A 72089-nucleotide genomic window follows, 5' to 3' on the forward strand; every position below is an offset into this window, starting at 1 on the left:
AGAGAGGCCTGAAAACAAATCCTTCCTTCACGGCCTTGGAAGGAACAAACCAACCTTAATGTCACACTTGCATCTTTCAGCTATAATTACTGCTTCACTCACACAAGATCTACTAGCTCTGTGCTTGGTTCCTTTTCTCAGGTTTCTTTACTCAGAGGCAGCTCCTATCAGCTCCTATTAAGAGGACCCATAAGATAGTGAAATGGACACATATTAGCTTGTAACCCCCATAGCCATCACCCTCCAGCCCTTATTCACTCAATAAGTTAAAAAATGTTTACTCAACATCCTAATGTCAGACACTTATGCCAGAGTAACATAATGATGAATAATGAACATAAAGTTCAGTTAGTGGGTGAGTCAAAAAGAAATAATATCATGACAAACTAAAAAAGACTAGTTCTGTCTCAGAAGGTAAAGGAAGGCTTCAGAGAGAAGCTGAACTGGATTTTCAAAGGACTTTACCAGATGGATAAGTAACAATTGTAGGAAGAAGATGGCATGAACAAGGGAAATATGGAAAATTTCCACATAAATGTAGCTCATTTAGTGCCTATTGACAAGTTATTGGTTACAATAGGGACTGGGTGAGAGATGATATTGTAAACATTGGAGACCAAATTATTGAAGAGCTGTGAATGTCCCTCTTTAAGTATAAAGGAAAGAAGGCTCCACCCACCTCCTATCTCCTTCCTCGTCTCTCTCCAATAAAAGGGAATTTTCATTTCTTGAATCATTTCCAGGTACATTTCCTGAGCCTTCTTTACTCACAGGCAAGGTAAGAATGTGTAAAAGTACCAAAGATGGCTGTGGCTTATCATCTGGAACTATGCGCCCGTGGGGAGGGGGGACTGGGCCCAAACACCTCACCTTTTGTAGTCCTGGCCATCTAATTCACTTTCTCTTCTGCTTCTTGCCCCTGTGTGCTGCTTTTCAGGTCTAGATTCTAAGCCTGCTATCACTGGCATTCGTATTTCTTGTAACCCAGGCACTGATCATCTCTCTTCTTTTCCCCTCACTCATACACTATATACTCCCTTTCTTTGAGTCTCTGGAACCTGGCTAGTGATTGATGGGCTAGGGAAGAGGCCCTACCTCTGTGCTGCACCTTAATTATATGCTCAATTTACTGGAACTTTCTGCATTGTATTACCAGGCACAGTGCTTAGATTATACAATGCCATTGATCTTTTTTTATCTTTTTCTTTTGTGTGTATGTGTGTGTGTGTATGTGTGTGATTTGTTTGTTTTGTGTGTGTGTGTGTGTGTGTGTCTTCTTCAGGAAACTTGGCAGGGCCAAGGCAAAACTCAGGCATCCTTGAGTCAAAAATCTTATGAGTATACTGCCAGCTTTTGTATATTTGAACATCACTCCCTGTATACGAATGGAGTAAGAAATATAAAACAGAGGAATGATGATATCAGATCTGTATGCTTCCCAGAGGTCAACCAGAGTCATCTTGACCCCTCATGTCTAGCTAATAGATTAAACTTCCCTAATTTGTCTGAGAAAGTACAATGAATGCCTTTTCAGGAACTTCTGTGAACTTATCGGAACTTATGCTTCATGACTGCCTTGGGCTTCCTCATCTGCTACATTGGTTCTGTTAACCCCTTCTTGCCATTCTATAGATGCTTTTGTTTTTTGCATCTCACAAAACCAGACATGGTTCTTGGCCCTTTTACTTATTGTCACAATACAAACGCCCCACACAAGACATTTATATGCTTTGAGTGCTTCACTAAAGAGCTCAGGGTTTGTGAAGTTTGAAATAACTCTTAAGAAAAATTAAAGAGGAAACCAATTATGTTGGTCCAGGACTATACAGAAAACCTAACTAGGAGTTCATAGGTGCCCCCAAATTACATGTTTGGCAGCCTTCTTCAACAACAATCAATATGTGGACAGAGCCTGGACAGTTTAACTAGCCCAAGATTGGGGTTCACCCAGGGGAAGGGGGTGTAACTGAAGGGAAATAAAACAAGGGTTTTTGAGGGTGTTGGCAAGAGTGTGGTTTACTCTGCTCCTTAAGGCTTCTGGTAAAAACTGCTGAGGTTTAGAAATGTGGAGATTATATGGTCTCTAGTGCCACCTGTTGCCCAACTAAATGAAGAACTACTGGCTTTTCATCCATCTCTGAGAACTATTACCTGGAGATTAGAAGAAATGACTGATTTTAGTCATAACAACCACCTCCAAAGGCTGAGCTGGGAAAAGGTGGGGATGAGAGAAGGTAGTCTGCAGGAGGGTCAACAATTACAGTAGCATCTGCAGTGGACAGCAGAGAAAGAGCCAGTTTAGAGAAGGCCTCCAAGCATGAATGGGCTAGCTTCCGGCTATCCATACCTTAGACAATGATAACAGGCTGGTTGTGATGGAGAGAACAAGGTGCTTTTCAGATCTAGATCTGGATCTAAGCCTACTGTCTATGATCACTTATAATTCTCACAGGACCTCTGTCATCCACCTATATTTTTTTTAATTTTTATTTTTTCTAAGTAGTTATACATGACAGTGGAATGCATTTTGATACATCATACATAAATAGAGTATAACTTCTCATTCTTATGGTTGTACATGATGTAGAATTACAAAGATCATGTAATCATATACACATATAGCATAATAATGTCCAATTGATTCCACTATCATTCCTACCCCCATACCTCCTCCCCTCCCCTCACCCTATTCTGCCCAATCCAAAGTTCCTCCATTCTTCCCTACCACCACCACCCCACAATTATGAATCAGCATCCACTTATCAGAGAAAACATTCAGCCTTGGTTTGGAGGTGTTAGCTTATTTCGCTTAGCATGATATTCTCCAACTCCATCCGTTTACCTGCAAATGCCATAATATCATTCTTCTTTAAGACTGAGTAATATTCCATTGTGTATATGTACCACATTTTCTTTATCCATTCGTCTGTTGAAGGCATCTAGGTTGGTTCCATAGCTTAGCTATTTTGAATTGAGCTGCTATAAACATTGATGTGGTTGTGTCACTGTAGTATGCTGATTTTAAGAGCTTTGGATATAAACCTAGGACTGGGTCAAATGGTGGTTCCATTCCAAGTTTTCCAAGGAATCTTCATACTGCTTTCCAGGGTGGTTGCACAACCACATTATTGCTTGTATTCTTGATAATTGTCATTCTGACTGGAGATGAAATCTTAGAGTAGTTTTGATTTGCATTTCTCTAATTTCTAGAGATGAATATTTTTTCATTTTTTATTTGTTGATCAATTTTATTTCTTCTTCTGTGAAGTGTCTATTTAGTTCCTTAGCCCATTTACTCATTGGATTATTTGGTTTTTATTGTTGTTAAATTTTCTGAGTTCTTTATATATCTTGGAGATTGATGCTCCATCTGAAATGCATGTGGTAAAGATTTTTTTTAATTTTGTGGGCTCTCTCTTCACATTATTGATTGTTTCCTTTACTGAGAAGAAGCTTTTTAGTTTGAATCCATCCCAGTAATTGATTCTTTTTTTAAAAAATATTTATTTTTTAGTTGTACATAGTACCTTTATTTATTTTTATGTGGTGCTGAGGATCAAACCCAGGTCCTTGCACGTGCTAGGTGAGCGCTCTACTGCTGAGCCACAACCGCAATCCCCAGGAATTGATTCTTGATCTTACTTTTTGAACTTTAAGGAGTCTTGTTAAGGATAAAGATTTGGGCCTACTTTTTCTTCTGTTAGGGCAGGGTCTCTGTTCTAGTGTCATAGTCTTTGATCCACTTTGAGTTTTATGCAGGGTGAGAGAAAGAGTTTTAATTTCATTTTGCTATATGTGCATTTCCAATTTTCCTAGCACCATTTATTGAAGAGGCTATTTTTCTCCAATGTATGTTTTTGGCATTTTGGCTTAGTTTGAGAAAACCATATTTATGTGGATTTGTCTCTGTATATTCTATTCTGTACCATTGGTCTACATGTCTATTTTGGTGCCAATACCAGGCCATTTTTGTTACTATTGCTCTGTAGTATAGTTTAAGCTCTGGTATTGTGATGCCTCCTGCTTTATTATTCTTCCTGAGGATTGCTTTGGCTATTCTGGGCCTCTTATTTTTCCAAAGGAATTTCATGACTATTTTTTCTATTTCTAAGAAGAATGTTATCATGGGTGGGGTTGTAGCTCTGTGGTAGAGCGCTTGCCTTTCATGCATGGGCACTGGGTTCAATCCTCACCACCACATAAATAAATAAAATAAAGGTATTGTGTCCATCTACAACTAAAATTTTAGAAAAAAGAAAGAATGTCATCAGAACTTTCATAGGAATTGCACTAAATCTGTGTAGCTCTTTTGGTAGTATGGCCATTTTGACAATATTAATTATGCCTGTTCAAGAACATGGGAGACCTTTCCATCTTCTAAGTTCTTCAATTTTTCGTTGGTGTTCTGTAGTTTTTATTGTAGAGGTCTTTCACCTCTTTTTTTAGAATAATCCCCAAGTATTTTTTGAGGCTATTGTGAATGGGGTAGTTTTCCCAATTTCTCTCTCAGTTGATTCATCACTGATGTATAGAAATGCATTTGATTTATCAATACTGATTTTCTATCCTGCTACTTTGCTGAATTCATTTATTAGTTCTAGAAGTTTTCTGGTTGAATTTTTTGGATCTTCTAAATATAGAACCATGTCATTGGCAAATAGTGATAGTTTGAGTTCTTTTTTTCCTATTCATAGTCCTTTAATATCTTTCATCTATCTATTTGCTCTGCTAGAGTTTCAAGGACTATGTTGAATAGAAGTGGTAAAAGAGGGCATCCATATCTTGTTCCAGTTTTTAGAGGAAATGCTTTCATTTTTTTCCATTTAGAATAATGTTGGCCTTGGGCTTAGCATAGGTAGCCTTTACAATGACTTTTATAATGTACTACTGAACATACTTTATCCACCTATCTGATGGTGGCAAGGACTCCATTTTAGTTTTCTTTCATGTATTCTTATTATTAGCTAGAGGGAAATATATCCAATAAATGTATATTTAAAACTCTTCTCAAAAGGCTATATTACCCTTGCTTAATGATTTCAAGGACAATCCCTAAGAAAATATAAAACCATAATTTTCTTACAAATTCTGTTTTTAATAGGAAACTTAAAACCAAATGTCTGTGGTTTGGGAAGTAGGATGCCTTCTTCTCTCTCTTCCACAGAGTACACTCACTTTAAATCTAGTTCCCAGACCTTGAAGTTATCCCATCAGATAGGTACAAATGTGCCGTGGAACCCATAAGGCATTTGCACAGGTACCTCTGCTCGGCCTAGTTCTTCAAAGTTCCTGGCATCCAAGACAAGGAGAAAATTGTTTTCATTCTAGAAAAGGAAAGACAATACTGAACATTCCCTTCAAAAATCAGTCTATCTCCTCTGGGTGATAAAGTTCCTAAGAGAGAGACCATATCTTATTCACTTTATTTATCTAGCATCAGCATCTAGTATAATGCCTCACCTATTCACTCACTAAATGTTTGCTGAATTGCTGAACTCGACTGAAAATAAAATTGTGGCTGAGTATTTTTACATTTAAAGCAAATAAAATTCTTTACATTAGTCACCTTCATAGGATCTCTTTGAATCTAACAATCATTTTACCTGGCCCTTTCCAATCCCCTAAGAGACACAGAAATTTTTTCTTCTGAACTAGAAATGCCTCAATTTTTGTGTTACTTTAGAGCTGTTCAAAGAGCAGCATTGCAAAGCAGACTGAGATTGCCCTTATCTAATTACAAGAGTGCCACATGTATGGCATAAGGACTAAACCCTTGGCACATATTACTAATTAATCACAGTATTTTTCCACCAAACCATTTAATGGCTAAGAATCCTATACCCCAGGCAGCCACTAATAAATGATCAAAGCTGGTACTCAAAGTGAACCTATTTGCCATTATATTGCCCCTGACAAGGAAGTCATTTAGTAAATAACAGTATTGAGATACTATGCCAGGGCTTAGGATATTGGACTTTGAGGTCAGGACATTGAAACTGGCAACATAGATAATTGACAACATAACTGGCAACATAAAAATGATATAAATATTAGACAAGAAGCCAGTAGACTTACATACTGGTTTTACCACTAGGAGATCTGCTACAAGTCTCCTTCAACTACTTTAAGCTATAAATTCCACATTTTTAAAGTGGAATCCCAAAAAGTTGCTTTGATAACTAAGATACTATGATTAAAGCACTTTGTAGTGCACACCTGTAATCCCAGTGGCTTGAGAGTTCAAAGCCAGCTTCAGCAAAAGTGAGGCCCTAAGCAACTCAGTGACACCTTGTCTCTAAATAAAATACAAAACAGGGCTGGGAATGAGGCTCAGTGGTCAAATGCCCCTGAGTTCAATCCCCATACCCTCCAAAAAAAAAAAAATACTTTGTAAATAACAAATTCCTATGCAAATGTGAGTTATTATTATGATTCTACAAATAGAACTTTAAAACAATAATAAAGTATAGACCTTGATAAAAGGATTGGTCAAAGGTAAGAAGGGGAAGAAAAGGAAGATGGTGCCATATAGGAATCAAAATAAACTATGGACTGCATCATTCAATATCATCCTCAAACAACTCAATGCTACTTTTTTCTGACTGGTGTTAGGGAAATATATTACCTGCTTGGGAGTGATCACCACAGAAAGAATAACTCCATCATCTTCTTCTTTAGCTCCTGGTACTGGAACAAAAATAGGTTCTGAGGGATAAAAGCCATCTTTTCTCCAAACCTGCAAAAGTCCAAAAAAAGCATTTTATAAAAGGCCATTCATGGTGGGAAGCTTTCTATAGCTTCTGTTACTCCCAGTATGAAGTGGCTGTTGATAGAATTTTGCAACAATAAAAAAAATCAGGTTGAGTTGAATACAGGAGAGGATTGGGAAGCTTTGGCAGCCCCAGATTCCATCACCATCAAACATTATTTGTGTGATTATAATTTCCCATCAACCTGAAATATTTTTCCAACAACCTCAACCTCACATATTCTCCTACAATAACATCACACATAGAATTGGTTTTTCTGGGCTTGGTGTTCATTTAGATTTCCTAAAGGAAACATATTCACTTTTCTTTTTTTAAATATTTTTTTAGTTATCAATGGTCCTTTATTTATTTATTTATATGTTGTGTTGAGAATCGAACCCAGTGCCTCACATATGCTCTTACACTGAGCCACAACCCCAGCCCCAAACCCGCATCCCAGATGATTCCATGGTTCTCAAACTTAGGAAAAGAAAATGGTTTAGCTGTTTAAATATTAAACTATCAAGAATGACCTTAAGCAAAGCAAACTAATTCTAAGGACAAAAAAGGTCTTTGAAAATTTCAGAAAAAAATAATGGTTTTTGTTACCTTCAGTGACTTGTTTACCACATCAACCTTCATCAGAGAATCCCCCACCAAATGCCGAAAGCCACAGCCATAGAAGAAATTATACTTTTTGCCACTGAACTGGCTATAGTTGATCTGAGGAAATTCAATGCCTCCTTCTTCCTCTAGGTCCTCATGATGTAGATTTTCATGAGAGCACCAGATCTAAAAGAGGTCCCAAAAGGATCTGAAGTGGTTGCTTAATTGTCATTTATTTTCTTTAGTGTAGGTCAGTGACGTATCATTTTTATATTATTACTCTTTCCATCATGACTACATAGAACATTATCAGATTTTGTGAATAAGTTGTCAAGTGACATGGGAGACGGAAGTAGCTTTTTATTCCACTAAAGACATTGATGGCTGCACATTGATATGTCTGTGGTAAGTGCAACTCATCTAGAAGGTGAGATGGTCAATGATAATCTCAAATGATTAGACATTGTACAACAATTAGAAAGTTTATATATCTGTTTCAAAACACAAAAAGGATAGTCAACACAGTGTTCATTCCTACTCAGTTTCTATGATTCTTGTGTAAGCAAGGTTTCATGACCTTACCCTGCTCAGCTAAATGTTATAAAACCTATTGGGCACCAAACATTCTGAAGAAGAGCCAAAGACTAAAGTAACACCACTGAAGTCAAAGTTTTAATCTACTATCCATTCACAGCATACCTTCCCATCACTCTGTTTCACAGCACTGGCTGAAGAATAGGACAATGGACTGAGGTTCTCTCCTGCAGGGTCATTCTCACTGATATGTAAGGGCAACACAAACCTTCGAGGGAAAGATAGGGCTACCGAATTATAGACCTGTTGAGGAGAGAGAAATAAACAGATGAAAAATTGTCATACATAATAGGATTACAGAACACCCCAATAATTTGGATGCAGTCAACATTATTGGCATTCTTAAGTAATTATATAAACAATAATTTCCATTCATTCATTCAACAAATATTTGTTGACTATCTACCATAGGTTAATTACTATTTTAGACACTGGGGATATGCAGTGAACAAAGCAAAGTCTTTGGCTTCATGCAACTTATTCTTGTAGCTGAATAATAATAAATATTAAAATTATACAATATATGTTATTTAATTGGCTTCAGATGACCAAATGATTAAAGCCAGAGGTCTGCAGGACTAAATAGCAAGGAGAGGTGGTCTCTACTTCAGATTGGTTGTGAAGTAAAGGATCAGCCTACAGGCCTGGATTGCTCAACCCCTGCATATTGTTGAGAAATGCCTGTTTTCGTGACTAACCCTTGGCTGAGTCCTGGGAGCTGAGTTCTTGGAATGTTGTGTGTGTGTGTGTGTGTGTGTGTGAAGCCTTGGATCACACAGGTATTTTATGCTAACAATGTAACTGAAACAAACACCTGAATTCTCCTGGCAGTCTGGAACTTTAGTAACTAAGATTTGTCCTGCAGGGGCTATATTCCTACTTGACCACTCCCAGATGCAATTAACTTAAAAATTTAGTGATTAGGTTTAATGGCCAAAAATGCACAGATGAAGAAAGAATTTTTAGATACTAAGGCAGTAGAAAAAAATAACCCCCCCAAGAAAATGCTTAGAAAGAAACAAGGATAGAAAATACTAATAGGAATAAAATGACAGAAGGATAGGGTGAAAAGTACTAATGTAAGTGTACTGTGTCCCCCTAAAAAGGAGAAAATGGTAGTGTCTTCATAATATCCCTGAGGCAAACTTCCAGTTCTTTGAAGTGGGACCTCATAGATCTGTATTCCAGGAATAAGAATAAAGCTTCAGCTATAAAGTTGAATTACAGCTGCCAGACATGGGAATACTCATTGCTCACAGTACAAATATTACCATATGCAATATTTGAAGAACTAATGGGTGAAATGTTTCAAAATTATAGAAGGACATCAGACAATATATTCAAGAATCCTTAAAAATCCAAGTGAAAAAATTAAAAGGAAAGCATTTAAGATATTATAGCTTTTTAAAAAACAGAGAGAAAAATTTTAAAGCAGCCAGAGGAGAGAAAAAGATAAATTCAAAGAAACAAAGATTAGATTAACAAATGATTTCTCAACAGGAATCAGAAGACAATAAAATGATATCTTAAAAGGGTTCAAAGAAAATAATTAACAACAGGGCTGGGGTTGTGGCTCAGTGGTACAGCGCTTGCCTAGCACATGTGAGGCCCTGGGTCCAATTCTTAGCACCACATGTAAATGAATAAAATAAAGGTCTATTGACAACTAAAAAATTATTAAAAGAAAATTTTTTTTAAAAAAAAAAGAAAATAACCAACAAATTAGAGCTCTTTATCCATAAAAACATTCTTCCAAGAAGGAACAAAAATACATTTTTTCTGACAAATAAATATCCATCAATAGATGAACAGATAGCAAAATGCAGAATCAAACAGAAAAATATTCAACCTAAAAAAGGAACAAAATTCTGATACATGCTACAACATGAATAAATTTTGAAAATATTATGTATGTAAAATAAGTCATACACAAAAGGATGAAGTATGTATAATATGCAGATTCATGTACGAGCATATCTGAAATAGAACAATTACCAAAGGATGTTCTTTAGTTAGAAGAACATGTTTCCAGATAGAAATGTCTGAAAGACTAGGAAGAATTAAAAGCAATAAAAAAGGTATAAATGAGGTCAAAAGGGGTAGTATGGATAATTATGATTACATAAGGAAATGATAATAAAAATGCCTTTTAGTATTTAAAAAAGAGAGAGAATTAAAATATACGAGTAGAATATAAGCCAGGAGTAAACAAAGGGACTTAAAGTACTGCAGAGTCCTTGCATTGTCTGACAAGAAGTAAAAAGACCAATTTACAATGTATTTTAATAATTGCTTATATATTTAAGTCTCTAAAATAATTGCTCAAAGAACATAAAACTACCAAAGTAATGGGCAAGGTTTGGGGGAGTGGAGAGGCAAACTAAAAAATAAAATGTAGAGAAGGTGAAAAAAGAGGAGAAAAAGAATCATTATACAAATAAGAAACAAATCGCAAGATGACATATTTAAACCCTGATATATTAGTGCTTGATTCAACTAAATGGCTCAATTAAAAGTAAGGAATTACCACAGTGGATTTTTAAAATACATGTTGCTTACAAATACAAATTTTGAAAGATTAAAAGTAAAAGGATAGAAAAGTTATAGCCCGCAAACAGCAAGAAAAAAGTAAATTTTAAGACAAAAAACATTGTTCAGAGGTAAATACTCAACAAACTAGAAAAGTAAAACAATTCTAAATTCATATGCACATAATAACAGAGCACCAAATATGTTAAAGCAAAAATTAGAAGGACTATATGGATAAACAAAAAAATCTATATGATATTTTAAAATATATCTTTTAATAACCAATAGATCAGAAATCAATAAGGACAGAGAACATTTGAATATTATTAGCCAATGTTATCCAACTGATGAACATGAAAATTACATCCAAAATACAGAATATATCTCCTTTTAAGATGCATATTTTTAATATGGCATTTTTTTTAGTTGTAGATGGACACAATATCTGTATTTATTTATTTTTATGTGATGCTGAAAATCAAACCCAGTGCCTCACACCAGTGAGGGAGGTGCTCTATCATTGATCTACAGCTCCAGCCCCTAAGATGGCACATTTTTTTAAATGAACTTACTTTGGCTCTTAAAGCAAATCTCAATACATTGCAAAGTATTAAAATCATACAGTAAAATTAAACTAGAAATCAGTGACAAAAACAACCTAGAAAAATCCCTGTATGTTTGAGAATAAGAAATAAAGAAATACTTCATGTTTGTATAAATAAGTCAAAATATACTCTACGGTCAGGTATTTCTAAAAAGGACAAATAAAAATTTTTAGAAAGAAATAAAGGTATGTATTTCAAAGAAGAAAAGTCAGTGAAAATCATAAAATGCTTTAACTTAAAATTTAAAAAATAATAAAATATATCAAAACTTATGGCGTGCAGCTAAAGCTCTCTTAGAGAAAAATTTATAACATCAAAAGTTTAAGCTAGAAGGAGAAAAGATGAAAAACAACAAACCAAGTTAAAAGAAGGGTAGCACATCAGCATGATGAAAGCAGAAAAGAAAATAATAAGAGAAAAAAATGATAAAATTGAAAACACACGCACACACATTAAAGAATAGCAACAAAATCACAAAGATAATCTTTTGGAAAAGCCTTATTAAATCAATTAGATCCTGACAAGCTAAACAAACAAGACAGACAATGAAAACAACCATATTAGGAATAAAAAAAAAAAAAATGTGAGAAGGGGTAGGGCAGCCCATCAATTGACTACATGAATCTAAAAAATACCAGATGATCATAGTATAGGTAACTTCTACCAATAAAATTGAAGTTTTAGATGACATGGATTAATTTCTACAAAAACACAATTTACCAAATCTGACACAATAAGAAACAGAGAACTGGAATAATCCTATACCATTAAAAATAGAATTCATAATTTAAGGTTTATCTGTGGAGAAATTCACAGGCCTAAAAGGCTTTACTATTAAATTATTACAAAAAAAAATATGAAATAATGCCAATCCTATATAATCTCACCAGAAAGAAGAAAAAGAAAGAAAAATTTCCAACTTGTCTGAGATCAGCAAAACCTTGAAACCCATACCTTATAAGGGCATTATAGAAAAAAATTACAAGTCAATTTTATTCATGAACACATGTAAATTATTTGCAATATTTAAATATTAGCAATGCAAATCTACCAATGCATTAAAAAGAAAATACAAAAAAAAAACTAATACCATGCAACCAACTGGAATTTACTTTAAAATGGAAGTAAAATTCAAAATTCAATCAATGGCTGTTCTAAACATTCCTTAAGAATCAATCATTGTGGGCTGGGGTTGTAGCTCAGTGGTAGAGCACTAGCCTCGCATGTGTGAGGCCCTGGGTTTGATCCTCAGCACCACATAAAAATAAATAAATAAAATAAAGTCATTGTGTCCAACTACACCTAAAAAATAAAAATAAAAAAGAATCATTCTACTTTACCACATTAATGGGATAAAGGATAAAATTTATATTATTATCTCAGCAGTGCAGAAAAACTTTTGATGAAATCCAATATCCATCCATGATAAAATTCTTAATAATATAGGAATAAAAGGATACTTTCCTAATCCAATAAAGTGTGTCTTTATTTTTAAATTTTATTAATAATTTATGTTCATGCACAACCTGCACACAAATGTTTATAACAGCTTTATTCACTGAAAATTATAAGCAAACAAAATGTTCTGTAGAGGAATGAATACTCAACTTTAGTACAAGAGAATATTACTCAATTATAAAAAGAGATGAGCTATCAAGACATAAAAAGACATGGAGGAACCTTAAATGCATATTGCTAAAACAAGTCAGTCTGAAAAGCTTATAGATAATATGATTCCATCTATATGATATTTTGGAATAGACAAAACTATAGATATAGCAAAAAGATTAGTTAAGACAAAGAGTGAACTCCAATGTAAATTATGAACTTGCTAGTAATAATCGGTATTGGTTCATCAGTTTTGTCAAATGTACCATAACAATGCAAGATGTTAGTAGGTGGGGGGACTGGTTGGAGAGGGAATATATGGAAACTCTCTATACTTTCTTCTTAATTTTTTCTTTAAACCTAAAACTTCTCTAAAACATAAATCTATTAACTTATTTTAATATACAGCAAACAGCATGCTTAATGATAAAATGCTGAAAGCTTTTCCTCTCAGATTAGGACTCAGACAAGGACATCACTATCACCACTTACATTCAATAATGTTCTGGAGATCCAGTGACATAAGACAAGGAAAAGAAAAGATCAAATAAACAGTTTAGAATGGAAGAAAAGAAAATGTCATTTTTTTGCATATGATAAAGATAGTGATATGGAAAATCTAAAAGAATCTATGGATTTTTAGAATTTATAAGACCCTTACATTATTGAATTTATAAGACCTTTACATTATTGACTACAAGATGAATAAAAATCAGTTGCTGAGGAGGATTCAAGATGGCAGACTAGAGAGAGGCTGCATTCTGTGTCACTCTGTGACCTGGGATTCAAGTAGTGGGAATACTGTTTCTCTGCAAGTGATTAGTGGACCCCTGAGAGCTCCTCCATTGAGAAATCATGGCTGCAGTGCCAGCACAGGACTCCTGTCCACTCGCCCACGTAGGACCTCCTGGTACCCGAGAAGGACCATCAGGATCAGCGCCTGCGCAAGACTCCTGACTGCTCCCCACATGAAGGATCGCTGGCTACAGTTCCCTTGTGGAAGCCCATCTACCAATGTGGGGCTCTGCCTGTGGCCTCCATCTTGGGACACAGCAACCACAACCATAGCCCCCTACATGCAGTATCCTGCACCTGGGGACACTGCACAGGGTCCAGAGACAGCTGCCAGCCACAACACTACATGCCACAGAGCTGCATCTCTGAACACACGGCACATTGCCACCACCCAGCCCCACCCAACCTGGCACCCATGGGTGAAAGCAGCCTCCTCCATCTTGGGACGCCTTCGTCACCATCTTTAGTTGGGGCAACCCCCATCTTGGAACACTGGCTGGGGCTTAGAAGCAATATCAAGGTACTTAAAATCCCCAACTCCCTCCTCTTCCAGACAGCTAACCTGGCACAGTAATTGCGGCTATGTAGCCAGTCCATATCTCGCAAAACCTGGTCCTGACCAACTGCTCTCTGACAGGTGCGTAGCCCACAAGACTCCAGAGAGAAAGGTTCCTTATTGGTAAGTAGAAATGGAAGGGGTGAGTGAGATACAGTTTAGAAACTAAATTAGGGACTAGGAATTGTGAGGTTTACAGACAATATAAGGAGATAAGACCACAGGCCCACATCACACAAGCCAGCTCCAAAGGAGATCCTTGGGGGGCATTTTTTTTTCCTTTATACTAAAGGAAAAACCAATCAAAGGAGAAACCAAGTCAAGTTAAATACCAAAAATAAACAAAAATTACCAGGAAAATAAATCATGTCTCAATAATAACCCTGAACATTAATGGCCTAAACTCACCAATCAAAAGACATGGACTGGCAGATTGGATTTAAAAATATATATATATGCTGCCTTAAAGAAACTCAACTCATAGGAAAAAGACACGCACAGACTGAAGGTGAAAGGTTAGGAAAAAAACATACCACTCAAGTGGACTATGGAAACAAGCAGGTGTTTCCATACTCATATCAAATAAAGTAGACTTCAAGCCAAAGTTAATCAAAGGGGATAAAGAAGGACATTTTATACTGCTTAAGCGAACTATACATCAACAAGACATAACAATTATAAATATATGTATATATGTCCCAAACAATGGAGCATCTCCATTTATCACACTCTTCTCAAGTTCAAGAGTCAAATAGACAACAACACAATTATCCTGGGTGACTTTAACACACCTCTTTCACCACTGGATAGATCTTCCAAACAAAAGCTAAACAAAGAAAATATAGAACTCAATAACACAATAAATAACTTAGACTTAACTGACACATATAGAATATTTCATCTTTCAACAAGAGAATACACTTTCTTCTCAGCAGCATATGGATCCTTCTCTAAAATAGACCATATACTATGCCACAAAGCAAGTCTCAGCAAATACAAAAAAGAGAGAGAGAGAGATACTACCCTGCATTCTATCAGATCATAATGGAATGAAACTAAAAATCAATGATAAAATAAAAAATAGAAGCTACTCCAATACCTAGAGACTAAATAATATGTAATTAAATGAACAATGGATTGCAAAAAGCATCAAAGAGGAGATTTAAAAATTCTTAGAGGTAAATGAGAACACTGATACAACATATTGAAATCTCTAGGACACTATGAAGGCAGTACTAAGAGGAAGGTTCATTGCATAGAGCTCATTCCTTAAAAGAAGAAAAAGTCAACAAATAAATGACCTAACATTACATCTCAAAGCCGTAGAAAAAGAAGAACAAATCAACATCAAAAGCAGTAGAAGACAGGAAATAAATGAAATCAATGAAATGGAAACAAAAGAAACAATTGAAAAAAATGACAAATCAAAAAGTTGGTTCTTTAAAAAAATAAATAAAATTAATAAACCCTTAGCCATGCTAACAAACAGAAGGAGACAGAAAACTCAAATTACTAACATACATGATGAAAAATGAAATACCACACCAGACACTATAGAAATACAGAAGATAATTAGAAATTATTTTGAAAATTTGTACTCCAATAAAACAGAAAATATTGAAGGCATAGACAAATTTCAGAGTCAAATGATTTGCCCAAACTGAATCAGGATGATATACACAAGTTAAACATATCAATTTCAAGCAATGAAATAGAATAGGGATGCAGCCACATCAATGTTTATAGCAGCACAATTCACAATAGCTAAATGTGGAACCAACCTAGTTGCCCTTCAGTAGATGAATGGATAAAGAAACTGTGGTATATATACACAATGGAATACTACTCAGCATTAAAAAAGAATAAAATCATGGCATTTGCAGGTAAATGGATGGAGTAGGAGAATATAATGCTAAGTAAAGTAAGCCATTCCCAAAAAAAAACAACAAGATATGTAATATCCTTATAATGAAAAGTACATTACTGTGAGAAATTAAAGAGGACCCCAATAAATGGAGGAATATTCCATTCATGGATTAGAAGACTCAACACTGTAAAGATAACAGTCATCCTCAAGTTGACATATACTTGCAATGATCCCAGTCAGGTTTTTTTCCTTTGCAAAAACTGACGAATTGATTTGAAAATTTATGGGTATACAGAGAGCTAAGAAAAACGCAGGCAATTTTAAAAATGAAAACAGCTAAAAAACTTAAACTACAGATATCAGAACCTACATAAAGCTATAAATAGTTAGAAAGTATAGGTAAACTTATTAATAGGTACTGTTTTAAGATATTTTAGAATAAAACTATAAATGAAAAGTAAAACTTAAAGACAAAGCAAATTTATATTATATAATACAAGAGCAATTTTTACCTTGAATTTAGTATCAGGAAAAAGTGAATCTCTAGAGCCAGATGAACTAATACACTGGTGGTCCATTTTAATATCCTTCCAGCAAATGTTCAATATATTCAGTGCTTAAATGTAATATAAAACTACTCACAATGGCTTCACAGCACCTATCTTAGCTGTCTTTACCATGTTTTCTATTTACTAAGCATTAAGTAAGCTACTACAAATTATTTTTTAATATTAAATAAACAAATGACAAACCTGTATCTTCAATGCTTTAAAACTACTCTCCCTCCTTGTTTGCTACAAGAGGGCAAGGGAAACAGATAATTCCAAAGCCAAAGCCAGATTTTGACTGCATCACAGCTATCCTGCCAACTGACAAATCAGTGACGTTTACCTGATCGAGCCCTTCCCCAGATTTCCTGAGATTCTGTAGTTGGTAAATATCTAGGTTTCTTCCATTATCTTGACAGCACATATCAATTATAATACAGCCCTCATCCTCAAAGGCATTGATTTGATGAAAAGTAATAAAAGGTTTGCTGTAGTACATCCCTGGAAGAAGCTGCAGGGGAAAACACAAACTGAGGTTGGTTGGTTGGTTTAACATTTTCTTTTCTTTCCTTTAGGGATCAGATCCACAAAATTCAAATTAAGGACACCCCTACTCCTTATATTGTACACTCAGTAGTTATAAAAGTAGAATCCATAATGTAGAAACAAATGTGCTTTAATTTAATTGCTTGCTTAATTATTTGATATAGAACAGTCAACTGCAACAACTAATTAGAAAGTCCTCATGAAATATGGTCCAATGTTTTAAAGGATAAATAAATTCTTAACTACATAGTTAAATAGAAAATACTACTACTTCATAAACTTATTAACTAATTAACTAACTTTTTTCAAAGAATTAATTATTTTTCAAAGTAATGCACTCATTATTAAAATTTTTTAATGAAATTCAGGTAGAGCAAAATTAGAATAGTACTACTTGGAAAGGTTAAAATGTAACAGCACTGTTATTAATCAGGAGTATAAAAAGATATTCAACTAACATGGCTTGGACTTTGGTGGGGTTATCATAGTGACATGTTGATAAGTCACAGAAGGAACTAATGGAAGTATCATTGCAAAAGTTACAGAGGATCTCTCATGAGTACTACTCTCTTTCGCAACTACTATGATAGGGAAATCCATGATAAGAGAGTTTCCTAGATGCCATTTTAATTGAATCAGATAATTAAAAGAATAAAAACATTTTCTATAATTTTCCAATATGTAAATACACTGTAGTAATTAATAACTAGCCCAACCAACAAAAGAAGGTGATATTCTTGATTAAGGGTGTCTTAAATAATGCTGGTGACGATTTTAAAAAAATCAACCACAAGGAAATTCACATTTGAGTCCAACCATTTTCATGATAAATATTCTCAAAATACTCCACCTGTCCAGTGTGTTTATCCACCACATAAAATCGGGTATTATACTGAGGTTCCCAGCTTATCCCATCTGAAAAGGCCTTTCCTCGAATTTTAGAAGTGACAATTTTCCACAGGTTCATCTTTAGAGGCTGTTCAATGAAGATTATATAGTTCTTTGTCATTCCTAAAAGGTTCCATCAAACAATAAAATATTATTTAGCAAACTGGAATCGTATGAAATGTGACAGTTACAGGACCAGTGCCTGGACATATTATTGCTGACCTAAACAAACGACAGCCAGAAATACTTCTTCACTATTTCCCAGCTTTGCTAGACATATTTCCTGTTCCTACATAAAAAGGGGAACTGCCTAGAATAGCTTGGGTTGAATGTCCTCAGCTTATCTGTCATCTTTTTTATATTTAGACTATTTTGGTTTATGAACAAAGTAAAGTGTCATTTATGACCTGTACATTTATCCTTCGTCCTTTTCTATTTATACTGGGGGTATATATATACCTAGGAGCATGGCCAGAACTATTTAAAATACAGAAAATAAATATTCTGAATAGAAGTTAAAGGAATCTGTGTAGAATATGAATTTGCCCCAAAATATATAGTCTAGACCTTTTCACGTATGATGATTACTTGTGGGCTTTCAAGTTGCCAAAACTGTGAACTGTCACTTAACTTTTTGGTAATTTCTTGCACTGAAGTTAGAAAGCTAGCAGTTAGCTAAGTTCATTTTATTTAGTCAAGCACTTCTTATGCGAACAGTTAGCTAGCATAAGAAGTGCTTGACCAAATAAGATGAACTTAGCTGGTATTAAAATGCAAACCTGGTATTATCACAACACTCTTAACAAACTATTAACACAGCACTTGCCAAAACAGGGCCCAGTGCAATTTGCCTCCTCTCTGGACTCACCAAAGCTGTGGTAGTAAGAAGGTTTCATTTTCTCTTCAGAAGAAATAGAACATATCACCTGGGCTCCATGTATTGTTTCCCCAAGGTCCACCTTCTCTGGAGGAACCCGAATAATATTATAGCAGGAACCTGGAAAACAGACCTGTCTTTACTGTTTACATACGTTCTAGAATAATAAGGAAAAAAAAAAAAAACCTTACCCTTGTCAAGGACTTGGCAATTAGTAGGCAAACTATAAATAGTTATTGATAGATTAATTAACATCATATTTGATAAATCAGTCAATGAATGAATAACTATTTGGATGATATTAAAAATTATCTTGGTATTAGAATTGCCAGTGTGGGTCATGATAAACTTGGGTAACATAGAATTTTGCAATCTTCAGTCTTCTTTTGGAACAAAATAACTAGGTAGTTCTTGATCTGCTTATTCTGTAATTACATAATGAGTACTTCTAAACTCCAGACACTGTCCTAAATGTTGTAAGCATTATAGCCCAGGGATTTGTATATAATAGTGTAAAAATCTCTTCTTTTATAAAGCTTAAATTCTAATAAATCATATAAGTAAAAAGTACAATGCATCAGGTGGTAATAAGTAAAATAGAAAATAAGCCAGGGAGTGGTGATCAGTAGTGACTGTGTAAGGGTAGGGCTACTGTTTGCACTTTTAAATCTGGTAGTCTGGCAAGGCTTCACTGAGTAAGTGGCATATAAATAAAGACCTGAAGGAAATGAAGAAGACAGCCTTGAGGTTTATCTGAGAGAAACTCATTCCAGACAGAGGGAAAAGCAAATACAAAGATTCTCAGCCAGGAGCAAATTTGGAGTGTTCAAATAATAGCAGAGACCAGAGTGGTTCTATCATAAGGAGGAGAGTCTAAGAGATGAGGCCAGAGAGGTGGGAGTGGCTTAAAAAGGACTACTCTGGATGCTTATACACTAAAGTGGGCTAAGAGCAGCAGTAAGGAAACTAATAGGCTTCTGCAATCATTTTAAATTAAGGGGAAGATGGTGACTTGAAATAGACTGGCAGCCATGGAGTGGTATGACATGGTTAAACTTTGGAGACATATTGAAGGCATTGCTGAAATTACTTTTTAATCAATTAAATATGGATGTCAGAGAGATATGTGAAGGATGACTCCTAGGTTATTGTCATGAGCAACTATAAAAATGGAGTTCCCATAAACTGAGATGAGAAAGACTTATTTTAAGAAGAGAAGATTCATGGGGAAAGATCAGGAGTTTGGTTTTGGACAAATTAATTTTGCGATGTCTATTAGACATCTGGTTAAAAAAAAAAATAGATCACTGGGACTGAGGTTATGGCTCAGTGGTAGACTGTTTGCCTTGCACAAGTGAGTCCCTGGGTTTCATCCTTAGCCCCACATATTTAAAAAACAAATAAAATAAAGGTATTGTGTCCATCTACAACTAAAAAAAAAATTTTTTTTAAATCACTGACTAAGCAACCAGATATAAATTACTGAGTAGACCCAGTTGGTGATATAGACATGTTTAAGACCCTATTACACATTTATAAAACATCATGCTTCAGTGATTAAAGAAATGACAGACAAACTCTATGGTTCAAGAGCACTATCTTTAACCGATTAGTATGAAAGACATATTTTAAATAAGTTATTAAAAAACAGATCAATTATGTTTAAAGGATTTTGTTAATTTTAAAAATGCTTTAAAAATATCTGGGAAAGCTAATACAATTGAAAGTTTTCTGTTTCCAAAAGATGGAAATTAATGGCAAGCACTTTATTACAATGAGAATCACTAAATTTCCCCCAAATGTATCCTAGGTAGTTGAACTCCCTGGAGCTACATATACATTGAGTTTCAGTTCAAAAACTTCTCATTAAACTAAATAATCCAGTGAGAAAAAAGAAACAGGTTCAGTGTTAGTTGGGATTAGAAGACAAAGGAAACATTTCCTGTCTCTGTAATTGGATTAAGTGGCAATTACTCAATTCACTGAATTTAAACACATTAGTCAATGAACTGTGGTAACTGCAAGTTTTGAAGGCATTAGTCAAGGCAAACACACCCAGGAAACACCCAGCAGAGGGAATACTCAAGAAGATAAGACCTGTCCAGTACTGTTAGACCAACTGGCAGGCCCACCAGGAGTTTGTGTAAAAACAGCAACTCAATGCAAAGTAATCACAAGGCACAGCCCCTTGTGATTAGAGCTGGATTTCTCAGGGAGATGCAGGAACACAGAGATCACCCAAGGATCATATTTAAAAATGCAAATTTTTGGCCCTCTTTCAGTTCTACTGAATCAGAATCTGAAGATAAACAAAACTCAGTGATCTACAATGCTGGCAAGCATTCCAGATGATTCTTAGACACATTGAAGGCTGAGGATCACAGATCTGATGACTATTTGTTCTAACATATGTAATCCTGAATGAATCAACAGTATTTTTCATATGAATGAGTTACAAAGTGATTTACTTGATCAACAGAGTTGATTAAGAAGTATACTTTTCATCAAAAAAGACAGGTAGACAAAATAACCACTGAGTCAGTATATCCATTTGCTGAAATATTTTACCTAGAAGGATGTTTGCTGTTCCCTATAACATTTCTGAAGAATTCACCTCTTCCTGGAATTACAGAAGAGGAGAGAAAGCTGGATGCTAGGGTTTCCAGGGCATCCTATCTGTACTTCAGCCAGTAAAACACAAAACTGCCATATTCATCTTCATATAGATTCAGATGTGTACATATGAAATACACAGGAACAACCCACAAAGCCAATTACTCACCAAAAGTATACCATTAACTTATACAAAGGTTTCATAGGTTGTAGATGGTAAGTTAATTGATACCTAAATAGAAAGATAATCAGAAATATCTAGTACTTATACTAACACACTCCTTTTCAAACAGAGACATGTGTACTCAGGTATAGAGACATGAGTTTGCATGTTCTAAGAGAATGGATAGATAGGTGAAAAGTTTCATAACAAGTGAAGGAAGAAACAGTAACTAGGTAAAGACTGGGTAATAGTGACTAGGTAAAAAAATAGCAATGCCATCTTCTGATGGATTAGTAATCCATTGTGATGGATTACTAATGAGATAGTCTAATAGCAAACCTTTGAGTGTGAGTTGGGCTTGGAATCAGGTCTGGTAAGACATGGAAGCTTACCTAAGCAAGTGACTTAAATTTCCTCAAGATTCATTGCCCTCATGGAAAAAATGATAACACTTCCTCAGGAAGCCATTATAAGGATTAAATGAGAAAATATAGAGGAGAATGCTTAACACTGTCACATGGCAGTTACTTGATATACATTAATGATCATTATTCACTGTTAGAAATTTCTGGAACAGATTGATATGCAATAGTGAACGCATCTGAATGACCAGGAAAGAGACGTGGTATAAATAATTGTGAATGCAACTCCACTATGATTAACTTTCTTTGTAGTACATTATTCTCATGACAAAAATAAATTCCTTTCTATGTAATAGTCAATGTACCTTCCCTATATGTGCTTGCTGCAGCATTCTAAATTTCTTATATTTACGGTATGGTACTTCTTAAAAATTTAAGTTCAAGATATATTTACTGAAAATCCCTACAACACTTGTAAAACAAAGTCATGACGGAACATAAAAATGTAAGTTATGAAGAAAAGGACAAATAGAAAATCAGCTGCTAAGCAAAGGTGCAAAAGGACCAGAGAACAGATACTTAATCATATATTTAAGCTCAGTAATGCCACTTTGGAAATTTCCTTCTGAATCTTTCAAGTGAAATTTCATGTGTTTACATCTTAACCATAATAAAACAATAGAAGAGGAAGACAGTTAACTCCCAATTATTTCTAAAAATACCTCCATCCCAACTTTACCTTGTGGTCCATAGGAGTTCCCCATATTGTATGCTGTTCCATCTGGATCATAATGAGGATGTGCAGTTGCTCCATTTACAGCAATAAATTTGCTCCAATCCACCTGCAAATTTAAGATCATTAGAGATTTTTAAATATTACATGCACAGATCTCTACTGATATGCATAAGTAGTAAAGACATGTAAATTATTTTTAAATAATATATGAAAACTACAGTATAAGCCCTAATTTCTTACCTCTGAGAAATCAAAATTAGTTTTCCCGCTAAAGAAAAAGAAATTGAATCTAAAAGCAAAACCCACCACCAACAACAATAACCTAAATAGATTTATCCAAGATTAAGGGAAAGATCAAAAGAAGCAAAAGAATTAAAATTAAAATTTTAGTCAATGTGTTAAAACAATATGGATCTAAGGCTGTGGTTGTAGCTCTGTGGCAGAGTGCTCACCTAGAGTGTGAAGCACTGAGTTCAATCCTCAGCACCACATAAAAATAAATAATAAATAAAGGTATTGTATCCATCTATATTTTTAAAAATATTTGAAAAAAATATGAATCTAGACAATCTCCAGTTCAATACTATTCTGCTAGAAAGAACATAAGCCTATCAAAGTAAATCAGTAATATTCTATTTCTCCTCTACCCTAACCTTCAGATATTAGGATTAAATTTTCTACCTTTAAGTAAAACCAACCCCATACTCCATTCTAATCAGGACAAAGGATGAATGTGTTCTGAATCAATGGATAACTGTTTTTGTGATTAAGCCTCCAATTTCTTCTACAGGTACCTACTATTCTAAAAAAGCATTTTGAATGGAAAGAAATGTTCGGATCTATTTTATTCATTTTTTAACCTATACATTACCTTTTCTATTTTTTCCAGAGTTTCAATGTCCACTTTATTCATAAAATTGGTCTCAGTGCTCATGTAGTAATCACCCTTGTACTGCACATAGTTGACATTGGTGTTGTCTGTCATGGCTGAAACCAACCATCAGAATTATTTTAGCATAAGAATTTACTGTAGTAGACACTAAGTATATATTTACAGAGAGAAAATAGCTTCAAAATCCTCTCACACCAAACAAAACATGTTTTTCAAAATTTATATTTGCATGGATTACAATATAATGATTTTAAATAATGGTCACTAAAACCTACAAAATTCTGGGCATGTGAAAGGCTGCTTACCAGGCCGTTCAAACTTTGACAAGAAACGTTCAAAAATATTTTTGCATGGATCAGGAAAAGCCAGTGTGCCAAATTCTGAGATCACAATTCGATTTCCAACACTGTTGGTCTTATATGTATCACTCTGTAGAAACTTGCTCCTGTATGTCACTGTGCCTTTCTCCATCCTGAACTGATGAAGCAAAGCCATTCCATCAAACCAGTGACTGTACCTGCAAATTCGAGAAAAGAACAGGAAAACATGTATCAGTAAGAAAAGCATGCAGTCAAAATTAAAGGTGGAATAACACATCCACATTTCAAACGAAGAGATAAGAAGATTACATGGACTCCCAGTACCACCTGATTATTCAGAAAGTTTAAAATTCAGGGAAGATGGCATTTTGAATATCCTTTTTGTATGCTTTTCTTCTATTAATCTTCCCTACATCAGTTTAATACTGGGGATTGAACCTCGGGAACAACAGCAACTTATGTTCTCCTAAACCTTACCCTTGTTAAAAATCTCACATTCCATAAGGCTAAAGAAAAACCCTACAGTGTGAATCTTAAGATAATTCTGAAATTTACCCTGCAGCCAAGAGACTAGCTTAAGAGGTTATAGAAAACTTGGCACCTTACAAATTAGAACAAGTTCCCAAACTTTTAGAAATAGTTATCTTCATAGCTTATATATATTAAATTTTCCATTTACTTTAAATTTTTTCAAATTTTTCACAATTGTATAAAGTAAAATAAACAGGATGACTGTCCTTCCTGCATAATCATTTTTTTTTTTAGAGACAGAGAGAGAATTTTTTTAATATTTATTTTTTAGTATTCGGCAGACACAACATCTTTGTTTGTATGTGGTGCTGAGGATTGAACTTGGGCCGCACGCATGCCAGGCAATCGTGCTACCACTTGAGCCACGTCTCCAGCCCCCTGCAAAATCATTTTTGTCCTTATAATTATACTAGAAATGTTCTATTAAAATGATAGAATATTTAAAAACTGTGAGAAAAAAATTTGTGGTTTTGCTTTTAAAGGGGCTTATTATGTGGTCCTTTCATATGCTTGACAGAGTGAGTGCTTAATGATAGGTAAACAAAACTAACATCATTGTCTTAAAAGGCAATGGATGGGCTGAGGTTGTGGCTCAGTGGTAGAGCATTTGCCTATCTTGTGTGAGGCACTGGGTTCAATCCTCAGCACTGCACATAAATAAATAAAGTTCATTGAGAATTAAGAAAATGCTTTAAAAAAAAAAAAAAAAGACAATGGTTCCTCAAAGTAGAGATTAGGAAAGATATTTGTTCACCCATGTTCATAGTGGCTTTACTCACAACAGCCAAAAGGTGTAAGCAGCTTAAGTTTCTACTGATGGTTGAATGGATAAACAAAATGTTTACATCGTGGGGCTTCAAGCATGCCACCCTAAAATATGTCACTTTGACATACTGATTATTTTGTGTTAAAAGCACTTGAAAAACACCAACTGCAAGAAGAGCACTCTGACCTTCCCTTTTCTTTCTGAAAGCAGAAAATAACTCCCACGAGAAAGGTACTTTTCTATGTGCCAGAAGGAGACATTTCTATTGCTGGAGATGGGGCATGGAGGCCAAGAGAAATCTGTAACAAACTTTGGTAAACTTGTTTCATATTACTTTCCTACAATTAACTGCTCTAGACTTAACCCTTGTCTTGTTGTATTTCCACAATTTACCACTCTTTGTCCAACCCAGCATATAATCTTTCAGTTCTAATACTTTAGGTCATCATTTTTCTTGTGAGGGTTCCCCAGTTGATGTAACAATTCTTAAATAATGTTTGTATGCTTTCTTCTATTAATCTTCCCTACATCAGTTTAATACTGGGGATTGAACCAAGGGACACCCTACCTACACCCTCAGCCCTTTTATTTTTTATTTTGAGACAAACTTGTGATCTTCCTGACTCAGTCTCCTCTGAGTTGTTGGAATTATAGGCCTGCACCATCTCCCCTAGCAGATAAGGTTTTTGTTGTTTTGTTTCATTTTGTTTTAAGTTGTAGATGAACACAATACCTTTATTTTATTTATTTATTTTTATGTGGTGCCAAGAATCAAACCCAGTCATTCACACATGCTACGTAAGCACTCTACCACAGAGCTATAACCACAGCCTCCAGATGAGATATTTAAAGTAGTCAAAATCATAGCAACAGGAAGAAGAATGCTGTGTGTTGGGCTGGTGGGGAAGGATAATTGGTGTGTTGTTGTGTTAACTGGTAAAGAGTATCAGTTTTGCAAGACAAGAACATTCTGAAAGTCTGTTTCACAACAATGCAAATACACTTAACACTACTGAACTGCACACATTAAATGATTAAGGCATATGGAAATTTTTATGTTTCATGTATCTTACCACAGTTTTTTAAATTCAGGAAAAAAAAGAAAAAGGCACTCTTAAACCAATCATTTCAGATGGCACCTTTATTATACACTAACTTCAGTAAGTTCTTGGGTCTATTCCTGGACTTTTTATTCCATGTCATTTATCTATTCACCTATTCATGAACCAGCATCACAGTGTTTTAATCGTAGAGGATTTATAGTATATTTTGATGTCTGCTCACTACTCCTGAAAATTTTTCATTTTCAATGTTTTCTTGACTATTCTTGAATATTTACTTCTTCTAATGAACTTTACTATTAATTTGTCTAATTGCCTTAAATAGCTTGTTGGAGTTTTTATTAAGATTACATTAGGCCTTGGGTTCAACTCCTAACACCACAGGGAAAAAAAAAAAAGAAGAAGAAGAATGGACTTTGGGCTGGGGTTGTAGGTCAGTGGTAGAGCATTTGCCCAGCACGTGTAAGGCACTGGGTTTCAATCCTCATAAAAATAAATACATAAAATAAAAATAAATACATAAAATAAAGATATTGTGTCCATCTACAACTGAAAAGCAATTTAACAAAAAAGATTGCATTAAATTTATAAATTAACTTACCCAAAACTGAAATCTTTATAATGTTGAATTATTCTACTCAAGAACAGGGGATGGGCTTTCCATTTGTTCAAGTGCATCTTTCAAGAGTTTTAAAGTTAGCACATTTCTTGGTAAGTTAGTTTCAAAGTATTTAATCTTCTTTGTCACAATTGTAAATGAAGTTTTTTCTATCATTATGTTACTGCTTGTGTCTATGACGGCTACTGATTTTAGTATGTTGATTTTATACCCTGTTACCTTATGTTTATTGTTAAGATTGAATTTTATTATTGATTCTCTATAGTTTTGTAGGTTTGCTACCATACCATCTGCAAAGAAGAGTAAGTTTTACTTCTTTACTAAGCCTTCTGCCCTTAATTAATGTCACTGGTCTAATTGTATTGCTTATAACTGGTATAATGTTGAACAGCAGTGGAGATACTGACATCCTCTCCTTGTTCCTGGAGTTAGAAAAAATGCTTGTAGTAATTCTCAACTTAGTATTACTCAACTTACTTACTGTAGTATTACTCAACTTACTTACTTAGTTTTAGCACAAAATATTGAGACAGAGATAGAACCATAAAGATAGATATGTATGATATGATAAATATGATATGTATACTAAGCATATATGCAAACATAGTTAAGAAACTGCAGCGTGTGGTGGTGCATGCCTATAATCCCAGCTACTCTGGAGGCTGAGGCAGGAGGATCTCAAGTGCAAAGCCAGCCTCAGCAAAAGCAAGGCACTAAGCAACTCAGTGAGACCCTGTCTCTAAATAAAATTCAAAACAGGACTCAGAATGTGGCTCAGTGGCCGAGTGCCCCTGAGTTTAATCCTTGGTACCCCTCCCCAAAAAAGAAACTATTCATTAAGTCCTATTTTCTTGAACAGGTTTTTTGAGCAATTGATGTTGACTTTTGACAAGTATCTTTCAACCTTTATGGAGATAATTCTATGTTTATTTTTCCAGAGATCTATTAATGTGGTTAATAATAATATATGTATATAATGAATCTATCTTGCATTCTTGGAATTACTCCCACCTGATTATAGTGAATTTTATTTTTAATATGATGTTAGATTTTTCTTGTTAATAAAATATCTTAGTCCTATGTTAATATTATATATTTTGTATTTTATCATGGGTTTTTACAAATAAAATTAGTCTATAATTTCATTTTTGCACTATCTTTATCCTGTTTAAATACCAATATCATAAAAATTTGGGAATTTTCCCTTTATTTTCAATGCTCTATAAAAATTTTAAAACATTAGAACTACTTCATATCTGAAGGTTTGAGAGACTTCTGTAAAATAATCTGGACCTTGTGGCCTTCTCCTCTTCCTCCTCCTTCTTCGAATATGTCTTTATTGACATTCTCTATTTCTTCTACATAAACTGGTCTTTTTAAACTTTATATCTATACCAATTTTAGCAATCTGTTTTTCCCTAGAAAATTATCCATTTCATCAAGGTTTTGAAATGTATGTGCTTAGAGATTTACAAAGTCTGACCTTGAACTTGGTATCCTCCTGCCTCAGCCTCCTGAGTTGCTGGGATTATAGGCATGAGCTACCAGGCCCTGCTGATAGTGTAAAGTTTTTTGTTTGTTTGTTTTTTAATCAAAACAACAACAATAAATCTACATATGACTGCAATTATTTAAAACAATTCTATGGAAACAGGGTAGAGAACTGGCAAGAAATACACCAAAGTGCAATAGGGGATGTGTCAAGTGGTACATGCTTTTCCCCCTCTCTACATTAAAAATATTTTATATAAATAACAATTTTTATAATGAGTAATTTTTTTTCCAATACTTAAAAATGATAAAAAAAAAAAAAAAGCAGAATCCTTCCAGAACATAGGCATTTTGATTCACATCCCTACTAGACACACAGACATGATATCCTCAAGAGTTCATATCTATTCATCGAGTGCTATCTGGGTGCAATACACTATTCTCGATATTAAAGATATCAAGTGATTAAAAAGCCTCTGCTTTCATGGAACTTATATTCTAATAGGGACAACACAGCTAACACACAAATCAACAAACAAAACCACAGACAATGACAGTGCTATATAGAGAATTAAATTGGTAATATAATAATTTCTAGTGTTTTTAGATTGGAAGATAGAGAAGACTCAAAGAACAGGAGATCTAGTGTGCATCTGGACGATAAGAATGAGACCTGGGAAGATTGGGGAAGACAGGTAAGAGAGTTAATGCTAAGATACTGAGCAAAAATAGATGTGGCCGATAGCTAAATTGTGGAGCCAACTCAGATGCCCTTCAGTAGATGAATGGATAGGGAAACTTTGGTATACATACACAATGGAACATTACTCAGCATTAAAAGAGAATAAAATCATGGCATTTGAAGGTAAAAGGATGGAGTTGGAGAAAATCATGTTAAGTGAAGTAAGCCAATCCCAAAAAACCAAATGTTTTTGGAATGTTTTCTTTGATATGAGGATGCTGACTCATAATGGAGATGAGGGGTAGGGGTGGAGCATTGGAGGAATGGAGGAACTTTAGATAGGGCAAAGGGGAGGGAGGGAGGGGAAGGAAGGGAGCAAGGAAGTCGGAATGATGGTGGAATGAGTTAGACATCATTACCCTAAGTACATGTATAAAGACACGAATGGTGTGAAAATACTTTGTGTACAATCAGTGACTTGAAAAATTGTGCTCTATATGTAATATAAAATGAATTGCATTCTTCCATCATGTATAACAAATTAGAATAAATAAATAATTTAATTTAAAAAAAAAAGATGTGGCCAGTATAAGGAACTGAAAGAGGGCATTGCATCTGGGGAGTATGGGGTGCAAGCAAGAATGGTAGGAGGTAAAGACATTACTGTCCTTCAACTTGTGATGCAACAGCTTGGTAGTCACACAGTCCTGCCACTTCTCTTTTGGCATAAACTTTGAGGGCTTCAATTTTACAATATTCAGCAGAGTAGGAAAAGAAAGACATTTAAAAAACAATTAAGTCTTGTTTTTTTTCTCCACTAGGCTATACTTTCTGTCCTGTAATCACAGGAACTGAATGACAATGTTTGCATCAGAGAAAAAGAAGATATTAATTCCTATTCCACAGAATCAGCCCGTTCCCAAAAATCTACATTGTTCTCCAAAATGTAGGCTTACTTATCCTTCCCAAATTCGAATTTTCCAGGTCCAACCCGAAGTAGATAGCCATGGAGCCACTCAGGAATGTGTCCCTTGACTTGAGCAGAGATGATCTGCACAGTCTCCTCCACCGTGGTCAGCAGTGGTGCAATACATGGCAAATTCTGTCGCTGCCCCAAGAGGGTTTTTTTCTGATGAGTATTTTCCATGTACGTCTTCAAAACTGTGAAGAGAAAGCCAAAGCACAACACACAAAAAAATTGCCATATTTTCTATAAACATGCCTATTGACCCATAAGCAATAATCTATAGACTGACAGCTTAAGGGAAATGTGAACCTAACATCAAATGGTCTCCAAATCCTTCCCTCTGCTTCCTCATTCTCAGACTACCAATACTGGTTCTCCACTTGAGCCACAAAAATCTTTCTTTTGTTTCTTGCAGTACTAATCTGCCTAAGAATTAACTCAAGACTTTATTTACTCATTTCTCATAGTTGAGCAAAGCTTATCTTTTTACAAGGATCACTCTACATGCTAACCCTAGATGTGCTAATAACAACTTCACTGTTAAAATTTAAAATGATTGGGCTGAGATTGTAGCTCAGTGGTGGAGCACTTGCCTAGCACGTGTGAAGCACTGGGTTTGATCATCAGCACCACATAAAAATAAATAAATGTATTGTGTCCATCTATAACAACAACATCAAAATTTAAATGACCACCATTCAATATTATAATTACCTTGACCCCAGTATTTTAGATATACTAGAATGTGATCTCAAAAATTTATAGTGATTTCTGTGAATTTGATATGATGTCAAATTTAATTTTTTCTATTTTTTAATATTTCTTTTAGTTGTAGATGGACACAATAACTTTATTTTATTTATTTATTTTTATATGGTGCTGAGGATCAAACCCAGTGCCTCACACATGCGAGGCAAGCACTCTACCACTGAGCTACAGCCCTAGCCCCATTTTAATAGCATGCAGATGAAAGGACATGGCATTTTCTATGAAAGTGGTATCATAAATTAATTTATGCAGTGATACTCATTATGAGATTACCAGAAGTTCAAAAACTACAAGAAGTAAAACTCATATATTCAGAAGCTGAAATTATCCCTAATATTTCATACTTACTGAGTGTTCACAAGACAGTATTGCTTAATGCAGAAGGGTAATCATTGCAAATAATCAATCAAATATATAAAATACAATCCTTTATTTTTTCATAAAAGTTTAATAGTGATACAGAAGTCGAAAGTAGAAAAATAAACAAACACATATGGATACCATTCCCCTGACTAAATGAGATTTGCATTCTTTAGGCAGATATTCAGTTCAGAGGCACACGAGAACTTTTACTTTCCTGCATGTAACAATTCAGTCAAGCCCAACTATTTCCTGATTTCCCAAATAAAATTCACTTTCATTCTGTATGTCCTTCCCAAAACTTCTCCTTTAAAAAACTCTACATATTGCACAAGTTCTATCTCAAATGTTACTTCCTTTAAAAGGAAGCACAGTGTAATATTTAAGACTGTAGGCTCAAATTCTGCCTGGCTCCAAACTTCTTGGTTTCAAATCTTGGTCACTTCCCAAACAGACTCTCAACATCTCTGTACTATTTCCTCCTTTATATTTAGGGAAATAATAATTCTCATCATACCTAAAACTATAAGTAAATGAGTTAGAATATAATAAATACTCAAAAGTATTAGGTATTATCATTTATATAACTTAATGAATAATCCAATAAGATTTACTATATATCTTCTTTCTTGGAATTACTTTATTCATTTAACATAGTGCCAGGCACTGCTGAAGGATAAAAAGCATTAGAAACTTCACTCTACTCTGCTTAGTAAAAAAACAGATTATTGATAATAAGTGATTTGTTAAACATTGTTTCTCAAAGTCCAGTCCGAGGACTATTTGCAAAGAAATAGTACCTGATGTTGTTGCTAAAATGCAAATTCCTGGACACAACTCTGTACATAATAAATCAGAATCTCTGGAAAAAAGCAATCAGGTATTCTTAGGCAGGTATTCTTAAGTTTGGGAACCATATTATTAGAGGTTTTTTAAAAAAAATTTTTAGTTGTAGATGGACACAATACCTTTTTATTTATTTATTTTTATGTGGTGCTGAGGATTGAACCCCGTGCACCTCACACATTCTAGGAAAGCGCTCTACCACTGAGCCATGACTCCAGCCCTTATAAGAAGTATTAAGATGCTGCTTTTTTAAAAAAAATAAAAGAGAGAGAGAAAGAAGCAAACCTATTTATTTTATCCTACTTCTATTAACATTATATAGATTTGTCTTATTCTCCTTCTTATTCTCCTCTTAAATTAAAATAAATTCCTTGAAGTCAGGTATTTTACTCATCTCACTTTTTTAAGTAAAATTAAATTGGATAACCTGATTGGGTGCTTATCTGAGTACAGATGCATTTGAAACATTTTACATTTTAGAAAGTATTTTTATGTCTATATGTTCTATACTCCATGTTGTTGGCAATATAGTACATGCTCTTCAAACTTTCTGTGGTACTTGATATTGTTGTCAACATCTCTTCAAACCCCTTTCTATTCTTGGCTTCTGACACACTGTACTATTCTGACTTTCCTGCTCTCTTTCTGACAACTCTGTGCTTTATGCCAGTTTTGTTGCTTATTAATTGACAACCTTGGGCATATTCCTTAATCTTTCTGAACTTCAGGTTTTTCAATGATAAAGTGGGAATAAAAAGAGGTTAACACTTCCTGTTCATGTCGATCTCATAATTAAATATAATGATACTTTCTAAATGTTAATTCCCTTTATTGGCTCCTTTTCCCTTATCACCACATAAATCTTCCTAAGGTGTCACCTTGAACCTTTATTCTTTCATCTCAGCATTTTCACTTGTAATCTCTATCTAGTTTCAATTCACCAATTACTTCTAGCAAGTGACTCTTAAACATGTCAAAATATAATTCTTTATTTCCCTCTTCCAAATAAATTTTTTCACCCAGCCACATCACCCAGCTTCAAGATCTCTGTAAGCTTTGAATTCATTTTGTGCATTCCCCTCGAATTCACTAAATGGTTAAGTTTTGCTGACTATACCAACACTGGACCAGTAAGGGGATGTTAAGGAGTGAACATAAGGTGGCCAATATAAAGTATTAGGGCTCAAAAGTCTGCAAGAGTGCCTAGGGGAAATTGTAAAGATTTTGAACAGTTCCTCCCTCCTGGACAACTCCCTCCATTTTTTTCCTGAACCGGTCCTCAGCACAGATGCCTTAACTTCTCTTTCCTACCAGTCACTTCCTTCTTACTGTTCTAATTTGGGCTCTCACCTCTTAACTGGATATTATAGCAGCCTCCTAATTGGAAGGAGAAATTAGGGAATCAAATTATTTTCTACACCACAGCTTCCTAATTAGTGGGCTTATTATCCCCTTTGTGTTTGGGATGGCCAAAGGCCTTCAGCTCTAAATAGCACATCTGCAGGACTGCAGATCCCATCCAATTTTGCATGGTAAAAAATATTACCATATTTTTATGTCATTCTGCCTCTTGATTATGTCTTTTACTCCAGCCTACCTGGACCAGTCCCATTTTCTTCTTATCATAATCATAACATTCTCATAACACAAGGATATTTCTCGTGTTCTTCAGATGGAATTCACATATCTAACTCATCCTTCAAGATTCAGTTTCCATGTCACCTGCTTCCTAAGCATGGCATTCCCATTTCCTATAGCGAGAACTGATTCTCCTGAGTCTGAAATCACAAAGAAGCAATGTATAGCTCTTATAGCCCTTGTGTTATTTTCTGTCTTATATGTTTTAGATGAATATGTTCTACAAACTCTACCACCAGTATTCCTCGAGTACAGGATCTGGCTTTTGTCTCCCCTCTTCTTCCAGTACCTATTACTTTGCATAATGCAAGCAAAGTTATTGGATTAAATAATTATACAATTCATAATGCATATGGGTTAGATTTCTGACAGTTCTATATGAGCCAATTTCAAGAAATAAAATCATGAAACAATAGTAGAAATATAATAGAAAAAGCAGGTTTGAAGGCAATTCCCCAGAATGCAAATAGAAAAACCAAATATTTACATTAGAACATGTGGCAGTGATTTTCAATTTAGAAAAGTCTGAATAGTAAATATCCTTCCTATTATAGATCCAAGAAAATCCCTAAACCTGAATCCTACCCCTATATTTTGTATAAAACATGAACATGAGGACTGTTTCCCTAACAATAAACAAACAAATCCTGACTGGGCCTTCTTTCACTTCTGGCTCTGCAGAGTTGCTGCCTGTATCTGCTCTGCACAGAAAGGGAAAGCTTCAAAAGCCTTCACTAATCTTCGGGAAAGAAGCAGAGAGTCTTAAGTACAGACTGGCAGGAAAAGGAAAAGAAAGGGTAAATCCCCTACCTGGGAGCCGGTACACTGCCACAGAAAGAAAACCTACTGCAGTAGTAGAACGATTCCTGACAAAATGGAGAAAGATTTGAAAACACATTTTTTAATTTGTTCAGTAGCTGCAGATCCTGTGATTTCAAATGCTTACACTCACCGGCAGTCACAGTTGGAAGAAACACTAAACAATGAACGCTCACAGAACTTCCTGGGTTGTCCCTGACTCTCCAGGGTTGTCCCTGGCTCAGTGACAGAATGGGATGGGGAGGGGAGGTAAGGGGTGGAGCTTCAAAACACCAGTAATCTCTCCTTGTCTCATCTCCAGAGCAAATATCCCAACAAACTATCTATAATAAGGAGTCTTTCGTTTTGAAATATTAAAATTATATCACCAATAGTAGACTCCCTTTTTAAACTTTCCTCTATCTTTACACTATTGGTAGGTCAGTTGATTTGGATCCAAGGTGATCACCTTCATTGTGCCATTCCCCTCCTCTGAAAGATTCAGACACAAAATAAAGTCCAAATTTAAGACTGTCAATAAAGGATTCTACAATCAAGAAACAACTTACCTTTCATTCTTTGCCTTTCTATCATTTCATACCTTTTCAATCGTTGATTTTACAAACATTTTTTGACAACGTAGTACCACAGGGCATACCCTGTGAAGGTATGCCCACCATAAAAAATACATATATGATTTTATTACTTTAACAAACATTTTGAACACCAGTCTATTGAATACTATGATACAAAGTAAGAATACCGAAAAACAACAGTCAGCCCCTGCTCTCCAGCAGTTTAGATGATAACTATTCCCCATTATGAATTCTCATCTCTGCAAAGTGCCTAACATACCATGATGTGCTGTGGTTCTTCTATGCCCTTAAACAAGCTTTTCCCTGTCTGAAATAGTCTACCTTCTTTCATTTTCAGAAATCCAACTCAAAATCTACTTCCCAAGGGCTGTGGATGTAGTTCAGTGGTAGAGTGCTTGCACAGCATGCTCATGGACCTGGGTTCAATCTCCACCACTGCAAAAAAAAAAAAAAAACTTTTTGAGCCCCTTTCCAGTTCTAGTAACTCCCATAGAGATGCTTTTAACATTAGCATGTCATGTCTTCCTAGCAAAACTTTAAGTGTATTTCAATAAAGGAGTGGTGAAAAATGTCAAAAGGCAGTTTATTAAACTATTCTATACTTTCCACAGTGCCTAACATAGTATAATATACAAAGCTGGTTCAATATGTGTTGTGATTAGTGTCAATGATAAATAATTTTAAAACGTTTGAAATTTATTAAAATGATAAATAGTGATTCCTGCAACAGTATATAAAAGTTGTGAAATTATTCTTATTTATATGGGTGGTACAAAAATCATCAAAATGTGACTTTTAAAAAATAAGCCTTAATTATTAAGGTTTTAGGCATTTTGGTACTAGAAGATGGCCATTCTGAATAGTAAAGACACTGTGACTTAAAATATGAGTTCCTTAGTCTTAATCTCACCAAATGAAATTACCCAATAAATTTTCTGGAATTATAAAGGGAATAACCAGATGCTGAACAATAATGATACTATAAAATATATAACAAGTATATTATAAAATTCAATTTGAAATAATCTGTTGACCTTATTTTTCATAATAATAGTAATAATAAATGCTTAGCAAAACTAAGAGTATTTCTTAAAGATAGTAGGTCAACAGAGTCATCTTTCTATTTCAAACATAAAGAACTCAATGACTCAAGATTCAGGTGAGGGGCTGGGAATGTGGCTGAACGATAGCGCGCTCGCCTGGCATTCACAGGGTGCTGGGTTCAATCCTCAGCACCACATAAAAATAAAATAAAGATGTGTGTCCACCGAAAACTAAAAAATATAAATATTAAAAAGTTCTTTCTCTCTCTCTTTAAAAAAAAAAAGATTCAGGTGATATGTCATATTAACTCAAATATCATCTTTGGTTGTTATTAAGTTTTTAAAAATTTCATTTCTTTTTTTATTAGTATTTTTTAATTGTAGTTAACACAATACCTTTATTTTATTTATTTATTTTTATGTGGTGCTGAGGATTGAACTCAGGGCCTCACACGTGCTAGGTGAGTGCTCCACCACTGAGCCACAACCCCAGGTGCCTAAAAATTTCATTTCTAAGTTATTTTGTTGACCTCTAATCTATCCTATCCCAGCAGTGTATATCTCAACCAACCCAATAATTTTTTCCATATACCCAACCTTTTTTATTCTAATTTATTATATATATATATGACAGCAGAATGCATTACAGTTCATATTACACATATAGAGCACAATTTTCATATCTTTGTATACAAAGTATATTCACACCATTCATGTCTTCATATGTGTACTTAGGGTAATGATGTCCATCTTATTCCAACTTCTTTCCTACCCCCACATAGACCCATTTTTTAAAATTTATTTATAAATTTATAAAATTTTTTCATCCTTTCCGGTATGAGTATTGATATAATGTTTATGCCTTAAAACAGTGAGATTTAATTTTAGAGCTTAGAACACAGCAAGGCAAACAAGCTATCTTCTTTAAAAATACCAATTCTCTGTGATACTGTTTGCAAATGTGTCCAAATCTGTTATTGCTTTTACTGGAAAAATAGACATATAGAAAAATGAATTATCTGTGATTGAAAAATGGGTACTGTGATTTTTATAAATCTGACAATTATACTTTTCCTCCTTTTCCTATGCAATTATATATCAATATAGTTTGAATAAAATTATAGCAGTACTTTATTTACATCAAAGGAAGAATATTTTTAGCCTGATGAATAACACTAGAGATCTTCTAAATTCAATTTCTAAATTATACAATTGAAATGACCTGGACATCTTGTTGCTAAGCCAATCTCCTTACTGCTGTATCATTAATCTCTAGTCCATACCACACTGCTCTAAGGCTTCTAAATATAATCACTAACTGCATACATTGATCTGGTTGATGTGTATAAAAAGCCACTCACACAAGGTTCTAGTTAGTAATTTCTGGGTTTTATTTTAGCACAGAAAAATATTTTAAACGAAGTTTGTATTAGTTATATATAATAATAGTGAAAATAATCAAATGATAATATTAAATAATAGCACATAGTTATACTGTATTACATACTTAGAAACTGAACAAATTCCCTTTAATGCTTTAATATTCTTTTATAAGACTGGCCATAAAAAATTTTACATTATGTCCCAAATTATTTGCTTTTTAAACAAAACATTCTGTAAGAAAAAAGTATAATATTGTTACACATAATCAAATTAACTGAATTCTCCTTTAGAAGCTTAAGAAAGGTTTTAGGAAAAAGAAGAAAGAAAAGAATTCATGTATGATTTAAATAATTTACATTTTTGTAAAATATGCCAAACATTTGACCTTCAAGAGAAAAGTTACATACTTCATATTAATGTTCAGTTTAAAGGCCCTTTTCAATCTAGAAAAACATTCAAGGAGTTTCCTCTTCTTTAAGATCTACATTTTTTTTTTTAACAACTAGAAAGCCTTCAGAACATACATGTCATTCTTTCATTATAACAATGTTTCAATCCCCAGCTTATTTTAAGTTTAAACATTTTATCCGTGCAGTGTGTTTGCAATCACTGTAAACCTCTGTCTCAGGAGCTCTCTTTTTTGTATAAGAAAGTTTTCAATAATATCTGCTTCTTTAAAGAGTCCGTCTATCTCGTCAATGTAAGATGCATCTATTGCTGCTCTCTCACTAATAGGGAATAAAAAGTTTTATGTTAAACTAAATAGTTGCATAGTCTATAAACATTATCATGATAATGTTCTTTATTAACCTAGATTTGTTAACTATTTCATTTAAATGACTATGTGCATGAGATAGCTTTATTAATTTACTAAGAAAATGTTAAATTAGTCCCCAAAACATTTTTGACTACTCACAAAGTCTCCTGACACAGCAGAAAGCATGCATAATACTTATAATTTTATGCATTATAATACTAATATTAAATTATATAAGTGATTTTTACAGCCATACAAACTATTACTCAAGTATGATGACTATCTAGTAGTTTTTTAAAAAATCGCCTTATATTCACCATAATCTTACGCCAATTAAATACCTAAATTCAGTCTTCAAATACAAAGATAAAAAGACAGAATAGGGGCTTGGGTTGTGGCTCAGTAGTAGAGTGCTCGTCTAGCACATTTGAGGCCCTGGGTTAGATCCTCAGCACCACATAAAAACAAATAAACCAAATAAAGGTATTGTGTCCAACTATAACTAAAAAATATATATATATTTTAAAAAGACATGATAAAATATAAGATAAAGTATATGAAATAACATCATATTTAATATCACTCTATAATAATTAACTTCACTGAATGGTATTTTTCTCAAAAAGGCATTTATATAAAATTTTAAATGCAATATCATCTAAGTAAGAGGTCAAGACATATGCAGTCGCAGTCTAGTTTTGGCTCTGGCATTAGCAAAACAAAGGATGTTTAGTGAAAAATTTGGGTTTATTCCCTGAAAATAACCAACTAATCTATCACAAGGAATTGAGATAGAATAAAAAAATTTCCAAAGTTTAATTACTTGAAAGGTTTCTCAGCAACAGAATTAAACTTCCCATTACAGAATTTCCAAGAGACAAATACTATTTCTAACATAAAGACCCAAGAAAATATACTTTAATACTTGCCTTAAGATCTTTGCATACGTGGACAACATTAGATTAATTTCCTTGCTCATATCTGTTTAAAGAATCGTTGATTAAGTTATGAAATATAATAAACATGCATGATATAATCAGTATATAGAAATATAATCGTTTTATATATCACCATTTAAATCTTTCTCTAAGGTTTCATCTTTATAAAACAGTCCAGAACATTCAGAGAAAGATGAATCCGATTTTCCAAGAGAGGACAGCTGTGGGCTATCTGGCATTTGAGACTAAAAGAAGAAAGTAAAGAAGTATCATTATGTTTATTTAAAAAGCAAAATATATTATATTTTTTTTCTAATATATAATATATATATATTAGAAAAATCAAACAGAAATTACATACTAGTCATTTGAAATTTTTTTATCAAGGAAACTTTTAGGACTAAGAAGTACTTTGCTCAACTTTTAGGACTAAGAAGTATGTTGCTAAACTTTTAGAACTAAAAAGTACCTTTGTCTTGATTTTAGATTAGATTTTGAATATGGTTTTAATCCCTTGATGAAAATTTATCTTGTATCTTGAGCCACTGGATATGTTCACAGCAACACTGTTATGGTTTAGATCTGAAATGTTCCCCCAAAACTCATCTGTTGAAGGCTTGGTCCCCAGTGCAGTAATGTCCAAAGGTGGAAAAATGAGAAGTAATTGGATCATGAGGGCTCTGTCCTTACCAGTGAGTTAATCCACTGACATCTGAATAGACTACTGGAGTTGATGAGAATTGTAAATAGGTGGGGCATCATTGAAGGAAGCAGGTCACTGGAGTCATGCCTTGGAGTCAATATCTTGTTCCTGGACCTTCCCTCCCACCCCCACCCCACATCCCCCTGCTTCCTGGTTGCCATAAACTGACAAGTTTTCTTCTACCATACCTTTCCACCATGTGTTCTATCTCACCATAGGCCCAGCAGACCATGAACTGAAACCATGAACCTAAGAACCTAAGAAATTGTTTTTCTTGGGTATTTGTCACAGTGACAAAAAGCTAACACAAATATAGAGGTTGTTATTGGAAAAATAACCAAATACTTGCAAAATTTTGCAACATATTATAATTTTCAAGGGGGCAAATAATGTCCCAAATGCAACAGATTAATTGGTGAAGGCAGTGATTAAGGACTAAATACAGAGCTTTTCTTTTAAACGATTAATAACTATAGTACCTAAGTGTCTTACTTATCACTGCAAAATATTTACATAAAGTCCTATGTATCATAAAGGTCTGGACTCACTTCTGTCTCTAGATCACAAATTAGCAAAAAGAAGTCTCCCAATAGTTTCCTGGAAATCTATAATTAGTGAAAAAGCAACTGGAGTCCACATAGTTCCTTCTGGGACAATCCTACCTCTGGGTATATGTATTAAATTCCATTTAACAACAAAAGTTTGGGTTTTTGTGGGTTTTTTGGTTTTTGTTTTGTTTTGGTACTAAAGATTAAACTCCAGGGTGCTTTACCACTAAGCCCCTTTTTAAATCTTTTTTTATTTTTATTTTCGGACAGAGTTTCACTAAATTGCCCAAACTGGCCTTGAACTTGCTGTTAAGGTCTGTAAACAAGTCAGATTGGCACCTGATATTTTGCCAGAGAAATGTTAGAGTCTGTAAACAAGTCTGGATGGCACCTGGCAAAATGCCAGAGGAAGTGGTTTGTGAAGTAACAAAAGCGAGCCATTAAGTGTGGAGATTCCTTATTGGTTGACTGCTGTATCTATTTTATGCTAATTAGATAAGCTGTGCAAAATGTATAAATACCTCTGTTATCCTACAATAAACGGCTCCTATTCCTGCTGCATCAACATACGCAAGTTGTTCGTCCACCCCCCGGTTATTTTGCCCAGCCAGCCGGGCTGCGGCAAACTTGCAACCCTCCTGCCTCAACCTCCAGAGTAGCTGGGATAACAGGTGTGCACCACTGTGCTCAATGATTGGCACATTCTTAAAAGGAAGAAATTTAAGAAGTATGTAAAATAGAATAAAAGATTAAGACTCTAGGAACACACAGCTTACCTCCAATTCTCTTGTTCTCTTGCAATTTCTAGAATCAGGCTTTACAAGATGATTTGCCATAATATTCTGGAGGCAAAAACTGTAAGTTTAGAACAGTATCAAATTTATGTACAGTTCTCTTGAATCCCTTCCTTTTCCTGCTATTTATTTAGGGTCTCACAATTGACCATTTACTTAATTTCCCCTTTCTTTAATTTATCCTAACAACTGTTTAGGATAAGACTTTGATTTTTTTAAGACTTTGATTTCTGCACTGCCTTCATTCAAAAACCTTTCACTATCCATTGCTTCAAGGTAAGTTCAAATTCTAATATATGCTCTACCATCTGAAGCCAACCTACTATTCTCATCATTCTCAACTCTTCCTTTATGTACACTCAGCAGCCAAACTAGTCTCTGGCATTTGTATCTTGTTTTAGGACTAGCTCAATTGGATTTTTCTAACTTCACAAAATCTTAATGTTGAAGTAGATCTTACAGTTCATCAGATCCTACAGTTTATCTTATTCAATTTATCTTTTTTTTTTCCCACAATTGAGAAAACAGGAACAGAGATGTTTAACCAAGTTCAAACAAGTCAGCCTGTGCCAGACCAGAAACAACTCTTCTAGTTTGAAGTTGCTTCTATAGTCCTATCTTATCTTGCTATAGCATCATATTGCTTTCCCATAAAATGTTTGGTTTTGGTTTTTGGTCGGTTTTCTTTTTTTTTTCCCCTACATTCTAAAGGTATTTTTTTTCTAGAAGTTTGTGATACTAAGTTTAAACTTAAATTAAAAGTGTTGGAACCTAAGAGAGTGTAGTCTCTACATCTTAGAGATGTAGAGTGATCTAATTCAAGTTATCAAGTTACTTTTTAAAAAAAACTATGCTGAGTTGGATAATTACAGTGAATCTAATTAGTCACATTACTATGCATATATGACAGCAAGAGCAAAACCAATTTGTAAAGAAAGATATTTGTAATATATGAAAAATATTCAACATTTCTAACAATTAGGGAAATGTAAATCAAAACCACATTGAGATTTCATCTCACTCCAGTCAAAATGGTAATTATGAAATGTTGGTGAGGATGTGGGGAGAAAGGTACATTCACAAATTGCTGATGGGACTGCAAATTAGTGCAGTCACTTTGGAAGGCAGTATGCAGATTCCTCAAAAAACTAGGAACAGAGCCATCATATGATCCAGCTATCCCACTCCTTCATATATACCCAAAAGATCAACCACATCAATGTTTATAGCAGCTAAATTCACAACAGCCAGACTATGTAATTAACCTAGGTGGCCTTTAATAGATGAATGGATAAAGAAAATGTAGCATATATACAATGGAGTATTACTCAGCCATGAAAAAGTATAAAATTCTGTCACTTGCTGGTAAATGGATGGAACTGGAGACTATAATGCTAAGTGAAATAAATCAGACTTAGAAAGTCCAGGGTCAAAATTATTTCTGGAAACTAATCTAAAATGGGTTGAGGGAGAGGGGAAAAAATGATAGGTGGGGAATGCCATCAAAATGAAAGATAGTCGAGCAGAAAAAGGGATTGAGGGGAAGGGAGGAGAAGTGGGATAACAGGGAAAACGGGGGAATAAATCTGACCTAACTTTCCAATGTACATATATGAATACAATACAATGAATCTCGTTATATATATCCACAAGACACTAAATTTTTTTAAGAACTGTAAATAGAGATCAGTAGAGTAGATGAAAAGGAACAGATGAGGGGGGGGGTAAATACTGAGGACTGAATTGGAGCAAACTATACTCTATGCATTTATAATTATGTCAAAATAAACCTTAATGTTATATGTAACTATTATGAACCAATTAAAAAGTTTAAAAATAGAAAAATGTTTAGTGAATTCAGTATAGTATTTCCACACCCCTGCTAATATCTTTATAGTATATAAGTTTAAGTACTATCATAGTAACACACAGAAAATACTACACATGCACAACAGCGCCGACTTCGCCTTGGGAGCTGGAAAATGTGTCAGAGAAGCCAGCAGGCAAGCACTGATCCCCTCCCTTCCCCTCTTCATGTTCCCTTTTCCTTTCACACCTCCCCCTCCTTTCTCAAAGTAACACAATGTGCATGTATGCCAAATAAAAACTTTTAAACTAGGTACTTCTGTCTCTGTAAAAAATGTTTGTCTTCCTGTCACAACTTAAGGCCTTGAACTAATTCAGGACTGGTGGACAGGCGGGTTCTCATCCTGTGACAAATACGAGTCACCGCCACTGTCCGCGCTATGCAACCTTAGGCGTTGGAAACTAGGTTATTACGAACAACTACCCCCCATGCCGCATAAAACTGTTTTCTTCAATTCTTTCTTCTCAGCGCTACGCTGGCTCCTCAGGCCATTTCTCCCGCCTGCTCTCGCCTCCCCTGTCCTCCCGCCCTTCTTCCCAGCCTGTGCTTCGCCCCACTAAAGACCCTGAACAGCCGCTCCCATCCACTCCCACTGCCTCCTGTCCACTCAGGACACACTCTCTGGCGAACTCGTCCCTCCAGTCCCACCACAGAACAGTCTACAAAGCGGCGTCAGGACCTTCCTCGTCAGCAAAAGCACAGCAGTGAGGCCAGACGCGCGTGACTGCGCAGACTCGGCGAGGAGGTCTGGCTCCCGGCAGTCAGCGCGCGGGTCATGTGACGCCCCCTGAGCCTCTCGGAGACTGAGGGGCCTCTTGCGGCTTCGGGAAGGAGGCGTGCTCCCGCTCGCCTCGCGCAGGAACCGGGATCTGTGTGTGTGTGGTGTGTGGTGTGTGGTGTGTGGTGTGTGATGTGTGGTGTGTGTGTATGTGTGTGTGTGTTTGTGTGTTGTGTTGTGTAAAAGAATTTAAATGTGTGTGTGTGTGAGAGAGAGGGCATGGTTGTGTGTAAATAATTTAAATATAAATTCCCTATCCCTGGAATGGGTTCCATTCCCGTCACATTGTCCTTTTGTGTGTGTGTGTGTGTGTGTGTGTTGTGTGTAAAAGAATTTAAATGTGTGTGTGTGTTGTGTGTAAAAGAATTTAAATATAAATTCCCCATCCCTGTGATGAGTTCCATTCCCATCACGTTGTCCCGATGCAACTAATTTTTCAGAATCCCACCTTTTAACAGAATTCCTTACTGGATAGGTCAGTAAGTTTAGTTGACTTAATTGGCAGCAGCTTTCAAAAGTTATTTGTAATAAGCGTGGCTCACAAACGTGTGACTTAGCCCCATTGGGTGCTTTAACATGGCGACTTTGACCTGCCCTTTCACAGATAAACATTCTAACCTTATGCCTGGGTAGTTGGTGTGGAAGAAAAAACAGCATTATCACTTCATAAGGCAAAGGTCAATAACAGCTCCATGAATTTACAGGTAGGTACACAATCTTACACCTTAGGGAACTATGTTCAGTACATACACATTTTTCATTTTTTTCCCCTTTGCATTTAAATATGTTAGTTTTCTTCAAGATTTGGAAGTGTTGTATGTATATGTTTTTTACTGGTTATAAAAAGCCAACTGTTTAAAGTAAGTCCCTGAAAAATAGACACTGGGAGGATTTGCTAATATTGCGAAATTTAAGCTGCATGATAGTACTAAACTCCACGATTTGGTGAAGTTATTGATAGTATTCAAAGAATCCCAGTCATTGTATGAGGGCTAATTGCAATCTGTTGAAAATTTACCTTCAATAGAAAAATGAAGGGAAAAGTGAGAAAGTTTTTACAAAGTCAAGTGTATTCACTTTAAAGGACTAGCCTTTATTAGAATATTTGCTCCTCCTTTTGAGGGGGGTGGCATAAAGTATCCTTTCATGAAATAAAGATGTAAATATTTTAAAATGTTTTAATTTTTTTATTGGTTATTCAAAACATTACAAAGCTCATGACAGATCATCTTTCATACATTTGACTCAAGTGGGTTATGAACTCCCATTTTTACGTCCTTAATTGGTAAAATATAAAGTTGTCCACTCAGTGTTTATCTCTTTTCCGTTGTCATTATTGCTGTTATTTTTAATGGTCCATTAAATTCAAGAGACTGGGAAATGCTGACCTATTTTCTCTCCCAGCCTTCACATTGTATGCTATCTAAATAGATGGTTATCTGCCTAATTCTCATCCTGTGACAAATGGTTCTAAAATATTACCAAGAAAAAAATTATTCCAAAATCCCAATGTATTTATGCTGTCATCATCCAATTCAGAGTATACTATAACATTTCATTTTATTTTTAAAAACTCTTCATTGTATAAGAGAACAAAAGCTAAATTGATACAAATAATGGATAAGAATAAGCAAGAAAATGTGGAGGGTTATATTGACCCAATGGTTTGAAATGTTCAAAGGAGGACCATCATGGTTGTCTCATTTAATGTTTTTAAAAGATGGATGTACACAGGACACTGAAACATTTGGATTGCCCTGTATCAAAGGGGGAAAAAACTTAGATATGAATAAATTTTACATCTTGGAGCTAGAAAAAAAATCACTGACAACAGGTCATTTAAAATGAGAATGTCTTTGTTATTCTGTTCTAATCACTTCTTGACCCTACTTCATGCTTTCATGTTAATTGACCCAAATGGACAATACAACTGGAGGATGAAAATTAGCTATTTCAAATTCAGGCATATATCCTTCTTAAAAATGTTTTTTGTTTCCCCCCTTTCTGAAAGTCACCACAGTAAGACCTCTAACCACCCTGCCACAGACTTCCTTTATAATTACTGCTGTGGACATGATATTTTTGTGAATTTAGGAAATGCAAACCCTATCTTGTTAACCACACACACATACACACACACACACACTGAATAACTGCTTATGTACCTATTTTGTTTCCCAACTCTAGAACCCCTCTGCTTTTGTATCATTTCTATACTGACCTCTCCCCCCCCCCAAAAAAAAAAAAAAAAAAACGAGTTCCAACTTTCCTTGCTAGTAAAATAATACTATTTAGCACAAGTTCATAAAACATTGCTTAAGAAGTTTTGTTTCAGCCAGGTGCGATGGCACACACCTGTAAGCCCAGCTATTCGAGAGGCTTTTTAAGGACAGTCTTAGCAACTTAGTGGGACCCCCGTTTCAAAATAGAATGGGCCAAAGATGTAGCTCAGTGATAAAGCATCCCAGGTGCAATCCTCAGTACCCCACAAAACATTTTTGTTTCTGTTATTTTCAAGGTTGTAATGTTCGTACTCAGCTCTTCAAAGTTATGGAATTTTGTTTTTGATTTTAGTTGTAGTTGGACACAATACCTTTATTTTATTTATTTTCATGTGGTGCATGAGGATCTAACCCAGCACCTCACACTTGCTAAGCGAGTGCTCTACCTCTGAGCCACAACCCCAGCCCCTCAAAGTTATGTTGTAGAAAACTATTTTTAAAGAATTGAATATAATCCCTAAGAGACATCTCCCTAAATCATATTTCAAATATTTTCATTTGGAATTTTGGCACCATTCCAGAGATAGAAAGTTTTAGCACTGGAAACTACAAGTAAATATTTTTCTTGTGTCAGAGCAAATTTCCCTTGTTGCACAAAATAATAAAATTCTAATGGCGGTATGTGTTGTGATTTTCATCTGAAATGGCAAATAAAGGAGAAGTTTTATAAAAATGGATTGCTCCTATCCATTGATGTAAATCTTTTTTGTTATCACAAATTGGAGATGTTTTAATTTTTTAATTGTATGTATTTATTTATGGTACTGGGGATTGAAACCAGGGATGCCTTACCAAGATATACATTCCCAGCCCTTTTTATTTTTATTTAGAGACGGGGTCTCACTAAGTTGCTGAGGCTGGCCTCAAACTTGTGATTCTCCTGCCTCAACCTCCCGAGCAGCTGGGATTATGCACAGCTGCAATTTTATTTTTCAAATACAGAAGAAGAAGAACAACTGCTGCTGCTGCTTCTTCTTCTTCTTCTTCTTCTTCTTCTTCTTCTTCTTCTTCAGAAGCAAATCATAATGACCTCTATCAATTATTCTTTGACATCATGTTGAGCTTGGGAGGGAGAAGTCCTGGATTAGGTCATAAAGAGAAAGGAAGGAAGGAAGGAGGCAATATTATACAAAATATTATATCCAAAAAAAATTCCATTACATTTTAGGGGTATTTTAGGTGGTATGATAATATTTTAGGAATTACTCCAGTATAACTGATTCTTCTACACTATTAGAAGTTTTGTGATCAGAAATACTCAAAACTGAGACTGATGTGAGAAAAGAAGATGCTTCTTTGGACTAAGTAAGTGCAACTTTCTTAAAATGCTTTCACAGTGTACTTCTGAAGTACAGGTTTTGGAAGGACGCCAGCTCTTACAGAAGAAATTATTTCATTAGGTAGTGATTTTATATTGAAAGAAATACCCTATTTTATAACATTTTGAGTTCTATTGCCCTAGGAAAGAGCCAGTATTTGAAGGCGGGTCCAAGGCGTGCCAGGGGCAGTCTCCTCCCCCTTCCGAACCTTCTTCCTCATTCCTTCCAGTGCCCTTGGCCCTTTGCTTCCCAGGACTGCTGGATGCAGATCTGCAGCAAGGAGTTTTGCTCTCCCGTGCCATCTGCATTGCTGGCTGTCCACTCCAACTACTGAAGGGACTGTCACCTTTTACAGTCTCCACGGTCTTAGGAAAATAAAAACGACCTCAAACCTCCAAGATCACTTCCTCTTTCAGAAAACTATTTGGTACAGGTAAGCAATATTATTCCTCTTTATTTAGAAATCCAAGCGTGGCAATTAGAGTTGATAAAAAGCTATTAAGAAGAGTTTTAAGTCCTTTCTCATCACTAAGGCAATCAGTAACAAGGAAATAAGAAAAGTTTGAGCAGAAACTGTTAAAGAGTTTCACCTTAGGACAGAGATTCTCCAACTTTTGGGTCTCTTGCCCGCTCTGCTCTCTTAAAATTATTGAGAACTCTCAGGAGTTTTTGTTTCCCTGGGTTATTTACTGCCTTACTATAATTTACTGTACTAGAAAGTAAAACTTGGAAATTTAAAAATTAGTTACATACTAATTTATCTTAAAATAATAGTAAGCATATTACAATATCATAATTGACATTTTAAAATTAAAGTTAGCTATGTGTTCCCAGAGGGAGCCCAGTGTGAAAGAATAACTTCATTTTTCACTTTTGCAAATCTCTTTAGCGTCTGGCGTTACAGAAGACACAGGGAGTCTTTTTTGCATTCAGTCTCTGTCACACAGAATGTAACTCTGGTAAACTCTTTTGTATCCTCGTGAGAGAATAAGAAAGAAAAAGATAAATCATACCCTAGAATTATTATAATATAGCTTTGACTTTGCAAAACCCTGAGAATTGTTGCTTTAGAGTGATATAATAAATAAGCTTTTCTTTAAAGGAAGTCTCGACTCCAAATCAATTATACTAAAAGCAAGCAAACACCTGGCACAAGTATATCTGAAGGTATCTGTAATATCGCCTTTGGGCTGGGCTACCATTGAATAATATTATGACATTTCCCAGGAGAATTCCATTTCACAATAAGGGAAGGGCTGAATAACTCTATTTCAAAGTTGAATAACAAAAAATTAGGACATCCTTAAACCCCTTTCTTTCTTTCTTTTTTTTTTTTTTTTTGTATTCAGCTATTTCAAGTTCTGTTAAAACTGCTTCAAAATGTCTTTTTCCCCTACAGTGTGTTCTTTTTATTGCTTATAAAACTAAATTCAGACTTCTCTATATGACTTCCAAAACCCTCCATAATCTTGTGTTCACTACAATGCAGCAGAACTGTTCCACTACAGTCAAAAACGAGGTCCATTCAGTCCATCACCCACAACCACTTTGTTCTGGTTATCACATAAATGCTCTTCCATGACACTCTCTACCTACCCTTAACCATGCCTTTCTCCTTCTGTTCAAATCTTGAGCACTCTTTGAGATTAAATTCAATTCTCTTTTTCACATAAGGCCATTTCAACTACATCAGTTCCATTTGACTTTTTATTTTACGTTTATATTTAGTAGTTGAATCTATCTTTTATAATTAACTAACTCATTTCCTAGTTCATTCATTTTACCCTTATCTCTTCCACATCTGCATACACACATTTACAAGATGGCACAGTTTTCAAAAGCAAAATGTTATATAGAACTGAAAAGTTGGGTTTTGATCTTTTCTGTTGAGATGGCTCTCTACCTGATTGTAGGAAATTAATTATGTAGCATGCTTCCTCATTTCAGCCCACATTCATCCAGAGAATTAGAATTTTTCAGAAAGGCACTAATAAAAACATTTTGGGGGGTTAGGGCTGTAGCTCAGAGGCAGAGTACTTGCCTAGCATGTGTGAGGCACTGGTTTTGATCATTAGCACCACATAAAAATGAAACAAATAAAATAAAGACATGCTGTCCATGTACAACTACAAAAAATTTATTTTTTATTTTTTTAAAGAATTCTAAAGAAAAGATAAACATAATCATAGTAGCTTTTAAAATTCAAGGCATTTTTACATTTAATCTAATACTGTGTTTTTAAACACATAGTGACTTAACAATGTTGGTTTTATTATAAGTAACCAATAAATATATGTGCTGTGTCAGAATTATAAGGAAGTGGTCCCTGGGGCATTTGCCACAAATAAATGGTTGTTTCCTGGCAGCCTTAACTAGAGTCTAGAACTGCAGAATGCTGGGGCTGGAAAAGACCTTCAAGCTTCACTATTTAACTTCCTTGTTGTCCAAATGAGGAAACTGAGACCCTCAGAGTTAAGTGACTTGCCTCAGACAAAATTGGAACTCATGTGGCCTAGTTTCTATCATGATATTCTGCCATCCATTCTCCACTGGCTAACTTTGAAAAAGTTATATAACTAAGACTTTATTTTTGTTTCAAGAAACCTGTTGTTACTACATATTCCTGGGAGGAGCGTTCTGAGGTGGTTTATAATTCTTTTCTTAAAAAAAGTCAATAGCCCAAGAATCTTTAGATGAATGTTGAAAACATTTTATCCAATGGGAACTATAATTTTTATATACTAGAGTTGTGAAGCAAAGCAAAGGAACATGGATAAGGAAAGATAAGAGAAAAATTAGGAGAAGTAAAGGACAAGAACACAAACTTGTAATCATAAATGAATTGAGATCTAACAAAGTGGTAAGAAAAAAAACAAATGAAAAATTCAAAATTAACACAAGAAATGAAAAAGAAACTATCAAGGAAAAAAAGAAGGGAAGAGGATATTTTTAAAAGTCATTCTAATTTTTTTTTTAATTTATAATCTTCCCTCATTTTCTTTCTCTTTCTCCTTGGCTTTTAGACAGAGGAAAAGGTTGTTTTTGTTTTTGTTTTTGTTTTTGTTTCCAGTACTGAGGATAGAACTCAGGGGTGCTCTACCACTGAGCTGCACAGGGTCTTGCTAAGTTGCTGAAGCTGGTCTCAAATTTGTGATCCTCCTGCCTCAACTTCTAGAACCGCTGGGATTACAGACCTGTGCCACCATGCCCAGCAGTGGAGGATAAGTTTTAAGAAAGAAAAAGGAAATTCTATTAATAATTTTTATACTATTATCTTGGCAACAAGCAAATATTTATTCATTTAATATTTATTTAACTCTTACTACGTTGTAAGCTCTTTCCAGGTGTTGAAGATTTGGGGGGAAAAGAATGACGTTTTCTAAAGAAATTCAGACTAAAACTAGACAAACCTGCCTGGAATCAAAGTAATGTTAATTCAGGATAGTAAGAGTTATTTCAGAAGCCCGAACAGGGAAGAGAGGAAAGGGGGCTCTGAATAGAGAATGACCAGCTAGGAGTAGAGGAGTAAAGAAGGTTTGCCTAGAGGAGATATTAAGGCATGAAGGAAAGAAGAGTTTGGTGGATGAAAAAAACAGAGGAATTCTGACCTGGTGGGGGAATTACTCTGGTAATAATATGTAATATGGGAAAGTCTGAAAGCAAGAAAACTTAAGTTTACTTAAGTACTAAAATAGAAGATGTGAGAAGTGTTGAGGCTTGATTTAAAACAGTGCTGGCAATATAAAGAGGCCATACCAAATTTTAGAGACATTTCTGAATCAGAATCTCATGTTATCAGATAAGAAAAAGATTAGACAAAGGAATCAAGATTGACTCCCAGGGCTGGGGTTGTGGCTCAGTGTTAAGAGCGCTTGCCTAGCATGCGTGAGGCACTGGGTTCAATACCTGGCACCACATAAAAATAAACAAATAAAGTAAAGGTATTATGTCCACCTATAACTAAAAATATATTTTTAAAAAAAGATTGACTCCCAGGTCTTGAAAAGTTACTTGGACATGCTTTGGAAGATAATTCATTAGCTATCTTACCATTCAAATTGGATTGGAAGCTAGAACTTGACATTTGTGAATTATGTATTCTCCAACAACTACCATGCTCCTAAACTTGTTATGTTGCTTCCTAAAAGTAGTTTGGGATAGCTTTCTTTCTCCCCCATCCCCGCATTCTGTCCTGGGTTTTACTAACTTACCTTCTGCTACCTCCATTTGGTTTGTGTAAATTGTTCTACAGTGACCACAACTTCCCAATTGCCAAATTCAGTGAACTTATTCAAGCTTGTATCTAAATTATGGGCTCTGCAGCTTCTGAATTCAAAGAGCCTCTCCTAGAAATTCCTGAGAACCTTGGCTTATGTGTCACATCCCTTTTAGATTTGCAAAACTGAACTAAATGTTTTTCCACTTAGGCTGTTTTTCATTCTTTCTCTTCATTGCTAATGAGGTAGTCAATCACTCAACAAATTGCCAGTCAGAAACTTTAAAGTCATCCTCAGTTCCTCCTCTTCCTATTGACTCACAACCAATCCAAAAAAAAAAAAAAATCCTGCTATTGAATTCACTACCTTAGTCTATGGCCTCATCAACTTCTGTTAAAATTGCTTCCACAGATATTGCTCAGTGGTAGAGCATTTGCCTTGTAAGCATGAGCTCCTGAATTCAATCCCCAGCAACACAAAAAATTAATAAATGAAGTTGCTTTTGAAGTTGCCTCTGTCCCAGACTTGCCCAATGGAATCCATTCTCCATAATGCTACCAGAGTGAGCTTTTAAGTCATCAATTTAACTGTCTTTCTCCTGCTTAAAATGTCCTTTTTTAAGTGAAAAAAAAGAAAAATTTAACCTCTTTAGCTTGTTAAACAAAGCTTTTGTAATCTGACTATCCTTCCCAGGTTTTTGTCAAGGCAACTACACTGCAAGTTCTGTTTTCTGTGAATTGAATCAAGCAAAATCAAACAAATGTAATATAAAAATGATAATCTTGGAATAATAAAGGGAAATAATGTGAATTCTTTCAAATTAAATAGTTTATCTAGAATGACATAATATCAAAGCCAGCAAGCCAAGGGAGTTGTTAACTGTTACATTGCTATACACATGGAAGTGTCTCTTATACCTCGTAAAATTATCTGCCTCCACATCAAAATCATATAAGTTAATCTATTCTTTATATATCTCAAAAGTTCTTAAGAAATCCAGATTATTATTGTGGTATGTTTTCAACATAACAAGTTTAAATATTTTTATATCTGGTAACAACCTTATCAACATGTTAAGTGGTATTATTACTGCTTGTTCGAAAAACATCTCCAAATATTAAGTTGGAACAAAAGTTAGATGCAAGAAAAAGAAATGTCAAAGTACCATCATGACAAGCTGTGTGGTCAAAGCATTCTATAAACCAGTAGTAATCATGCCTGGAAAGTGGATAAAAAGAACATATACACTTTGGTGGTGACAGCATGCACTACAAGAATATCTCTTCCCAAGCTTTTACATTTGTTCCCAAGGAAAAAATAATCTCATACTTATGTGAGGTCTTCAGAGACACATCCTTCCTGGAATGTGATTACACTTGCATTATTTATGATGAGGCCTCAAACAACCCTCCCTGCTTGCTAGCCTTTGTTTACAAGGTCCTTCTTTGTGGACACTCTCCCCTGGCCTTGAAAATACTGCCTCACCTTTAAGGCCACACAGTCATCATTTTCTCTGAGAAGTCTTCTCCAATACCACCAAACGGAGGATCTCTTGTAAATTCAGCCCTTACAGTGTTCATTAAACTATTTCATAACTGTGTATTTGTCTCCCTCACTAGCATCTGGGTCACTGGAGGACAGGAGCAAATTTTCATATGTGGGTGTTTCATCAGCTTCTGACCCCAAACCTGATGCATAGTGAATACTCTCTGACTGATGAAAGAGTTTAAAAATTATGTAGTAGAGCCAGACATGGTGGCACACGCCAGCTACTCAGGAAGAAGGATTTCAAGTTTGAGGCCAGCCTGGGCAACTTAGCAAGACCTTGTCTCAAAATTTAAAATAAAATAAATTTTTAAAGGAGCTAGAGATATAGCTTGGCAGTAGAGCATGTCTGGGTTCAATTCCCAGCACTGAAAAAAAAAATTCTATAGTAATTACTTTATTCTTACGGTAGTTAAAAATAGCTATCTTATTTTTAAGGTGACTGTGTCCTTCTCTAACTATTAGTTAATTTAATCCAATTCCTGCTCATGTTGCTCAGTACATTTCAAGTGAATTACTTCAATAAATATGTAAATTAAAAGTAGAAAAGACCAACTGTAGTCATTATTTCACCCATTTATAACCAAACAAAATAGAGTCCTGGCATAACAAATGTCTGCCAAAATGAATTCTGACACTGATAAAAGGAATTGTGTTAAGTAATAAATCGATAAAAATGAATAAAGAAAATGCCCTCATGGAGCTCACAATCTAACTATTATAGGTCTGATTTTTAATCTTAAAGTTTGTTTACTTTTAGTAAAAACAAATGTTTAGATTTATCTCAGAAACTTTTTTATCCTCTATTTTATTATTTTCTTCTCAATCTCCCTTATCCCCCATTTTAAGAAATTAATTGATAATTCTAAACGATTTGTCTTCATTTTATTTATATAAAATACATTTACTAACTATTCACATTTGGATGCAAGGAACTGAACCTAGATGAAATTGTTCAAAGCTCACCAAGTAACAAAGTATTTTAGGATAGCTTAATTTTTTTTTTTTTAAAGAAAGAGTGAGAGAAAGGAGAGAGAGAGAATTTTAATATTTATTTTTAGTATTTGGCGGACACAACATCTTTGTCTGTATGTGGTGCTGAGGATCGAACCCGGGCCGCACGCATGCCAGGCGAGCGCGCTACCACTTGAGCCACATCTCCAGCCCCAAGGATAGCTTAATTTGAATTAAGTTTTTTCAACTCAGTTTTAATTTCTTGTTTCCTCTACTATATATGCTTGCTTGACCTCAGATTTTCTAGAAAAAAATTGAGTCAGTTCTTTACATATGAGCACAGATTTATAAGTACTCCCCTATATACCATTGTTTTGGTCAGTTTTCTATGATTGTAACAGTATACCTGAGACTAAGTAGTTTATTAAGAAAAGAAATTTATTTGGGCTCACAGTTCTGGAGACTGGAAAGTTCAAGATTGGGTAGCCACATTTGATAAGGGCTTCATGCCACTTCAACTCATAATAAAAATGAGAAGGGCAAGCGACAAAACACAAATGAAGGACTTATTTTAACAACTCACTCGTGAGAAAAGCACCAATGTGCTCTGCCTCCATTAGGTCCCACCTCCCAATATTGCCACACTGGGGACTAAGCCTCAACATGATTTTTGGTGGGGACAAATCATTGATGACTATGATTTTGCCACCTTGCTTGGAGCCCCAACTGTAACCACCCTCAGGAGCACAAAGCACTTCTAAACTTCAGAGAAGAGCTTCCTGATCTTTTTTTTTTTTTTTTTTTTTTTTTTTTTGGTGTAGGAAAGTTCTAAGTTTTCCTCTGAAAATTTGAGTTTTTTGAAATAAAGTGGCCATAGATAGATTAAGAGGAGAAAAAGCTGTAACAGACTTCCTAACAAGCTAGTGAAGCCTCTAGCCCTTTCTCAGAACAATGTATTTACATCTGTAAAATTAAATACTTAGAGTCAGACACAGTGGCACACGCCTGTAATCCCAGCGACTCAGGAGGCTGAGGCAGGAGGATCCCAAGTTCAAAGCCAGCCTCAGAAAAACTGAGGTGCTAAGCACCTCAGCAAGACCCTGTCTCTAGATAAAAATACAAAATAGGGCTGGGGATATGGCTAAGTTTTCGAGTGCCCCTGAGTTCAATCCCTGGTACCAATAAATAAATAAATAAATACTTAGACTTACAAAGGAAACTCATTATATTAAAGCTGAGTTACAACAATTTAATCAAAATTTAAAATAGATGTGATTTTTAACACATTAAACAAGATCTCTTGGTAAGACTAATAACTTCTGTAATTTCAAAATAGAGCTTAAGCCATATTTCAAGATCTCTGTAACAATTGAAACAACAGGAAATGTGCATTTCTATTAGTGACAGTCACAGATGCCACTGATAATTCTGTGGTTTGTTTCCTGCACAAATAATCGGAAGAAGGCTAAATTTCAGTTAGAAGTGGTTAACATAAATATGTATTTTTCCCATTCAAGTTCATAGATTTCTCATACTTAGAACCCTTAATCCATGACAAAATACTGGAAGGATACACACCATATTGTAGTGGGATAAGGTGGGGAAGAGTTAAGAGCAAAAAGAAGCAATTAGAATTTTTTCAAATTCTGTATTGTTTGATATTTTTACAGAAAGGTCATATTTAGGTACTATTTATGTAAAAACATGGTCTAATCCATACTCCATATTCAAAGCTGCTGCTGCTGCTCAAAGAAAAGGCCATCAAATGCCAGAGCCTTTCAACCTTCCCTGCCCCTGCCCCAACCCTCTGATGGAAAAGCCATTTTTATCATTGCCTCAGTTTTAATACTTTGCCAATGAAGTTGTGAACCTTTGGCTTCTCATTCGTGGGAACCCATTTGTTATAAGTCAGGAATGAACAAGTCCCTAGTTAAAGAACAGTATTAGATGTGTTTCTGGTATCCTCATTTGCAGTATGTTTATAAGGATTATATGTTTATATTAACCAATGAACACTAGGACAATTAATTCAGTTCAATTGTGAGCCATTTTTCCACAATAATATTGTTTAATCAGAAAGTGCTTTCTCTATTCCAAATATCTGATGATTCTTAAGAGAATGTTTAAACATGGGTACTCATACTGAGTGATAAACTGACTTCTAAATTTGCAGGTAGATCAAGATAACAATAAAAGTGTCCTTTTATATAAAAAGAACAATCATTGCCTCTTAACAACAGATGATTCTTTGCTTCCATTAGGAATAAAGATGGCTGCCACGCCCACAGAAAATAATTATATCAACTTTGTGGAAATGACATTTATTGATGATACACTTTACTTCAAAGGTTAGTCGTAAAGCAATAGGACAAACATATTTGAGGCTTAGATAAATGTATTCAACTAGAAAAGTTGTGAGGTAAACTATTAAGTAATTCCTGTTTGTCACCAGATTCCATTGTAATATTAAGATCTCTCTTCTCTCAAAAAAATTGAATCTCTAGAAATTAACCACAACACTTCCAAAGTCCCAGTACTAGTTCCCAGCACATGTCTTAGCACTTTAATTAGTAGTAGCCCACTCTCAAGGTGTTAGCAGGTACACATCCTGCAAGTCCCACAAAACTGGGTACATGGAGGAAATACTATCTCCCAAAGCAAATTGGTAGATTATGAAATCCCCTGAATATAGAGTTTTGTAAGTGAGTTATACCATCTTATGTAAATGTATTGAATAAAAATTTATTCTTATGATTACTCTTTCATGAGCAATTTGATTTCAATAGAAAGTTTAGCTTCATTTGAAAGCTTCATAAAAAATTCTTAGGTGACTTTCCATTTGAGCAATAAATTTAAGAATAAAACTTATGACTTTATAAAATTTCTCTTTAGTTATGTATTGAACTTTATAAATCTTAAACTTAAGTTTTAAATCTAACTTATCTAGCAACACATTAAGTCTAATGAGCTTCATTTTATCAGCCTTTTGGATGATAATAAAATATTTTTTGATGGAGGCCAACAAAGGCCACCAGAAAAACAGGTTAAAGATGGGAGCAGCAGAACAGAGTCATCAAAGGCTAGGGTAAGAGGAAATTCTGTGTAGAAATATATAATTTAACATTATTTTTTTCTCCTTTTTCTCTCCTTTAGCTGAAGACGATGGTAAAATATAAATATATTTCTCCTTATTTGTAAAGTAGGTGGCTCAGCCTTGGCACATCCACATCACTCTTGTCAGCTGGGAGACACTGTCCACATGGTACCAACCTATTTGAGAAGGCATCATTCCTCAAAGAAATGTGGAGTGAACAGCACAACATCGGATCGAAGATAACCATAAGGGATACGAAAAGAACCACTATAAAATTTGCTTCCTACACCTTAGGAATTTCTAACTCTTAGAAGCTACAAAATAGACCTTACCTATTACACAGGTCCTAAGATTATCAGGGAGACATAGATTGTCTGGAGGGAATAGGAAAAGGAGACCAATGTAAGAGAATTGTCCAAAATCAGTATCTCCCTTCTTAAACATCCTCTCTTAGAAGTGCTTTGGGGAAAAGTCTAGGAAGCTCCCATGGGAAAGAGTATTCTGGAAGTCAAGAACCTAGAGGGGCTGAGGTTGTGGCTCAGCAGTAGAATGCTCGCCTAGCACATGTGAGGCCCTGGGTTCGATCCTTAGCACCACATAAAAATAAATTAATAAAAAATAGGTATTGTGCCAAACTACACCAAAAAAAAAGAAATATTTAAAAAATAAGAAGAACCTAGGAATGGGTAATGTAAGCAGACCACATTGAAAGGCCAAGATATGAAAGGAAACATGGCATATATAAGGAACTAAGGGTAATTCGGGATAGGAGTAGAGTGGAAGGAGGAGAACAATGAGAGAAGCTAGTGAGAAACAGGGTGCAGATTAAGAAGTTCTCTTATGCCAGGGTAAGGGATTTGGACCTTGTCTTGGGGGTAATAGAAATTTACTAAGCACAGGACTAATTTCAGAACATTTCAGAGTGTGGTTCATGTATATGAACTAGACACTAGAATCTCCAATTTCTTCTTTGCTGTTACTCTATCATCCCCTAGTTGTTTGACTCATTCTTACTATTCAAAATCATCATACTTCCTGGGTCTATAACCCAGTTATCAAGAAAGGTCATTAAAGGAAGACCAGCCCATTCCTTTTAAAGGCTTTACTTAGAAGCTATACACATCAATTCCACTCATATTCCATTGACAAGACACATGGCCACACCAACTGCAAGAAATCTGGAAAATATATTTTTATTCTGGGTGGCCATGTGCCTCATTAGAATTCAGGGATAACAGGATCATCTTTTAAAATATCCTTCTAGCTTCAGTATAATGAATTGATGGTGTAGGATGAGGATGTGGGGGATAAAAAAAAAAAGGAAGATAACAGTTAAGGGACTGTTATTTTAGTCTCTAAACGAAATTGTATGGAGTGACAATGAGAAGCTGCAAATGGATTTTAGAAATACTTGAAAGAACCAATAAGACATTATTTGGGGTTAGACTTGAAAGGGGATATAGAATAAGGCAGAAAAGATGATGCCTACTTCCCCCACCACTACCCCTGAACCAGAAAGCATCAATTAGGTTTAGCAGCAGAAAGTTTGGTGATTGTAGTGAAAGCAGATTAATAGAGAAATGGAGGCAGAGGCAGATTTCAATAAGTAAAAGAGTAAATGGAAAGTAAAGAAATGATACAGACAATTCTTGCCAGAAGCTTGGCTGTTCAAAGAGGGAAAGTAGGCTATAGGTGTACACTGAGGTGGGCTTGGTGGAGGAGTTTTCAATATCAAAGAGCTTTAGGTTTTTCTGATTATAAAAATAATGTGTTTGTGCATAATGTGTCAAAAGGCATTCTACTGCCATGTATAACTAACTAGAACAAATTACAAAATAATCTGTTTATTATGATTCATTCTAACAAAGAAGATGCTTTCTGGCCCTTGATCTTCAAGGCTGCAAGATGCAATGTGGTGCTGGTCCCTTCAACAACAGCACTCAGAAGCCAAGCTTGGAGTTTTGTAGTTAAAAGACTAATGAGTTCAAGATATAAAATACCAACATAAAAGATAGACAAAATGGATTTGACTGCATAGGGAAGGAAGAGAAGACAAGAAAAGATTAGGAAGGAAATATTAGAGTCAGGAGACTGGAGGTCTTAGTGAAGTCTGAGAATATGTGTAGTTAGAGGAAAAGCATAAACAAACCAGAAGGACAGGAAACTGATCAGAAAGTGGATATCTGAAGTGAACATTTCAGAGGGTGGTTCTGAGTAGTAACAGGCAACAGTGAGCCGCTGGAAGCAAGCTAAAAACAACAGTCAACTTGATCATAGCCACTTCTGGAACAGAAGATTATAATCGATATTGAAAATAGAAATGTACAGAGGGTCTATTTATACACTTAGAAAAATATATTTTAATAACATTTAATGTATATTGTAGACAACCTGGAATCAGATTACTTTGGCAAGATTGAACTTAGACTCTCAATCTTAAGAAATTTGAATGACCAAGTTCTCTTTGTTGATCGGAGAGAGCAACCTGTGTTTGAAGATATGACTGATTGTGACATTTTAGGTATGTTTTTTTGTATCTTCAAATTCAGAGATAATTAATGATTTCTTCTCAGTCCATTTTACTGCCTACATATTTCTATACAAGACCCAATCCTTATATAAAAAGCCATAGATGTAATAATAATTTCTCCTATAAAACACTTTATGAGTTAGCGTGAAAAATTTGATCTAATAAACACATTGCTGGAGTTTACATCATTCTGCATCTACATTTGGATCACCAATCCCTTCATTTTAATTGTATTAACTGTATAAGATCTCTATAGAGTTGGATCCTTAATCCTTGCTGGTTATAGCTGAAAATATTGATAACATTTGGTAACATTTTAAAACTCAAAATTAAACATTAATATGCAAGCATTTCAAATGAGTCAGTCTTCTACCAAAAACTTCAAAGATTGTCTTAGAAAATGAGTAAATTTATTGAGCCTCTTAAGGTATGACTTCCACATATCAGATTTGGGACCAGGTTGAAGTAGTGAATGTACATTTTTTAAAAACATGGAATTTATACCTTTAATAAATATATTTTAATCATCTAATTAGCATTCAAAAGCTAAAAACAATCTTAGAATTCAGAATATATTTAACATGTTCAAAAAGTTGTCCCATATGTGTTGTACATACATTTAAATGTGTTTTAAAGAGGCCTGGTAAGGATAATTATGAATGTAATGCACTCCACTATTGTCATGTATGTAAGAAATAAATTTAAAAAGAAAGAAAAAAAAAAAGAGGCCTGGTATGTAGCTCAGTGATAGACTGCTTACATTGCAAACACAAGACACTCATTCCACCCGAAGTACTGCAACAACAAACATCTTTTAAATGTGTTTAAGGAATCTGGCCAGCTGTGTGTAGTCCCCTTTTGCTCTCTGGTCAAATCTCAGAGTGCAGAATTGGCAGTGGGTCTAAGAACTGTTCTTTGGTTACATTTCCAAAATATCAATGCACAAAAATTCTTCTAACTAGTATTCTCATTTATTAATGTTTATTTCAGGTAATGAACCCCGAACTACATTTGAAATATACATATATAAAGATAGCCAACCTAGAGGTCTGGCTGTAGCCATCTCTGTGAAGTGCGAGAAATATTACACTCTTTCCTGTGAGAACAAAAATATTTCTTTTAAGGTAAGACTGAGCCTGACTTTGTTTTTAGCCATATTAATGGACAAAATTAGAAAACTCAAATATCCTCAGTTCAGCCTTTGATCTAGAACAGAAAGAGCAAGAAACAGAACCATTGAGATGGACAGTTAACAAAAAATTGTCAAACTCTTCAACCTCTTTCTATAACACTATGGTTTTTCTGATCCTGTCACAGAACAAATAGGCACACTTGTTTCATAACCTGAATGTCTTAACAGCCAACCTGTATACAAATAGTAGTATAGAATAAGTATGTGAATTATAAATTCATTTAATAGTAGCAAATGACTTTCTAGATAAACTCTTGCTACATAGATTGAAGCTAATTGTCCTGGAAATCTGCTACTTTATAAACTATGATGAAGATGTTTTAATCCCTAATTGTTCTTTTCTTGCTTCTTAGTCTAAGTCTTAGCCACATCCTTCAGTTTTCAGTTGATGTATCTTACTTTTAACATTGATCTAATTGAATAAAATTAATAAGATCAGCTGTAAAATAATGCTATGATTTTCTCAAAGTCAAATTCAAAATATTTTTGGCCATTACTTTTTTCTCCATTATTCTCCATTATTCTGTATTATTTTCTCTGTTTTCTGTATCATTGTTAGATAAACAACTATTAACTATAGCTGCAGACTGTGCCAGAAAATTCCTTCCCAATGAGAGCAGCCAGAGGTTGCTGACAAATTGACAGTTCTTTAAAGGAGAATCACATGTTGTAAAGACTCTGAGTAGGAGTTTTTCAACTAAGAACCACTGTCAGAATCACCACTCCCAATGAAAAAAGTTAGAATATGACCTCAGTGGAGAGGCCAAGGGGCAATTTGAAAGAAAAAAAAAAAGCTATTCTGAAATATAATCCAAGTAAGAACAGTGATTGTGCAACAAATAAAGCCTCCAGACAAATTTCTTACTAGAGTGAACCCCTTCAGATGGCAATTTACAGTTCCTACCCCAGAAGCTTAGTTATCATATTGGAATTTGAGGCCTGGAGTGGAAAGGATTAAGCAGTTAAGTGAACAAGAAAATTGGAAGGGAAAGAAATGGCCAACCTCAGGCTTTGTGGGTAGAAGAAAACTACTTCAGCTGAAGAGGCAAATTCAGAATCTGAGATAATACGGAATTTCACATGAATTCTTGTTGAGAGAGACTGACTAGGATATTACGATCAAAGTAATGCTTAGAATATAGTAGGAATTGGAACAAATCCAGGTTTAGGAAACCCTGGAGCTTATACAATTTTCGTGACCCATTTAAAGAAATAAAATATAAAATTATATTTTATAAAGTATAAAATATTATAAAACAGAGGCATAAACTACAATTTATTTAGGATTTTTTTTAAATGAGGTTCTTAGGCCTTGCTGGCACTATGGAACACACCTTAATTCCAGCAACTTGACCGCCAGGACAGGAGGATTGCAAGTGCCAGGCCTGCCTTGGCAACTTAATGAGACTCTGATTCAAAATTTAAAAAAATAAAAAAGTACAAGAGGCAAAGCTCAGTGGTAAAGCACCCCCGGGTTCAATCCCTAGCACTAAAAAAAGAAAAGAGGGCCTTAGAAGAGAAACTTACATGTGATCAGTCCTGACATTGAAGCTTCAATAGCTTCTTAGGGAATTTATTTCTGGAAGGAACTCAGTAAATATTAATTGAATGGATGGATGGGGAAAAAAAGGGAAGGGGAGAGGAAGGGAAGAGAGGTGAGATGGGAGGAGTATGCTAGCACCAGTATTAGCTCCTGTTCTTTAATCCCTTTTCCTCCACTAATAATAATCTTAGAGGAGGTTACTGTAGAATAGGGTCTAGATAATAAGACATGTCTGGCTGCCATTTTAAGCTCACCTTTCTGTGTTAGCTATTAGCTCTGAATTTCTTTGCACATTTACAACATTTACAATTTCTTTGAACATTTACAACACCAAGAGGGCTTTTCTTCAGGAATTACTATCAGTACCTGTTTCTCACCTATATATCCAGACTTTGCAGTGGAATCAGAAGTGTACAAAAGAGATGATGTTAGGTCCAGTTTAACTTTACCTGCATCCAATTCATCCCTCCTCATATAAAGGATCCTTGGCCCTTAGAGCATGTGTTTCACCAGGTAGCCTTTCCAAGTTGTGGATCTCCAAGGTCACTCTATCAATTTGCCGTGTACTTTCCCTGGGATGACTTTAAGTGGCCACGACCAAGACTCAGGAAAATTCCAAGGATTTTCTTGTCTCACTTCTGAAATGTGACATTGAAAAATGATTAAAAAGATCACCTATTTTATCCACACTCCCACCTTCAACTATAATTTTCCACGCTAGGCTTGATCTAACAAGTTCATTTTCCTCTGTGATATTACTAAAGCTTTTGATACTTTGGCCAAGAATTGTTTCTTACTTATACATTAGACTTCAGCTTCGTCCCAGATTGACTCCTACAATTTAAGGTTTCTTCCTAAATTGTGGTTTGCTGTAGACAGCTGCAAAAGAAGATATCAGTGATGGAACTAATTTCTACTGTTATCAACTCAGGATCCTCACTTGTTGGTAAAGGAAAAGGTTATATAACTAAGTTGGAAGTACTCATCTCCACCAGTGCTCCAGAGTCTTCAAGGCATCTTAGGAGGAAGGTGGATGGATGCTATTTTAATTCTAAAAGTTTATTCATCAGGCCCTACGATGATGAGAATCTTTGCTACTATGGGGTCAAAATTTAGTACAAAATGTCTACTGGTTCCAGGATTAACATGGAAGAAACTTGGACAGTTCCCACATTTTCTAGTCTATGCTGAATAATAAACATGGTGCAATACTAGGAAATGTGGGTACTACTTACAGTTAGATGACCAGCAGGATTATAGTTGCAAGTAATCTAACCATTCCTCACAAGACCCTGTCCTCTGGTTAAAAGATACAGGAATCAATGTGTGCCTTTCAGGGCACACAGCTCAGCCAAGTAGGCTATATTCATGATAAAAATTCAAGACCACTCTGCACCAGTATGCCTCACAGAGAAAAAGTCAAGGGCTGTTGACTGAGCCAGTATAGCAGGGATATACAAGAACCCAGGACCCAGCCTTAAGAACAACTATTGTATCTAATTATAGTAAATTGTAGTTTTAGGATCCAGTGAAAGAAGAGACTGAGATTTTTGGCATATCCTGCCTCTCTCAGAATTGACTCAGACACTAGAGCTACCAAGGTTTATAGAAGGATGTTTTTGTCAGCTTTTTGTTGCTGTAACCAAAATACCCAATAAGAATAACTTAGAGAAGGAAAAGTTTATTTTGGCTCACAGTTTTTGAGGTTCAGTTCATGATTGGCCAGCTCCACTGCTCTGGGCGCAAAGTGGGCAGAACATCATGGCCGAAGTACATGGTTAAGGAAAATTACTCAGCTCGTGGTAGATAGAAAGCAGGGGGTAAGGCAAAGTACCAGGGACAAAATATAAACTCCAAAGGCATATCTCCAGTGACCTACTTCCTTTAGCCACACCCTACCTGTCTATAGTTACCACCCAGTAAGTCCATTCAATTTTTTTTTAATGGTTCTTAGGATTGAACCTGGGCTTTGTGCATGCTAGGCAATTGCTCTACCACTGAACCAAAGCTCCAGCCATATCTATTCAAATTATTAATCTACCTAATGGATTGACCCACTAATTAGGTTATAGCTCTCATAATCTAATCATTTCACCTCTGATCATTTTCCTACATTACCAGGAGCTGTGGGAATACACCTTATAAGCTGTAACAGAGGAGGTCATCAATATCTTTAGATGTGAATGATTGGAGGAGACAAGAACTGATATTAGCTCCAAAAGGTGTGGTCTTTGCTAGAACTCCATTTCATCTTGAGCAGATGGGGGCTCCACTTAATGGAAGTGGAGAGAAGGAAGCTAACCAACAATAGGAAAATCAAGAAGTCTGAATGTGGATGTGTATTCATGGTGGAAAAGAATCAGAGTGGACAGGAAGAATGGGAGGTTAGAAATTAAGGAGAGGAGATCAATACTTCTATATTTAGAGATTCTTTTTCTTAACTTTCAAAAAGAAAAACTATTTTAGTTCTGTTCAATAGTATATTTCTAAATAAACTGCATATATTCAAATTGCTCATATCCTAAAAAAGTTAGTTAATTTTGTGTTCTTTTTCTCTATAGGAAATCCATCCTCCTGATAATATTAATGAGACAAAAAGTGACATCATATTCTTTCAGAGAGCTGTTCCAGGACATGATGATAAGAGGCAATTTGAATCTTCATTGTATGAAGGATACTTTCTAGCTTGTAAAAAAGAGAAAGATCTTTACAAACTTACTTTGAAAAAACAGGATGACTCTAGAGATAAATCTATAATGTTCACTGTTCTAAACAAGAACTAAACATTAAAATTTGTTTTCCGAGTTTTTTTTAATTGATTTTATTTTTTAAATACCCAACAGCAGAATGCATTACAATTCTTATTACACATATAGAGCACAATTTTTTATATCTTTGTAAAGTATGTTCATGCCAATTCATGTATTCATACATGTACTCTGTTTTTTTGCATTACAATTCTTATTACATATATATATAGCACAATTTTTCATATCTCTGTTTGTATATAATGTTTTCTGAATTCTTGTGTTTCAGAAAGATTGTAAGTGTTTATGAGCTTTATCATAGTCCTTTGTGTTGCTATAGCGAAATACTGGAGGCTGAGTAACTTATAAAGAGGTTTAGTTGTCTCATGATTCTAGTCCTGGAGGATCAAAATAGCATGTTGCTAGCATCCTGCTAAGGGCACCCCGTGACTGTGTTGAAACATGGTAGGGAAGTGGAAGAGAAATAGCCACAGACAGAAGGTGCCAAACACATGGATTAGACTCACTTTATAATAACTTACTCTTGAGAGGTGGGCATTGGTTCATTCCAAAGTTGGGTCCTTCATGATCTAACCATTCCCCACCAAACCCACCTTTAAGGTTGCACCACCTCAATTTTGTTACCTCAGAGACCAAAAGCTTATAGCATGAACCTTTAGGAAACAAACGATATACAAACCATAGCAAGCCTATACATGTAGTGATGAAATAAAATTAACAAGGATCTCAAAATGCATAATTTAAAAATGAGTAAAGTGGTGCCTAGGGATAAATGCAGCTCAGTAGTAGAGCACTTGCCTAACATGTAAGACCCTGGGTTTGATCCCCAGCATTGTAATGAAAATAAATAAGTTGGTTGGGGTGTAACTCAGTGGTAGAGCACTTGCCTAGCTCGTGTGTGACCCTGGGTTCAGTCCTTAGTACTGAAAAAAAAAAAAAAAAAAAAAGTCTCCCAGAACTGAATTATCTAAGTGAATAAAATATTTTTACAATATAAAAAATGCAGGCTGGGTCTGGGGCTCAGCAGTAGAGCACTCATCTAGCAAGTGCAAGGCCCTGAGTTCGATCCTCAGCACCACATATAAATAAATAAATAAAATAAAGGTATTATGTCCAACTACTTCTAAAAAATAAATGTTTAAAAATGCATAGTTTTAAGATAATACAACATTGTGCTGAGCGTGGTGGTGCATGCCTGTAATCCCAGTGGCTCAGGAGGCTAAGGCAGGAGGATCACAAGTTCAAAGCTAGCCTTAGCAAAAAGTAATGCACTAAGCAACTCAGCAAGACCCTGTCTCTAAATAAAATACAAAAAAGGGCTGGATGTGGCTCAGTAGTTAAGTGCCTCTGGGTTCAATCCCTGGCACCAAAAAATAAATAATAAAATATATATACCATTGTGTTGGCACATATATTGTACTCAATAGAATTGGTTTGAATCTTTTGGGTTATTGGTCCTAATAATGAAAGATTTTGATATTTGACTTGTTTTTGGTGGGGAGGGATGGATATTGAACTCAGGAGTACTTTACCACTGAGTTACATCCCCAGGCCTTTTGTTTTTTATTTTGAGATGGGGTCTTACTCAGTTGGTAAGGCTAACCTGGAACTTGCAATCCTTCTGCCCAGACCACCCAGGTTGCTGGGATTACAGGTGTGCACCACAGATCTGGCCTTGGATTTTAAAAAATATTCTTAACATTATTGAACTTTCTGGGACCCTTCACTTGACTAATTTCTGAATTTCTTCTGAAGTCAGGATATCATTAAAAGTCAGTTTGATCCTGAATCCAGCAACATAAAAAAGGATTATATACTCTGACAGTGTCATTCATCCCAGAAATGCAAAAATGGTCTAAATTCCTAAAATCAATTAACACAATTCACATATTAATAGAGTAAAGGATTAAACCACATTACCATATCAATAGATTCAGAAAAAAAGGATTTGACTAAATCTAAATCATAATAAGAATTCTCAACAAACTTGAAAGAGAACTTCCTCAACGTGATAATTGTCATCTATAAATACCTACAGCTAACACCATACTTAATGATGAAACACTGAATGCTTTCCCCTGTGATCAGGAGTATGCAAGCATGTCAGTTCCTATAGCTTCTATTCAGTGTTATGCAGGAGGTTCCTGTCAGTGCAGCCAGACAAGAGAAAGAAATAAAAGGCATCCAGATTACAAATGAAGAAGTCTTTATTTTTTAAAAAAAAATCATGATTTTGTATGTAGAAAATCCTACATAATATACATACGCGCGCGCACACACCCACACACACACACACACACACACCTGCATACGTGCATGTGAGCACACACTCATCTGTTAGAATTAATAAACGAGTTCAGCAACTTGCAGAATATAATAAGATCAACATGTTAAAAAATTGTGCTTCTACATACCAGCAATAAACAATCTACAAATAAAATTTAAAAAACAATTTGATTTACAATAGTACTAAAAAGGTTAAAATACAGTAGCCCCCCCTCATCTACAGTTTCTCTTTCTGTGGTTTCAGTTACCTAAGAACAACCATGGTCAAAAAATATCAAATGAAAATTCCAGGGATAAACAACTCATAAATTTTTAATTATGCACCATTCTGAGCAGCATAATGAAATCCCTCACAATCCAGCTTTGTTCAGCCTGAGACATGAGTCATCCCTTTGTCCATGCTATATATATATATGCCACCCACACTATTGGTAACCTAGTAGCTATCTTGGTTATCAGATTTACGGTCACATACAGTATAATGCTTGTGTTTACAGGGGCAAGGATGGGAGGGTACAGGGTGCAGAGTCCAGTGCTCATCTGACCTCCAGGAGTCATTGTATTGCCACAGAGACAAGATCAATGTGTAGTTTCACTGTCAGGTTATTGAAAAATGATTTATTGGAAGGATCAAAGCTTTGACTTCTCTCTCCTTCCTTCCTCCTGGGTCACACACTATCTTGGGGGTTTATCAATTTCATATCCTTTGAAGCCATCACTTTATAATTTACTTACATACTATATTTATTATTTATTGTCTCTATTCCCCAGTAGAATTTTGGTCCACAAGGCAGGAGTCTATGTCTGTTCTATTCACTATTACATCCCAAGCACCCAGAGCAAAACCTGCTACTTTACTGGTGGTGCTCAATATATGAATATATATAAGTGAATGAAGAAGAAAAATATAAATTCCAGGGAGTAATACTTTCTTACAGACAAAGCAAGTCAATCGATAAAATGTACACATTTCCAAACTTTGCAAAAACTTGAAGATTCTAGTCAAGAGCCTCAGCTCTTTGAACTGAGGGGCAGAGGATCTACCTAATTTGTAACTTAGGATTTTGCCTGTCATTTAGCCATGGCTGTTCGCCTCAGTATCTTTCATGTTTAAAGGTTTACTACAGAAGAGAGAACACCAAACACCTGCTAGACATAGGGCTGCTAAGGATAGCCTTGCAGGTGGTACTGTAAGGGTAAAAGAAATTGAAGTTAAAGTGTAAAAGTTAAAGTGTAAAAGACCAGGCATTGTAAAGTTTCTAAACAGCAAGGCCTGAGTTAAAAAGTAAAGGACCAGGTATTATTAAGTTCCTCTGCTACACCCAAAAACCTGAAATTCCTGTAGCTGTTAGGACAATACCCGAACTGCCCAGTAAATATTCCCACTGACTCTCTGGTTGTTTAATAACCTAGGACCCTGTGTAGCCTGGCACGTAGGCATTCAGTCCCCCAAACCAATCAGTTTGAATGTGTACCCCGCTGTAGGAATGACCAATCACCCCCGCCCGGCCTGTTCCCGCCAATGAATGTGCTAATCGTGTCTCAGAGTTGTTGTTCAATTTTCCCGTGCCTCATGATGATTTGTTCTGATGTATGCAAAGCCCCCGCCCTCCTCAAAAAGTGTACTTAAGCACTGCTTAACCTCGGCTCTGGGCTCTTGGCTGCTCTCCCTTCTTGAGTGGGCCAGGAGCCCCAGCGCTGGAATGGATCCCCAATAAATCCCCTTCTGCAATTGCATGAGCAGTCTCTTGGTGGTCTCTTCCGACGCTTCCCCGGATCCTTACAGTACGTGATGTACAGAACAAACACAGGGCCCACCCTGCTCAGCATTCCTTATCCACTTTGATAAAACCTCACACCCTCAAATTCCAGAATGTAGACAGGCTCTACCCTTCCCTGGGGCACCCTAAAAGGAATGGTTATATCCAAGCTAGGGATCTGGAAATTCTTCCCTATTAATACCTATTATATGTCAGGCATTATGTCATTTAGCTACACAAATATCTATAAATCAAGTTCCTAACAAACAGGCTCCCAAGGCCAAGTTAATCTATGGAACGTGTTCTCAAGTTGCTTAAAAAGGCAATAACAACCATAGTGCTAGGGCGAGGACAGAATTCCTCACTCCTCTAAGTAGTGATTAAGGGTAGGCTACCTGCCAAACTCACAAGCTTCACCAGAGTATGGTTTCCTGGTTCCTTCCTGTCTTTGCAGTCTGGCAAAAAAAAAAAAAAAAAAAAAAAAATATATATATATATATATATATATATATATATATCCTTAAAACTTTATTCTCATTAACAAATGACCCAAGATTAATGTTTCATGGCATGTACAAAACAAGGGCTGCTTGAGTAACAGAAAAGAGAGCTTTCTGCCAAGATCTCTCCCTCCCTCCAAAGAATAAACTTCCAACTGCCAATCAGTCTTTGACCTGCCACCTCACCTCCTTACCACACTGTCCAACTAGCCCATCAAGTTGGAAGCTTTGTGTTGCATCCCTGAAGCTCAAATGTTATTTTCACCCACAGGTAGAAGAAAAATCAACTGAAGAATTATTTGAGTAATGTCTCTCATGCATCCAACAAATCTTTACTGAGCACCCACTATGAACCAGCCTCATTTGTAGGTGCTAAGGATTCAGTAAATAAGAGAGACAGATTCTGGTTCACAAGGAGCTTACATTCTAGTAGAGAGAAATTAAGACAGACAAATATTTTTTAGAGATCAAAATATCAAATAGTATCCAGGTGTGGTGACGTATACCTATAATCCCAGCAACTCAGGAGGCTAAGGCAGGCAGATCATGAGTTCAAATCCCAGCCTCAGCGACTTAGCAAGGCCCTAAGCAACTTAGAACCTGACTTAAAATAAAAGGACTGAGGATATGGCTCAGTGATAAAGTGCCCCTGGGTTTAATACCTGGTACCAAATAAAATAAACTCAGCAAAAAATGCTATGTGGAGAAAGGCACAATGGCGCATGCTAGTAATCCCAGCAGCTCAGGAGGCTGGAGGATCCAAGTTCAAAGCCAGCCTCAGCAACGGCAAAGCGCTTAAGCAACTCCATGAGACCCTATGTCTAAATAAAATGCAAAATAGGGCTGGGGATGTGGCTCAGCGGTCAAGTGCCCCTGAGTTCAATTCCTGGTACAAAAAAAATAATGCTATGTGGAGAATTAAGAACCTCTATGACAAAGTGATAGGTAAACTAAGATCTGAAGGCCAAGACAAAAGTTCCCATGCCAAGAATATGAAGAGGAGCATCTCAGGCAAAGAGAAGAGCTAGTGCTGAGGTTGGAAGCTAGAGCAAGTTTGGGCTGTACATAAGGTAGGGAAAGCTGCTACAATGCCCAGTGAACAGTTAGCAAAAAGAAGAGTGGTCATGGATGAGGTGGAGAAGCAGTCAGGACTAGTCAGAGGCTCCATGAACTCAGGAAATGCTGTGGTTTGGATACGGTCCATGTATTAAAAGCTTGGTCCCCAGGGTGCCACTATTGGGAGGTGATGTTACCTTTAAGTGGGGCCTACTGAGAGATCCTTATGTCATTGGAGGTATGCCCTCAAAGGGATTGTGGGATCTTGGTCTCTTCCTCTTCTTCTCTTGCTCTAATTTCTGGTGAATGGTTTGCTCCACTGTGTGCCCCCTCTATAACATGCTGCCCACAGTCAGGGCCTGGAACTCCCAGAATCATTAACCAAAATCAACCTTATCTCTTTCTAAGCTAATTGCCTCTGGTATTTTGTTATATGACAGAAAGCTAACTGATTCAGGAAATGAATGTAAATTTGATCTAAATGCTAATGAAGGGTTTTAAGCAGGAGGGATGATGCATCATGATTTATGTTTCTAAGATTACTTAGGTCACTGGGAGGAGAATCGATTTTAACTGGACAAAGATGGAAGCAGGGAAACCATTTGGGAGAAAATGCACTAGCCCAGGAGGAGGAGGATGATAGCAGAGTAGGATGCAGGAGTGGAGGGAGAGGGAACCCAGAATCGAATGTTGTGGAGGAGAGTTAGAAGGATCTGTCAATGGGTTAGACATAGGATATGAATAGGGGAGAATTCAGGACGACTCCCTGGTTTGGGTCTGACCACACTGTGCTCACAGATAACCTGGCCTATGAGAGTTGCTTCCCAGGCAAGCTGAATAGCTAAAGGACCTAGCTCATCTGCCATCTACTTTCCCTGTAAAAACATGCCCTGCATTTGCAACGGAGCTTTTCATGTGCAGAATCATACATAGGTAGACCTCCTCAACAAGGCATCTGCCAGGGGCAGTGGCACACACTTGTAATCCCAGCTACTCAGGAGGCTGAGGCAGGAGGATCACAAGTGCCAGGTCAGCCTCAGAAACTTAGTGAGGCCCTAACCATCTTAGTGAGGCCCTCAGCAACTTAGGGAGATCTGTCTCAAAAAATAAAGGGCCGGGGATGCAGTTCAGGGTAAAGTGCCCCTGGGTTCAATACTAGTACCTTCTCCAGACAGCCCTGGTATTGACTATGAAATTTTCCTGTTTAAAATAATGACTATGAATAAAGTGTATATTCAATGCATGAAGCAAGTGA

General features: G+C 35.5%; 3 protein-coding genes across 7 annotated transcripts; 1 reads left to right on the top strand and 2 right to left on the bottom strand.

Moving 5' to 3' along the window:
- Positions 1-5074: 5074 nt before the first annotated feature.
- Bco2 (beta-carotene oxygenase 2) lies at positions 5075-34604 on the bottom strand. 4 transcript variants are annotated; one of them, XM_076843775.2, is made up of 13 exons: positions 34536-34562; positions 34394-34449; positions 29961-30165; positions 23840-24051; positions 23514-23629; positions 22646-22748; positions 18760-18888; positions 17854-18014; positions 16801-16968; positions 8055-8192; positions 7359-7541; positions 6626-6736; positions 5075-5324 (listed from the first exon to the last, which is right to left on the bottom strand). In XM_076843775.2, the coding sequence occupies exons 3-13, from the start codon at positions 30149-30151 to the stop codon at positions 5211-5213; spliced, it is 1626 nt and encodes a 541-aa protein (XP_076699890.2). In that variant the 5' UTR covers positions 30152-30165; positions 34394-34449; positions 34536-34562; the 3' UTR covers positions 5075-5210. The 4 variants fall into 4 exon arrangements, with proteins under 4 accessions (XP_076699890.2, XP_076699888.2, XP_076699887.2 ...); XM_076843773.2 differs by lacking the exon at positions 34394-34449 and having other exon boundaries at positions 34536-34604; XM_076843772.2 differs by having other exon boundaries at positions 34394-34568.
- Positions 34605-37523: 2919 nt separating this feature from the next.
- Tex12 (testis expressed 12) lies at positions 37524-41628 on the bottom strand. The gene is made up of 4 exons (XM_076843776.2): positions 41126-41628; positions 39232-39343; positions 39090-39141; positions 37524-38131 (listed from the first exon to the last, which is right to left on the bottom strand). The coding sequence occupies exons 1-4, from the start codon at positions 41183-41185 to the stop codon at positions 37987-37989; spliced, it is 369 nt and encodes a 122-aa protein (XP_076699891.1). The 5' UTR covers positions 41186-41628; the 3' UTR covers positions 37524-37986.
- A 6001-nt stretch (positions 41629-47629) lies between these two features.
- Il18 (interleukin 18) lies at positions 47630-65271 on the top strand. Of its 2 annotated transcripts, XM_076843779.1 has the most exons (6): positions 47630-47822; positions 56367-56453; positions 57259-57270; positions 59586-59720; positions 60720-60853; positions 65026-65271. In XM_076843779.1, exons 2-6 carry the CDS (start codon positions 56375-56377, stop codon positions 65245-65247), a joined length of 582 nt encoding a protein of 193 aa, XP_076699894.1. In that variant the 5' UTR covers positions 47630-47822; positions 56367-56374; the 3' UTR covers positions 65248-65271. The 2 variants fall into 2 exon arrangements, with proteins under 2 accessions (XP_076699894.1, XP_076699892.1); XM_076843777.1 differs by lacking the exon at positions 59586-59720.
- Positions 65272-72089: the final 6818 nt, after the last annotated feature.

The sequence above is a fragment of the Callospermophilus lateralis genome, chromosome 2, assembly GCF_048772815.1.
Source record: "Callospermophilus lateralis isolate mCalLat2 chromosome 2, mCalLat2.hap1, whole genome shotgun sequence".
NCBI classification, from domain to species: domain Eukaryota; kingdom Metazoa; phylum Chordata; class Mammalia; order Rodentia; family Sciuridae; genus Callospermophilus; species Callospermophilus lateralis.

Coding starts and splice junctions, on each gene's coding strand:
- Bco2 (XM_076843772.2), bottom strand. CDS start 34,481: ATGTGTTTTCAAATCTTTCTCCATTTTGTCAGGAATCGTTCTACTACT. Junction 22,749..23,513: donor CTCTGGAAAAAATAGAAAAG/GTAATGTATAGG, acceptor TTAAATTTGCAG/GTGGATTGGAGCAAATTTAT. Junction 6,737..7,358: donor TGGTAAACAAGTCACTGAAG/GTAACAAAAACC, acceptor GGACTTTTGCAG/GTTTGGAGAAAAGATGGCTT.
- Il18 (XM_076843779.1), top strand. CDS start 56,375: ATGGCTGCCACGCCCACAGAAAATAATTATATCAACTTTGTGGAAATG. Junction 59,721..60,719: donor GACTGATTGTGACATTTTAG/GTATGTTTTTTT, acceptor TGTTTATTTCAG/GTAATGAACCCCGAACTACA. Junction 60,854..65,025: donor ACAAAAATATTTCTTTTAAG/GTAAGACTGAGC, acceptor TTTTCTCTATAG/GAAATCCATCCTCCTGATAA.
- Tex12 (XM_076843776.2), bottom strand. CDS start 41,185: ATGGCAAATCATCTTGTAAAGCCTGATTCTAGAAATTGCAAGAGAACA. Junction 39,142..39,231: donor CTTAGAGAAAGATTTAAATG/GTGATATATAAA, acceptor TTCTTTAAACAG/ATATGAGCAAGGAAATTAAT. Junction 38,132..39,089: donor ACGTATGCAAAGATCTTAAG/GCAAGTATTAAA, acceptor ATTCCCTATTAG/TGAGAGAGCAGCAATAGATG.